Genomic DNA, 72,089 nt, shown 5'->3' with positions numbered 1-72,089 from the left:
TGTTTTTCTTTTCATGATTTTTTAAGTTCATTTGTTTTCAAGTTCATCCATCAGCATTATATTTCATTTATTTTTTATATCTATTTTGATTCTTATTCTATTGATTCTTATTTTTTTTTTAATCTTTTGTTTTTGTTTTTTCAATTTCATCCCTTAGTATTTTATTTCATTTAAGTTATTCTTTTGATTGCTATTTTTTTTTTCATTTTCTTATTTTTTTATTTTTCAATTTAGTCCCTCATTATTTTCTTTCATTTAATTTTTATACCAGATTTGGTCCTCATTGTTTTGATTGTTATTTTTTTTAAAAAAAATTTGGATGATAAGGAATTTGGCTTTGTGATCTTTTCATGTTTGCTTTCTATATGTTAATCCTTGTCTCATGACTAGGTCACGGGTTTCAAATATTAACCTAATTTAACTTTAATTTTTTTTATTTTTTTTTAAAATTGATCTATTTTTTAATTTCATCATTTCAACATTAGGTTACTAGGCCTTAAGTGTCATGAATTGTTTTTGTTTTCCTTTTTATGGGGTTATCTCGATATTATATCTTGGGTCATGAATTAATTGAATTAACTTGGGTTGACTCGAGTTTTTTTTATATGCAAATTAAAATTAATTTTTTTTTCATGTTTGCCTTTCATCATTTAACTTGCTTAAAAGTTGATCTCTATAATCAATTTTTTTTTTCTATGGGGTTATTCTGATCTTATGACCGCACTGTGAATTTGACTTGCTGACTTAAGTCAGGTTTTCTGTCCATTTTAAAATGTTTTTTTAGTTCATCTTTCAATGTTTGTTTTGCTGGTAATTGAGCTTCAGATTTCACATGGTTCATTTTTCTTTTTATAAGATTATATTGTATGATAATTCCATAAATTCCATATGAAGAGATCACTTGTGTTTATGGAAAGACTCATGTGACGATTGTGTAAATGATTCTTAGACTTGAGATCACTAAGTTATCTTATATAGGGAGTGTTATGGATAGATCCTGTTACATGTTGTCCTAATCAATGGTAGCAAATAGGTAGATATTTGATATAACATGAACTATATAAAGGTATTTGAGTAATCAAGAGAGGATTCATCAACTTAGGTGAATTAGAAAAAATATTACATTTATTCTCAAATAGTATTGATTGTAAATCCTTGTACAAGGTAAAATGAGATTTAAAAAGAGTTTTAAATCTTATTAAAAGAATCAATGACTATGATACTTAGAACAAACATCATTTGACATAGTCGATATACTCTATGCTATAATATTTAAATTAGAACATTATTGATGAAGGAATAATAATTACACTGAGAAACTAGTCATTGAGAGGTGAAGTTAAACCACTTATAGCTTTTCTAATATTTAGGGATTATGTCACATTGCTAGACATTGTACGTGATTTTTAAATATAAATTAATCAAGAGATGAATTGATAATAAATTAATTTGTTTAATTTATTTAATCCTATTTTATTTAAGATTGTAATTATATTTGGACCAACTTATTAGAAAACCTAATATGTCACACATATAATAACCATTGATCAGAAATTAAATTGTGATGATTAATTAAGTATGACTTGATTATAATTAAGTTCTAGAAATTAAGGACTATAATGTAATTGATGCAAAGAATTACAATTTTAGACCTAAAAAAAATTAAGTACGGACTTGATTGAATAAATTTCTAAAATTTTTCTGAAATAATATATATGATATTATTTAAGGGGAAAATTGATATTTTTCCTTTTATAGGGTTTTCAAGTTTGTCTATAAATAAAATTTTATACCTTTATTTTTTTTATTGTACAAAACACCTGAAAAATATAAAAGAAAAATGCTAGCTCTCAAAGGTATAACAACCTCTCTCTCCTATAAGGATTCAGAAGATTTCTCACTGGTGGTTCGTGTGGATTATCGTTAGAGGTCAGACACTTAGATGACTTGTGGTTTGCGACAATCCAGTCTTGAAGCAATTATCCAATGCCAAAAAGAACATATGATCTCCAAGTAGTCTTTATATACAAGCTAAACAATTCTAGATCTGTCTAACTAGATCTTTAAGACTAAATGTTTTTTTTTTAAATTTAACATTTTTATTGCGTATACATATTTCAGGAACAATCAAGGGTAACAAACATGTAAATATTGGGTATAACATGGACTATATGAATGTATTTGGGTAATCAATAAAGGATTCATCACCCTAGGTGAATTAGATTAAATATTCCATTTGTTCTCAAATATTATTGATTGTAAACCCTTGTTCAATGTAGAATGAGATTTGAAAAGAGTTTTAAATTTTATTTAAAAAATTAATGACTATGGTGTTGAGAACAAACATGATTTGACAGAGTAGACACACTCCATACTATAATATCTAAATAGAAACATTGTTGATGAAGGAATAATAATTATACTGAGAAATTGGTTATTGAAAGTTTAAGTCAAACAATTTATGACTTTTCTAATATTTAGGGATCATGACACGTTGCTAGACATTGTACTTGATCTTCAAATATAATCAATTAAGTGATGAATTGATAATAAATTATTTTGTTTAATTTGTTAAATCCTATTTTATTTAGGATTGTAATTTATATTTGGACGAACTTATTAGGGAACCTAATGAGTCACGCATATAAAAATCATTAGTCATAAATTAAACTATGATGATTAATCAAGTGTCACTTGATTGCATATAAGTTTTAGAAACTGGAGACTAGAATGTAATCAATACAAGGGATTATAATTCTAAAACTAAGAAAAAATCAAGTAGGGACTTGATTGAATAAATTTCTAAAATTATTCTGAAATAATACATGTGATATTATTCAAGGGGAAAATTGATATTTTGTCACTTATAGAAGTTTCAGGTTTTCTTATAAATAGAATGTTATGCATTTTATTTTCTACACAATACAGAATACCTGGAAAACAAAAAAGAAAAAAGCTAGCTCTCAAAAGCATATCAATCTCTCTCTCTCTCTCTCTCTCTTACATGGGTTTATAAGACTTCTCACTGGTGATTCGTGTGGATTATCGTTAGAAGCCAAACACTCAGATAACTTACGGTTTACGATAACTCAGCCCTGAAGCAATTATTCAATGCAAAAAAATAATAATCTAATGTTGTATTCTTTGTACAAACCTTAAACAGCCATAGATGTGTCTAACAAGATTCCTAAAATTCCTGATTTTTTTTAATTTATTATTTTTATGAGTTTTTGTGTTTACTAACAGTTTGTAAATTTCAATATTTGGTACCCTAGTTCTGTTAAAACTAAACGAAAACTCATTTCCGTGGTCAATTCCAAAAATATTGGAAATAATATAAGTTACTAAAATCATCCCACCACGAAAACTTGAAATATGCGAAATATGTGTTTCTCCGAAGCTAAATACTATGTGAAATTACTATATTGAACACCACATTTTTTTTTTTAATCTTTCCTCACCCTTGTTGCTCTCTCTATCTCTCTGCGCTAACAGTACTGCAGAAAGAACCAATTTTGTTTCTTATATATGTTTGTGTCGGCTCATTGAAAGGAAATAAGAAGGAAGAATTTCTTCCTTTCTTTTCACACCACACACACAAGAACAAGCTCCCATTTTTCTCCTTCAAATCCAGTTCTCATTTTGCTTCAGTCCCTTTCTTTGTTGCCTAATCATCCAACAGCTCCGAAACAATGTTTTCCTAAATTTTGATTTTTTCAAAATTATTTTTTAATATACTATTATTAAAAATAATTTTTTAAAAATAATAAAAATATTATCATTCTTTCAGATACCCTGTAAATTACACGGGCTGCATCCGGTAAAAAAGAAGAAGAAAAAAAACACCTCGCCTCTCTCAGCTTGCGTGAGGAAGATGATGACGGTCCCATCAACACGAAAGGAAAGAAAGAAAGAAAGCGATTGAGGGAGTCCCACGTGCCAGGGGTAATGTCGGCTAGGATAAAAAAGCCGGTGCCAGTATCGAACACGTGTAAGCCTGATATTCCCATATCTCTTTTTTTATTTTTAATTAATTAAAACAAAACAAACAGTGAAGTTTGAATGTTTGACTAGAAAGAAACCAAAAGCACACAGGCTCTCTCTCTCTCTCTCTCTGACCTCGTGCCTGACTGACTCTTCTCTCGTTTTTTCTTTATTTCTTTCTATATATTATTCTGTAGTCTTCGCTGACTTATCCTTAATTTTCTTTCTAAGCAAATTAATAGTTGTTTAGTAGAGTGATAACTTTTGAATATTTTTTTTTTTTTTAAAATATATTAAAATAATATTTTTTATTTTTTAAATTTATTTTTAACATCAATATATTATTCTCATCCATGTTTTTTAATTACCGGTATTTATATATAATGGTGTTTTTCTAGATAAAAAGACTTCGCCAGGATATTATATGGTTTGAGTGGATCATATTAATGAATCTGACTTGTAGAAATAATATAAAGTCATTGGATTCTTGTTCGTAAATTTCAAGTTAGAAAATTAGCATCCTCATTATTATTTTAGAAGCTAATTTTACAGTATTTAATAAGAGATTTGTATTTCGGTACGTATTCTCATTTAAATAAAAAACTAAATGGGTTTGTTTTATATTTTCTCGCTCTAAATTTTATATTCTAAATCATATTAAGAGCTATTTATTACTGTTAATTAAATACCTTCCATCTACTTATTTTCAACAACATATATATAAAAATACAAATAAATCTATACAAACTAAAATAATCCTTGGGTTAATCCATAAAGTTTTGCTGGCTAAGATGAACTTAATTCTAATTTACTATATTATAAGAAATATCTTGTTGTTGGTAGGTGACGGATTTGCGTTTTCTAAAAAGAATAAGAGTATTTAATTAAACAAGGAGTTGAGTCTTCATTTTTTATATATACAAATTAAGCTGCTTCACATTAATTAATTAATTAATTAATCATAGAGATTAAGAGATTACAGAATAATCTCTTAATTATAATAAATAGAGATATGCATGTTGAATCTTGCGTTGCACACATTGACTACTTGTGCTATCCAAGAGGATGATATTACACTAGATTTTTATTTTCTGAAGAAGAAATCGTTATGAGAAGGTTTCTTGGCTTCTAGATGCACTGATAATTAAAAAATTGAGATTAGTTTCTTAATTAATATACAGCTTAATTAATTAATCAATAAATAACCCTTCCCATTAATTACTTAGCCATCTTAATTACACCAATAATATCCGGTGTGTGGAGCAGTTAAATGATTAGAAATTTAATATTATTGTTGAGAAAACTTTGAAGACCTTGGATATATATATATATTTATTTTTTTTCTTTTAACTGAAAACGAAAAGATTATAATAGTTAGAAATGTAATCATGGAGGTAGACCGGGAATAGGGTGTAAATTGACAGAAGAGGGCGGGACGGATGCGGGAAATGTTTCCATATGAGAGGGCACTTTTGCCCTTGTGATCGGAGGTAGTTTTGTCAACCTTTCTTTATAAAAAGCCATTGGCAAGTCTCCTTCAAACTCGCAGACTCTTTGTACAAGTAAATGAAAATAAGCCAAAAGTCTTAACGCACAACCAAGACCTAGAAACCAAACCCTCTCCTCCTCCTCCTCCTCCACCTCCACCTCCTCCTCTTTATCTATGTCTAATGAGCACAGAGACTTTTACTACCACACTCCATTCCAAGAGGATCATCTTGATGTCAAGCCTCCTTCCATTCTTGGTTCATCAACTTATAACAGGAGTCCCGGCCAAGGGCTTGATCCTTCGTCGTACATGAGCTTGACGGAGTGCTTGCATGGCTCCGTGGACTACAATTCACTTGCGAAAGCCTTTGGCCTGTCACCTTCTTCATCTGAAGTGTTCTCTTCCATAGAAGAAAGTTCAAGGCCAGTGGAAGCTAGAGATTTAGATGGTGGGAATAGTACTGATCAAGTTCCAGCCACCCCTAATTCTTCAGTCTCTTTCTCCTCGAGTGAGGCTGGTGGTGATGAAGACTCAGGGAAGACCAAGAAAGAGACACAACCAGAAAAGCCAGAGGATGGAGGAGAAAACTCTGACAAGAAAGAGTAAGTTTCTGTTCATGTAATCCTCAATATCATATATATGAATTGATCTATGCTACTTTCTTAATAATTCTGCCAATATTCTTGAATTAAACATGGTGTAATTCATTTATGTATGTGAGCAGCAAGGCAAAGAAGAAAGCAGAGAAAAGGCAAAAAGAGCCACGATTTGCCTTCATGACCAAGAGCGAGGTCGATCATCTAGAAGATGGATATAGATGGAGAAAGTATGGACAGAAGGCTGTCAAGAATAGTCCATATCCAAGGTATGCATGCCCTAGCTAGTCTCTTGCACCCCCCCAAAGCACAGTAAATCAAGAAGCACTAGTTTTTATCAGAAACCAACATATAGACACTATATATTTTGCATGCGTTGACAAAACGTTTTGCTCTTATTGATGATTGCCGAAATTAAGGTCAAAGAAAAACAAAGGGTACAACATCACCAATCCTTTCATCGCTTCCACTATTTTATTTTTCCAGCTTTAATTTCTTAAAAATGAATTAGGAGTGTTAATTAGCGACAGAAAGGTAATCTTGAAGGCAATTCTTGATAAGATGAACAGTAAATATTAATTAATTATATTTATATCAGGAGCTATTACCGGTGCACTACTCAGAAATGCACTGTGAAAAAACGTGTGGAGAGGTCATTCCAGGATCCATCAATCGTGATTACAACATACGAGGGCCAACACAACCATCCGATTCCAACAACACTTAGAGGAAGTGCTTCGGCTATGTTTTCACATTCAATGCTAGCACCTGCGCCCATGGCGAGTGGGCCTAGCTTCCCTCATCATCAAGGGTATAATTTTGTTCAAATCCCAGATGCTATGAACAACCAGAACATGGGGGCGTATCCACAAAACGTTAATCAGCATGTGCACCAGCAGTATCAAGTTCCGGACTATGGACTTTTGCAAGACATTGTCCCTTCGATTTTCCTTAGACAAGAGCCATGAGAAGGGTCTCTCTCAGTGTACATATGCTTTTAATAATTTTACCTTCCTGACTTGTTAGGTAATACTTCTTTTCTTCTTTATATCTTAATTCTGAAGTGGACATGCTTCCCTTGGATTAAAGGTGAATTTTGCTACAATATTGGGAAATGCTTTCATAATCCAAGAAGGTCATGAGTCTAAAGCTAGGGCGGTACGTAGCAGTGGTTTTTCAAAAACCCAGCGGTAGGAGGATTGCACGCTTATTATACTCCAAATGTAGTCCATTATTGCTCCCTTTTTTTCTCCTTTTTTTTATTGTATGGAGGTGTAATTATTTTCATTTGAGAATGAAACAATTTCTTCTTCTTCTTCTTCTCCTTCTATTATATATAAATTCTATTTTAATGCATAAATCATGTTGATGTATTGATGGGATGTCGTTTTCTAGAGAGTTAATTGTAATTCAACATAAATCATGCTAGTGTTAATGTGAATGTATTGATGGGATACATATTGCCGCAATTTTCTATCCAGCGGCACTGCTTTTTGTTACATATTAGGTGAAGGGAAAATTGTGTTTAAAGTAAAGTTTGTGCATATTTAAAACAAGAATTGTGTAGGTTTAAATAAACAATTTATTTTAAAATTTAAATAAAGGAGGAGAAAAACAATAATAAACTATCAAAATTAATTGTCTAACTATAGACCATTTTAAAGGTATTTGTTTTTATAGAGAAGTTAAAGAACTCTTATTTTTATTTTTCTTTTGTAAGAGAACTAATACATTTTGATATCTAATCTTGTATTTACATCTGTTAATGAAAGGGAGATTTTCCTAAAAATATAATTCGTTATTTTTCTCTTGTTCCTGCTATCAAGAGTTAAAAATTGAGTAGATTTAAAAAATAATATTGCAATCACACTACAAGCACTAAAAAATAAAAAATAAATTATTTTAAGGCTATTTATCATTACCTTAATCTATATCTTCATGCTCATACACTAACAATAAACTTGTAACTATATATATATATATATATAGGAACAACAATCTTAAAATATTTTAGGTACCTTTTAAACACTTTTATATTTATGTATGTGTATGATCTAGTTACATATTTATATTTATAACATGTCAAATCATTTGCCACCTCAATTGTCTATATATATCATTCTAACATGGGTCCATACTTACCATACATGTTTTGTTTTCAAGAAATTTTATTATTATTAAGTTGTAACTACTCGATATTTATAGCATATGAGAGACACCAATATAAGAATGTGAAAGAAATAAATAGGTGGATAATTTTTATCAATCTTTAATGGGATTGAAAGCTATTCTCTCTCCTTTTGTTTTTATTTTTTTTCCTGTCTATAAGTATTTAGTAGTTACAACTTTTACACCATAAAATTTTATTTGGTTTACTTGATAGTTCTTATCAACTTCTTGTCAAGAGTAAAAGGAAACCATGTTTTCAAGAATAAAGATGACAACCCTTTTCAACAACTTTTTCAATATTTTTGTTGCAAACTATTGAAAGTTTTTTTGTCCATTTTATTAGTATTGAACGAATATTCACAACTTATAATGAAATGTATGATATTATGGTACCAAAGCTTTCCATTTGTTTCCTTCTCAACTAAACAATAGTCAGTAAAGTCATTCTTTATTTTAATAGACACATATTGTACTTTCTTATCATAACCGATTTGAATAATTAAAGCTAATATAGAATAAAGCACCTCTATTAGTTGATTGTTATCCCTTATTAAAAGAATGAACTTGATCTCTTCAAATTGATCTGCTTGCTTGATAAGATACTCTTGGTATGACTTTAATTTCTCATCCTTCATTTTTCATTTTTCCTTTACATGGTAAATTATTAATAAGGAATCACTATGTATATCAAGCTTTTTAACTTTCATTTCCAATAGAGTCTTGATCCTATAAAAGTATGCTTCATATTCTACTATATTATTAGTACATTAAAATTGTAATCCGATCACATCTAGATACTTTTTCTCTGTTGATGAAATGAGCACAACACCTATACCATTACCAGATACATTTATTGTCCTATCAAAGTACAAAGTCATACATCTTCCCCTATCTTTTCTTGATTTTTAGTTATTATAATGTCTTTATTAGGAAATTTAAACTGCAAGGGCTCGTAATCATCAATTGCATTGTTTGCCAAATGATCTGGTATGACGCTACCTTTCCAGTCATATAAAAAAATGGTATATTCTGCTAGCATAACTTGCCATCATGCAATTTTGTTAGACAAATATGACTTCAAAAAAATGCATTTGATTGGATCAATTTTAGATATCAACCAAGTTGTATAATCGAGCATATACTGCTTGAGTCTTCGTGCACTCCATATTATACCATAACAAATCCTTTATATAAAGGTATACCAAGATTCGCAATCATTAAAATTCTTGCTCAAACAATAAATGGCCTACTATTTCCTTCTATAATTATCCTGCTGACCTAGGACATAACTCATAACATGTTTTGTCATGGTCAAATACATGATTAATGGTCTTCTCGATAGTGGTAGGACTAAGAGTAGAAGATTATATAAATACTATTTTATTTTATTAAAAACTCTTCAATAATCTTCATTCTATAATCTCACCATAAACCCTAATAATTTCATATCTTCACCTCAAATTTTCACTTTGATGGATTCAATTTGAGGTTGTACTTCATCAACCTCTTAAAAAGCTTTCTCGGTATCTAGACATGATCTTCTTCCTCGTTTGATTTAGCCATCATATTATCCTCATATACTTTAATTTCTTTATGCATTATTTCATGAAATAGAGTCATCATTGCTCACTGAATGTTTCCTTCTATTTTTTAGTTTGAAGGGCATGCCTTCGTAACAAAAAGTTCCCTAAGATGTGACGAAAATGATATTTTTTTTGTCTTCCTCCACCTTCTTGATATGATCATACCTTTCCATCTATAAAGGAATATATGGAACTTTTAGCAGCATTATCTATAAGTATGTCAATACGATGTAAAAAGAAATGATCATTTGGGCTTGCTCTATTTATATCTTTGAAATTCACACATTCCAACTTTTCATCTGTTCTTGGAACTATCATGATATTCAATACCTACTGAGGGTATTCAACCTCTTCTAAGAACTTGGCTTTCCATTGCTTTCACACCTTTTTTTTTCTCTTTGATTAGAATATTCGACCTCATTCTTCTTAATTTCTACTTCACTGGTTTATGTTAGGACTAACAGTAGCCTATTTATGCCGATATCAATGTCTAGCTCTAGCATATTATCCACTAGCTTTTCTCTAGTACTATTGAGTGAGTGATTAACCCTTTTTTTTCCTTCTATTCTTCAAACTCTTTTAGGGGCATAAAACCATTCATTTCAGGTTAAGTCATCCACTTCTTTCATTTCAGCTATAGAAGCTTGTATGATTATGAGGGACTAGCTAATATAGAGATTATATACATATTCATGAGGTAACGCTTGGTAATTATTTGTATAATGAAACGTTGACTTTTTTAAGATCATCTTAGATGACATGTTTTTACTAAATTGGTACCTATAAGCAACTAACCTAGCCTTCTCAGTATCTATCATACCAATCTCTTGTGCCTTTTTACCGTTTTCAAACCTATGAACAATGAGCTTTAAAAAATTCTCAAAACCTTAGTATAGCTCTTTGCAATTATCAATCACATACCCATAACCTTGGTGAAACTTAAAAAAAATATATACAATACATGTTGTGTAGCTGCGACTTTTAATATATCTTGCAAAGTCGCCATTCACACTTTTAAATATGATTTATTATGATTAATCACCATGTTTTAAAGTACTATCATATTCATGATTCCATTATTCTTACTCATGTGATTTGGTAAAGGATTGATGTATATATACATATCCTTTGAAGGCTATCAGCCCATTCTTAATAAGCAGGCTAACCTATTTCTTGAATGTATTTCATGTCTTGATGTTATGACCTATCACCCCTGAATTGTAAACAAATCTCTCATCCAATTTATACCAATATATGTAAGATGACTGAATGGGCTTGTAAAACAATATGAGGAACTTACCTTAGTTTGATCATTTATTGATATAGTTTTTTTAAAGACATGGAAATGTGAGGCATGTACTTTTGCTATGGGTTGTGTTTTGGGTATATTGTTGGTAGAAAGATAAGGTATTTTGATAATAAATATGTTATTAGTTATGGTTAAAAAGTTGAGTATTTGATGTTTAGCTATTCTAGAGTATGACTTATGGTTGATATTATGGGGATTATGGAACTTTGTAAAAAATGCTTGCCATAATTACAATTGAGATGTTTGATGGTACAAGGTAGGAAGGATAATATGAAAGATATGGTTGGAGTTACTACGGATAGGTAGAATTGGTTGTCTTTTTAGGAGAAGTTAAGGGAAAAAAAAGGTCTCTCATGGTTATTTTTGTAACTTATTGGTTGATAGATATAATTAGCCACGTGATGCACCTCTACGTCTTTTTTTTTTTTGTTGAGTTTCCCTCTTTTTTTTTCTTTTTTTTATAAATTTAGCAACTTTATTGATTCTTCCAGTTTTGATGGCCTACTCCATTTATTCAACTACGAGTATAATCTCCACAAAACTAGTACATCCATTTCTCAATATGTATTAATAGAATAGGCTTTTAAAGGTATTGATAAAGAGTGAGACTAGTTCTTTTTTCAAAAAGATGAGGTTGGATATAAGCTATGGTTTCTTGCCAACATTGTTTTTTTTTTTAATTAATTCTTTAACCTTCTTCTTCATGACATGTAAAATTGATCGATCAGGTGCCACTTCTATGTTAAATTAATACTGGTGCAACTGCTTTATTAATTCTTCTAGTTTTAAAGGCCTACTCTATTTGTTCAACTATGAGTACAATCTCTACAAAACTAGCAGGCCTATTTCTTAATAGTTATTAATAAAATAGGCTCTTGAAGGTGTTGATAAAGAGTAAGACTAATTCTTTTTTTAAAAGGAGAAGGTTGGATCTAAGCTACAGTTTCTTGCTAACACTAACATATTTTTTCTAATGATTTTTTAACCTTCATTTCCATGATGTGTAAACTCAACCAGTCAAGTGCCACTTCTATGTTAAATTAATATTGGTGTAGTTGTCTCATTAATTCTTATAGCTTTGATGATTTACTCCACTCGTTCAGCTACGAGTACAACCTCCATAAACTAACAGACTCATTTCTCAATAGGTATTAATATAATAGGTTCTTGAAGGTGTTGATAAGGAGTGAGACTAATTGTTTTTTCAAAATAAGAGGCTGGATTTGAGATACGGTTTATTTCTAAGACCAACATATTATTTTATTAAATTTTGACTTTCTTCTCCATGACATGTAAACTTGATCGGTCAAGCGCTTGATAAGGAGTGAGACTAATTTTTTTTCCAAAATAAGAGGTTGGATTTGAGATACGGTTTATTTCTAACACCAACATATTATTTTATTAAATTTTGACTTTCTTCTCTATGACATGTAAACTCGATCGGTGAAGTGCTACTTCTATGTTTAATTAATACTAACATATGAATGCTTCAACTAAATCCTTTTACTTTTTTATCTTATTCCTATTTTGGCTTATGTACCAAGATAAGGCAACACTGCTTAGGCTTTCATGGAAGAAACAAATAAGAGACTTATCATTTTGAATCACTTCCACCATCTTGCCATAATAAATCCTTAAACGGGTCATGAGGCACTCAACGCTTGTACCAATCATGTTTTGAAAGCCTTTACAAAATCATACAAGTCTATACCTTTAATTTCTCTTAGCCATTCTTTAATTACCAAGAGCTTTATAGGATCCATCTTTTTTTTTAGGCTTTTTATTCACAACCTTCTATAATAAGCTTTAGAGTAGAGGCAAACCTTGCTTTTTGGTAGGTCAACAACATAAAATAGAATATAGAGCCTTTGGAAATTAAACATCAAGTATCACCCCTAGAAATCTTATGACTTTTTGCTGAGTAGTAGCCCCTACTGGATATGGAAATTAGGTTACATCCAGGGTTATAAAAGCTATGAGAGCATGCTGGAAGGTGTATATTTCTAGAGCATTCTCTCTATTGAAGAGTCTTTCAATAAATGATCTAATATGATAACCCTGCTCAAGCAAACTAGTGAACCTAAATATCTTATTTCTTATTAGTTCTTACTCTTTCTTGTAGTTTTTCTCTAAAAAAAGATCTTCTTTTATATTCCATGTTTTTTTTTAATCTAGTATTGTAGGTCCATAAAAAAACCTTATCCTTTCAGGGATGAGTTATTTTTTTATTGTATGTAGATACAAAACACAATTATGAATATGCATGCTAATATAATATAAGAATGAATTTGATTAGATATTAAGTAGCCTTCCTTAAAAGGTTACAAGAGTTATTGAATGTTTGATGACGATCAAGATCTTAATAACCTTTAGCATTTCAAGTTCTTAAAAGTATCATTCTTGTTAAATATAGGGATACTTTACAATCTTTTTATAGAAAGGAATTTTATCCAATTTCACTATAACTTATATAAAAATAACTTTTTTGAGATATGAACATTTCTTTATTAATCTAGAATGTTATCATTCTAAAAATTATTTATAAGCCATTTGGTTTTGTGATGCTTATTACATTAAATTATTTTCAACTAATGAATTAGGCCATCCATTTTCCTATTAAAACTTAAAGCTTTCATTCATTAAAATATATGGAAATTATTCCAATACATTGTCCACTCAAAACGTGTAAATAGCTTAAGGAATTATTTTTATAGTTTGATAGGAAAATATAATAATCTGGCATACAATGGAACATCCTTTATAAAATGATTCATACTTTATGAAATCTGCCACACTTAGATATCTCCTCAAGGAAATCTTGGCCATATGACGAGCAACGTTTTGTAACTTGTCAGCAATCTAGGACACATTTATTGCTAGGCTCTTTATGTTCTACATGCCTACCATATTATTATCACTAGTCTTTATTAAGGTATCGTTGATATCCATCTAGTGCTTTAATTATCTTTGAAACTATCATTGTATTTTTTATGTAATGTTTTAGTTTGAACATCTCATTATCAACATGTTCTCAAAATTTTACAAGGTGAGTTTGCTCTTTTATAACGAATCGATGAACCTCCTCTAACTCTGTATTGGTGTTCAAAGCTTCCTCAATTTTGTTTTTAAAACTTTTTTATTTCTTCATTTATCTTTCATATTTCTTCTTCAACTTACTTCCTGACATATCTTTCTGCTTTTATATCAACCTCTAACTTTTGGTTCCTAAACCATATATACTTCACAATAGCCTTTTCATCTTTTAATATAACAAATAAAGTTGCATCCTTGTAACTACCTTTAAATTGAGCTAGGTCAAATGTCATTTGGAAATATTATTGATACCTTAACTACCTTGCTATTATAGAGGGTGCATAACTGACATATCTTGTGACCTCAATTAAAAGAACTTACTAATGTTAACTATAAAAAAATAGAGCCAAAACTGTTCCTTAGATTGCTAATTTGAGTTTTGAAGAAAAGCTTTAAACTTGACCAAACAAGAACCTTACCTTAGAGAATCAAGGTTATATGAAACTAATCACCCCTACCCTACACCTATAACGGGATGCGAATGAGAAGTATAAATCATAATGAGATTGATCAATCCTTCAAAGAATTTTCAAAATCAATCAATAACTTAATATGTGAATCACTCAATCACACAAAAAGAAACAAAGTACACAATAGGCAACAACTTTAGAAAAAAATTTACAAACTGAAAAAAATAATATTAACAATTGGTTTATATCGTAGAAAGCTAACCCTAATTTGACATAATAGACCCGAACTTGATAAATAGACCTTAAGACATTAGAAACCCAAAATAAATAAAATAATAAAATACAACCTCACCCAAATAAACCCTTAAATGCGGCAAGATCTATAATAAACTAAAAGATAAATAAATAATAGCCCAACTAATTAAAATAAGATCAAGTTGTATAATAGAAGCCCAACTTCAAACGAATGGTTCTCCCTTATGTTGATGAATTAGAATGTTTACCATATATCACTGAAAAGATGTGGATGTCTACTTCCCAATAAAAATAGAATTGCATAAAAATTCATTATATAGTTCCAGTTATAGTCAAACAATAGTTAAAGGTAAAAACTGGTAGTTTTGAATCTTTTTATTTCAATGTTTCTGTAATGTCTGGATGCTCCCCGAAAACCCTTCTTGAATATGAATCAAATTAATCAAGGCTTATTCTTCATTCTTTGATATGCTCTCGAAGTCGACCTTAGCCCAGTATCTTGAATAAGTTTATTAATTGCCTCATTGAACCTCTTTGCTCTAAGTCTTATGACTAGACCTAATAAAACCTCTAATGGATCTCTAGTGTTGAAGCTAGGATCACATCATTCCCTCTCTCCTCTAAAGGATTTGCCCTCCAATCATCAGCTATATCAAACAATGAAAGGTTAGATATACTAAACATAACATTAACACTATATTCACCTAGTAATTCCACTTTATAGGCGTTACATTGACTTCTCAATAATTTGGAATGGTTAATCTCCTTTCGACATCAACTTAGATCTCTTTTAACCAGGAAATCTATTTTTCCTCGTATTCACCCAAACCCAATATCTTGGTTCAAATGCCATTTTTTCCTTCCTTTATTGGCTTTAAATGTATATTGCTCATTCATTTTTTCAAATATAAGCAAATCTAAAATGTCTCATTAAACTACCCCTATGAGCTTTCCTCACAAGCAATTCACACAATGAAAATTTAGACATACATAATCTTTTAACTTTAAATAAAAATCCATCATGCCTAAAATACTTATCAAATGCCAAATGCTCACATTGTCCATACACTTAACCAAAGTCATCATCATCCACATATAATTCTTTCACATGTTCAAATCCTAAAAGTCTAGTGTTCAAGGTATTAAGAAGAACATACCTTTGAGACAATGCCTCCATCATTATGTTTTCCTTACTTTGTTTGTACTTGATGACATATAAGAATGTCTATATTAATTCAATCTACTTGGTATATCGCCTATTCAACTTACCTTGGCTCTTTAAATGTTTTAAAGATTGATTGTCCGTATGTATTGTAAACTCCTTAGGCCAAAGATAATGTTGCCAAATCACCAAGGTTCTCACTAATGCATACAACTCTTTATCATATATTGGATAATTAAAAGTCGTTTCATTAAGCTTCTCACTGAAATAGGTTATGGGTTGTTTTTGCTGTATTAAAACTGCTCCAATACCTATACATGAGTCATCATACTCAATCTTAAAAGTTTTTGTAAAGTCATGTAAAGCAAGTAAAAGGGCTGAAATCAACTTTTCTTTAACAAGTTAAAAACCTTTTCTTGTTCATCATCCCATTTAAATCCTACCGTTTTCTTTATAATTTTAGTTGATGGTGCAATTAGAGGTCTAAAATCTTTGACAAATCTTCTATAAAAACTAACTAAATCATTAAAACTTCTTGCCTCACTTATTGTCTTAAGTGTAGGCTATTCTTGAATAACCTTTATCTTTCCCTTATCTATCTCAATCTTTTTTACACAAACAACATAACCTAAGAACACAATTCTTTCCATTCAAAAATCACACTTCTTTATATTAGCATATAATATTTCCTTTATGAGTGTTTCAAGAACCTGTCTTAAATGATTATATATTTATCTAATTCTTTGCTATAAATCAAGATAACATCCAAATAGACAACAACGAAGTTTCCAATAAAAGATCTCAATATATGATTGATTAACCTCATGAATGTATTAGGGCATTAGTCAAACCAAAAAGCATTACTAACCATTCATACAATTCATATTTAGTTTTGATTGTTATCTTCCATTTATTTTCTTCTTTCATTCTAATTTGATCATAACAACTTTTCAAATCAATTTTAGAAAACACGGAAGAACAATGTAACTCATCAAGCATATCATCTAATTTAGGGATAAGATGTTTATACTTTACTGTAATATTTTTAATGGCTCTACAATCAACACACATACACCAAGTATTGTCCTTTTCATGCACAAGTAATATTGGAATTGCACAATGACTCATACTTTATTAAATATGCTCTTTCAACATCAACTCTTTTACTTGTCGTTGAAGCTCTTTATTCTCATCATGATTACTTTTATAGGTTAGCCGGTTTGGAATTGATGCTCATAGAACAAAATTAATTTGATGCGCTCAATCTCTTGAATTGGTGGCAAACCATTACGGATCTTTTTAGGAAAGATATCCTCAAATTCCTGCAAAAAAAATTTAGCAACACTAGGAACACAAGAATTCAAACCATCAGAATTAAAATGTGCCTCCTTATACAAAAGTAAAATCATAGGTAAATTGGAATGATAAGCATGAGTAAGGTCACTTTGTTTTGCATAAAAATTAAGGTGTTTCTCTAATTTTTCTAGACACTCTTCTTTTTTCACCCTTTTTATTTTCTCTCCACTCTCGACTTTCCCCATGTTATTTGTTTTTGTTGAAATCTCCAAACTTATTTTTAGTGGCCAAAACTTTCCCCCCAATTATTTCACACTCATGGCTCACCTTATTTTCACTCGGCCTCACATCCTCACTATTATTTTTCATAAATTCTTATTCAGCTTCCTTGGCTTTCTTAAGCTTCAATTGATCCTCATACATTTTCCTAGGTGACAATAGAGCAAGTGTGTAAATATTTCCATCTTTCACCACGGTATACTTATTTTTGAACCCATCATGCTTGGCCTTCCTATCAAACTACTAAGGTCCCCCCAACAATAGGAGTGTAGCATGCATAAAAACAACATCATATACAACCTCATCCTTAGACTTTCTTATTGTGAATGAAACCAAAAGTTTCTTAGTCACCCTAACTTCTCCATATTCATTCAAAAACTAAAGTTTATATGGCTTAGCATGCTTAAATGTATTCAAGTTCAACTTTCTAACCAAAGTTGAGCTAGCAATATTAGTACAACTACTATTATCAATTATCATACTATATATGTTATAATCAATATAGCACCTAGTATGAAAGAGATTCTTCTTTTGTTGCTCTACATCGTCTTTATAAATCTAAACACTCTAATATCTTCTTATAACCAAGGATTCTCTTTGCACATCATACTCCACATCATTACAATCATCGATCTTTGACATCACCTCTAAATCATCCTTACAAGCCAGTTCCACCTCACCATCATCTCTTATAATCATACTTCTTTTCTTTGGACATTCACGTGCGTAATGCCTAAGCCCTTGATATTGAAAACACCTAATCTCTCACTTATGCTTCGGCTGAGCAATATTTTTCCCTTTTTCCTACGAAGCCATATTTTTTCCTTTTTCCTACAAAGCCTCAACTTGCTTCTTAACAAATGAAGGTTTGGCTACTTTAAATGTAGTCATTGGTTTCACATGTACATTACTCTCTCTGTGCATGACTCTATGTTCTAAAATTTAACTTCAAACCCAAAAAAAAACCCGAATATCCATCAGGTTTTGCACTATCCTTTTTCCTCAATTATTTCTCGACTTTTACAATCATGTGTAACACATCCTCAATCTCCACATAATACTACACAATAGAAAACAGGCCTCTAAAATATCCTAAAAAACTCTCAACCCAATGCAAAAGTTGGATCAAAATTTATATCTATCAATATAAAGCTGCATGTTTAGAAAACATATTTTAATTTAAAGCACTAGAGATGGTACCGATGGATTAACCATTTTTTTAAAAACAAAATTCAACTATTTCTGCTGGGTGGCCTAATAATGTGTAAAGACGTTTTGAGATATAAAGCATTACAAGTGTGACAGTCAGTGGTCAGCTTGGAATTTGATGTTGAATAGACATTTCATGTGGGATTATGTTCTCCAATTTTAGTGAAGCGAAAGCAGGAAAAGTTGACTGCCTGTTTAGGTAGCGACAATTCAAATTTGAGCTTGGGAAAAAAGTTTCTACTCAAGAACATGTACAAGCCACTGCCTAACATCTTGACTGGAAAAAAAGAGAGGCTAGAATCTATACAAAGAAATTTGTACAGACCAAAAGTAGAGTCAAGTCGTAGGGAGGTTTCTGACCGATGGGAACGCTAGCTGGCTATCAAGGGTAGCGGCCTAGATCCCCTCTGCATTTAGGTAAAAGTGATGTTGTTCAAATCTCTTAAATTTCGAGTAATTACATAATTTTGTTGGAATTGGAAAACACAAATTTATTTAATTAAACTAAAATCCATGCTGGGTCCATGGAGCTGAAGAACAGATGACCATGTGTACAACGTTTTTGTTCAATATTCCTGACAGAGTTAAACGTGAAGCAATAATATAATTGAATGTTGTCGACATGAAACATACATAGTTGGTCCACATGGAGCAGAGAATTAAGGTATTGTTTGTTTACATATATGTTTATGGAAACAGAGTTCTGGATTGCATTCGTTAACGTGCCTATAACATGCACATGTAAGCTCCTATGATAATTTGGAGCATGATAGTTGTTATTTTTTAAAAATTATTTTTAATATCAATACATCAAAATAATCTGAAAATATCAAAAAATATTAATTTAAAACAAAAAATAAAAATTAAATTTTTTTAAAATATTTTTAAAACACAAAAATAAATAAGTCGCGATCAATTACTGTCAAGATGAAACATACATTGTTGGTCTGCATGGCAGAAAGAAATACAGTATCATTTGTTTATACATATTTTTTTTAATAAATATTGTCTCTAAATGTGGAAGTATAATCTAATCATAATATATATACATTTACAATATAATTGAAAAATAGTTATGATGAGTCATTGTCCAATTAACTTAACACACTCTAATTTAATTTTTTTAAAATATATTTTTATAATATTCCTGAAAACAAACTAGATCTAAAATAGTCAAGGGAAAGAACACAATCCAATGAGCCTCAAACAATTGCCCAACAATTGTACTCTTGCCAATATTGAAATGTACTCTATATGGGAGTTCTATGCTAAATATAGTGTTTATTTGACTTGTCACTTAATTAGAAAAAAAAAGAAAAAAAATTAAAATCTTAATTGATTACGTCCAAATAAAAATCGTAATCATTTGAAGACATCAAATAACTAGAAATGTTAATCATGATTTGTTTTACATCCTAAGTCTCGATCATGCATATCCTTATTTGTGTAATTATTTCTTAATCTTATTGGTTAGTTTTTTTGGACAAACCTGAGGTCTTTCTAACATGTGATTTTTGGACTCAAGTGGTCCATTAACTCATCACTTCTTCTTTTTTTTATTAGTTTGGGGTCTTCGGAATCCTAACTAGGTAAGGTGTGAAAGCTTTGGGATTTGAAGCCATTCCCAACTATTTTTAACAAGGTTTTTAGATAAACTTGTAAATTGTAGGAGTTTTAAAAATAAAAAATATTATAAAAATAATTATACAATTAAATTAAAAAATCTTGTCCACTCAAAATTAAATTCATATAAAAATAAATGTTAAAAGTTTTGACAAGCAAAAACATGGAAGATATATAAAGATCGATGCAATTCATGGAATACCAGATTTTTGCCAGTAAAGATGCAATTTTGATCGTGGTAATTTAATAAAAAGTTATTGTGAAATTATATTTACTAATTGTCATGTTATTTCTTGCTATTTGACCAAACAAACACTACTCTATTAAATAATTTTATTGACAAATTCATTCTGTCAATGTAAAATGACACAACTAAAAAATTGATATATTTTTTAAAATATATAAATGTATTCATTGTGGCTGTGTAGCTTCTTTTTTTAAAAAAAAAAAAAAAACTATTTAACCAAACAAACATCGTGTGAGGAGGCCAAGTCGGATTGCAAATCCTCCAACAATCCTAATAAACCGAGAGCTGAACCTAATCATGAGGAAACTCATGGTATTATTAATCCTGCAGCACAAGGAACAGAGATAATTGCATTATAAGTACATCAATCTTTAATATTTTCTAATTTTAATTTGTTTTTGTTTGAGTAAATCAGTTTTTTTCCAAAACTGTTCATCAAGTATTTTACATCCAAAAACTATCAATTGCTCTGGTATATATCCTTTGCTCCATGCTACTAAATTATGATTTTTCCCTTTCATTTGAAGAAGCTGTCTCTCTCAAGTTATTTTACTCTTTGACAATTGGGATATTTACTATGTAAAAAGTTGTATAGGGTAAAATAACTTGGAAGGAAAAGTTCCCTCCAATCATAAAACTTCATAAGCATAATTTAGTAGTTTAGGGCAAATAATGTGTCATGAGACAAGGGAGTTATAAATAAAAGTTGCATGAAAAATACTTGATTATATATATTTTTTAAATAATATACTTAAATAAATAAAAAAATAAAGTTCATGCACTCATTGAGGAAACATAAAAAAAAATGGTGTATCTAAATTGCAATTATCTCAAGGGAGTAATTAATAAAAGTTGGATGAAAAATACTTTATTAGAAATTTTTTAAAAAATAATATACTTCAATAAAAAAAATTCATTTACTTAGTTCAAGATCAGATTTAACAGTTTTACCACTGATAATTTTCACTGATATTTGAACTCACAGTCTGTCGGTACGTATTTTAACGACAGGCTCACCGACAAAACCGATCCGTCAGAAAAACTCTCATCAGTAATTTTTGGTCTGTTGGCAAGTCCATCGGTAATTAATTAACAGATAGACAAAGAGTGCCAAAAAACATTTATCCGCTTTATTTTGTCTGTATTTCTCACAGGAAGTTTGTCATATAACCGACAAAAATACCGTATGAAATTTTATCGATATTTTTATTTGTCCATCGATATATCGGTCGGTAAATATAATATATCACCAATGAAATATCATCTGTAATTCCATCATAGAGTTAGCATTCACAATGATATTTGTAGTAATTCTTTTCTAACTCTCTGGAATATACCAACGGACGTGGTCCGTGGGTAACCTTGTCCGTAATATTTTTAAATATTTTTTTAAAACAAATATTAAACAAAATTTAAATAAAAATCAAATTAAAATAATATAAAAAAGAAATTAAATAATATAAAAATTAAAAAATTATTACAAATTTAAATAGCGTTTAAATATAATAAATCCAAAATAAAGGCGGTGCTGGAGGAAGAGGTTGGTCGTCACCGGGACCCTGAGCCAATAAAGAGGAGCACATGGATCACACATGTGTGATCTCATCTCCATTACCACTCGACAAAGTTCTTCATAATCCGCAATGAGTCATTCATATTTTTCATTAAGATGATTCGTCCGATCGTGTACTCGTTGGTCTGACATCACCTCAAACTCTAGAGTATGAGTGCTCGGGACCGATTGCGAGCATCTAACGGTCAAAACACTACTGGTTGTCCGCAAGTTCTCGATCGTAGTGTTACAGAGTCCATACACCTAATTTTTATCGGGCCTACCAGACGATCTTGTCTCCAACCACAAATCCGAATCGAGATCCAGATGGGTCGAAGGATTGTCCCCATATCTCTCCTTAAAGTGACTGTTATATGTATCATAGAAAGAAAAAATAAATTAATCAAATTGAATGAAATTATAACTTAATAAAATTAATGGTTGAAAACTAATGTACCATAAAGTACTAAGCTCGGCTATCCATGAACTGTTGCACCTTTTTTTAGCTGTTATCACTTCGCACATGTGTTTCAATAAAAAAGCTCCATCGGGCTTAACTTGCATAAAAAAAGCTTCAAAATTTTTAAACCTGCAGATATACAACATATATGTCACAAACTAGTTGATTTTATTCTTCTAAATGGTAATATATTTAATCCTAAATTTAGAATAATTTAATCTAATTTTTTAAAAATCAAAATAATAATTAAAATTAATCCTACACATTTAATTTAAATTGAATAACAAAATTGGAAAACAAATAAATAAAATTCAACAAAATAATAAAAACATATTTCAATAACAGCTAAAATTCAACATAATTATTTATAAGTGGTAATATTTAGGATTATAAATTTACAAAAAAATATTCTAAATGAAATAAATACAAAATAATAACTAAAATTCCACAAAATAATGCAAACATTATTTCAATAATAACTAAAATCAACACAACTGTTAATTCATATAATTATTAAGAACACAAAATTGAACAAAATTAATGACCTAAACAAAACAAAAATAATGCAAGAAAAAAAACACAAATAAAGAAGAAAAAGGGATGAAAAATTCTTACCTTTATAGCACGTTTAGTTTCGGCTGAGAATTAAAAAAAAACTAAAAAAAGACAACATACCATAGGATGAGAAGAGAAGATGATGTTTGATTTCAGCTCGTGAATAGTTGAGAGAGATAAGAGTAGATAATATAAGAGAGAAAAAGAAAGAGCAAGAAAGGAGAAGAATGAAGAAGATGAAGCCCGGTCTATTGTGTCCGTGATCATTTATATTAGGTTTATAACAACAGAATATTAAATATTAATATCTTTAAATGTTTTGCAGTGCTTCCATCGGTGAAGTCAAGTTGGAATTTTTAATTTGCACGAAAATTCTCAAATACCCTTCAAATATTTTTCATTCCATCGGTGAGTCTTTAGGTAAAAGAGTAACCAGTCAACAGTAAATAAAAGCATTAACTAGCATCGCCTTGGAATACCCATTACGTCCGTAATTCCATTGGGGAAAGTGTACCCAAATAAAAAAGAACACAAAGTATTGGAGTTCTTATTCCGTCGGTAATTCAATTGGTAAGAAAAGGCATTAATTATCACTTAATAGTGCCAGGAAGAAAAGGAACAGTTCTCAATACCACTGGAATATACCAACAAAAACATTCTATCGGTAGACCCGTGTGTAATTGACACCATGAACAGTACTAGGGAGAAAATGAACAATTCCCATCAAAACTAGAATATACCAACAGAAACATTTCATTGGTATACCCATTTGTAATAAACACCATGAAAAATGCCAGGGAGAAGGGAAACAGTTTTCATTGCCACTAGAATATACCGACAGAAACATTTTGTGGGTACATCCATGTGTAATTGACACCAAGAACAGTGTCAGGGTAAATTGGAACAACTCTCATCACCACTACAATATAAGATTTGATTTGTATTCCCTATCTATCCATTCTGTAAATACTTAAATTCACAACTGCATGCAAAGCACAATAACACTAGTTCACATCACAACAATAAAAAAAAATATTTACTTGTTTGATGCGATCCAACCATCAAAGGATCCATTGGAGGTTCTAGTTGGTCTCGTTACTAGGCTTAGGGCTAAGAAGTTCAAAGAAGCTTTCAATGGACTTCTTCAAGATACATGGGCTAAGGTGGACTTCAAGAGGATTTGTAATAATAAAGAACAAACCTTGATTAATCTGATTCATGTTTAAGAGGGGCTTGTTGGTGGAACCAAGACCATTACACAAGGATTGAGAGAAGAAGACTAGATTCGGACAGTTTGACCTTTCATTACTCTTTTGTTCATAAAAAGAGCTACAAGTCGAATTTTGATGTGAGTCTAGATGGGATGGAAACTAGACTTCTATACATTTCCAATAGTTTATGACATGCCTTCTAATTCATTAATACAAGAGAGAACCATTCATTTTAAGTTGGATTTTTGCTACTACCAGACAGAATGCGGAAACAACGAACTTGTCTTATTTAATTAGTTGGGCTATCAAACTTTATTTATTTTGAGAGGAGACATTTTATTTGGGTCTTAAACTTGTTTATTTTGTTTATTTTAATTAGTTTGGGTTGATTATTATTTAAATTGGGCTTATATGAGACCCATTAGGGAAACTAGGGTTTTGACTTGGAGTTTAAATACTCGTTAGGAATAATTTTAGGGCAGACTTTTGATGATTTTTTCAGCATTGTAGCCTAATGGCTTGTATGTATATTGATGGAATGATTGGCCAAATATGCTTATATTATTGTTAAAGAATATACTGACTTTGTGTATAGTTGTAATGGCCTAATGGGCTATATATGCGCACGCGCGTGTGTGTGTGTATGTATGTATTCATGTGTGTGTGTGTGTCAACCATAACCCATTCACGTCTATTATACAATCCAAAAAATACACACCTATATGGCTGTTATAGTAGCCCCCCCTCCCCCCCCCCCCACACACACACCTATCTAGACTATTATAATATCCCATATTTTTCCACTTTCAAGATGTCATAACAACCTTTATTTTTCACATGTTTGGGTTACAGTAACAACCATAATTTCCCCACTTTTGGGTTGTAGTAACAACCTATATTTTCATGAATTTAGGTAACTATAACAACTTGTTTTCCCCCAAACTAGGGCTGTCATAACAACCCATCTTTTCCACGTGTTAAGGTTGTCATAACAACCCTATATTTTTCTCATTTTGGTTGTCATAACAACCTTTAATTATGCACCTAAACACAGCCCTAAACAACCCTCATATGCTTATTAATTCACATAAGACACTCCAAAAACCTAACCAAATCCCATGTATCCTTTACCCCAAACTTCACCAATATATTTGGTCAACGACACACACACACTCTTAAGTTCCAATACAACAACTTATTTTCTCAAACACATGGTGTGCATTCCAGTAAAATCACCCTTTACATAGAATTTAACCATTTCTAACCTTTCTGAAATACACTACACATAATTAAAACATAACACAACCAACCTTGAAGGATTGAAATCAAGATTAAACATACCATTAATTATCATCATATAGTATTAATATAATTTCATGTCAAATTCCTATATATATATATATTTTCATTTTCTCCATTTAACAAACATAACCAAAATCAAACCATTCACTTCACATCATTATATTCCAATCAATCTCAAACATTTCCTACATTACTAAAATCATAAAAAATCAATGCACTTCAATCCAATATCCATATTTTCCTCCTTCTCATGCATAATAACAATAGCTAACTTTTAGTAATTTACAATACAATATTCACAAAAAAATCTTAAGCCTTCCCCAACATCATTGAAACATCATTAATCAGCTCAATATAATCAAATTTCCAAAACCCTAAAAAAACCCAATCATGGTTGATTGGCGTTTTAACTTATCTCTAATTTGGTTTTTCAATTTCTTTAATTACTTCCTTAATCATGTCATTTAACCCATAATTAACCAATGATTGACATAATTTTGTATTTTCATTTAAATTTACATAAACCTAAAAAATTTAAAAATTAGGGATTTTCAATCCCCCATCATAATTCAAGAAATTAAGTTTATTTATTGTAAAAGAAACATCTTACCACCAATAAACAACTTAGATAAATGAGTCTATTGTAAAAATTCTCAATAATTCTTTTTCTCTTTCAAATTTATACACTTTCTCTCTCTAGTTCCCTTAGCTTCCAATCCCTCTCTTGTTTTCTCTCTTTTTTTTCTACTTTGATTGAGCTTCTTGCTAGGATTTCAATTAACTTACATCCTCCCAATAAACTATTGAGAGAAGATGGAAGAATTGAAGGAGAGGAAGAACAAAAGTTCTCATTTTCCTCTCCTTCTAACTAGTGGCTATTATAAATACAAAGGGAATGAATTTTTTTTCTTTTTTATTTACAAAAAAACCACTCATTAAAATCTAACTAGCTCTATCAGGTCCCCGACCTTTGATATTTTTGATGCACCAATTTATTTTTATTTCATCTAAGTTTTTATACTATTTAATCAAGAAATTTTCATCTCTAGTCATAAAAATTTTCCTCTAAAATTATTATTTTTTGGTTAAGGATTTTGCTATTTAACACAAGATTTACACCTATCCTTTAAATTTTCATTAGGTTATTTAAGTAGATTATTCTAATTTGTTAAGCATGTAAGAGTTTTATAAGTAGATTTTAGTCCTTGGAGGCTCGGATCACCTTAAATGGTTAACTAAAATTTGTTTATTTTAATTTAGTTCTTGTTTTCTATTAATCACTTTTATTTTTATTCAATAACCTTATCAAGCTCAGTCTTTAATATTACAAAATTGTTATAACTTGATATCAAAGCCTAGCAAATCATAGGTGACGAAACAACATATAACTAACTACTTACTAAAAACAATCGCTAGCATTGAACAACAAGAAAAAGAGCAATATCAGAACCAATAAATACAGTGGAAGATTTTGGAAGAACTTCTTCAGCAATTACATCATATAACCACAAAGGTTGGTCAAATGGCAAAGTTATATGAGAATATCACAGTAATTCATCAAAGTTGGAAGCCAATAATAGTAGAATTCTAGGAAAAGGTTTTTCATTCATCGAGCACAAGGTTGATTTAAGATACAATCTACCATTTTAAAAGCCAACACTAGCTCAAATGAAAAAAAGAAAAAAGAGAAAAGAAAAAAGAGAAAGGTTTTAGCTCCAAGTGTAATGATAAACGAAATCCAGGCTACAAGTGTGGAGGCCCAAAATTATTTCTAATTAAGGAAGAGTTTGAGGAGTAGAAAAGAAAGAGTTTGCCTACTATTAGAAACCGAATTGATATAGAAAAACTTGTTGTTGCTATTAAAATGGTTAATATATCCTTGCATGCTATAGTAGGGAGTCCTAATCCTACCATAGCATTAGCAGACACCTACAATTTCAACCATTTGAGTGTTTCTGAGAAGGTGTGAATTGATATTAAAAAGCACAAGCTTTTTTAAGGTAAGGATAACATATAAGACCAGAATCCAAAGTGAAGGTAGTTTTTTAAGGTTTAAATTTTCAATCTAAATGATGTAATTTCAGACATAGTCCTTGGCGATCTAGTTAAGAGGATGTGACATGGTTCTCGGTGTCTAATGGTTAAAGGTCCTAGGGCCTATCCTTTGAGATTTCTCTAATTTAATTATGGAATTCCAATTGAATAGGTTGATAATTAAACTTAAGGGCTTAATATTCTAGGAATCAAATATTAATTATAGGCTAGGATTTATGCGCGAGCTTAAGAAAATACCTAAAGGATTACTATGTAAATTTAAGGAATGAAGGCTAAATCTAAGGTTAATGTATATATACTATAAGTCATACAAGAGTTATTTAGGGGATTTGTTGCAGTTTTTGAAGAACCTAATGGTTTACCTCTATAAAAGAGTCATAACTGCTCCATCACAATTAAAAAAAAAAGTCACCATCAATCAATGTTAGGCCTTATCGTTATCCATACTACCAAAAAATAGAGATTGAGAATATCATAAGGGAATTGTTAGAGTTTGGAACTATCATACCTATTCAAAGCACATTTCATATTCTATCTTATTAGTAAGAAAATCAAATGGATCATGGAGAAAGCACATTAACAACCAAGCCTTTAATTAAAAGACAATGAAGGACTAATTCTTAATTGTAGTGGTTGAAAAGCTATTGGATAAACTCTATAGGTCAACTTATTTCTCTAAGTTAAACCTAAGATTTAGGTACCACCAGATCAGGATAAGATCAGAGGACATTCCACATATAACATTTCAGACTCATAATGGTCATTATAAGTTCTTGGTTATGCTTTTGAGCTAGCTAACTCTCTTTTTACATTTTAAGGCTTAATAAATGAGATATTTAGACCTATTTTAAGGAGAGAAAAAATTTATGATATTCTAGTTTATAGTAGAACAAAAAATTATCATTAAAATTTGAAGTTTTTTTAAGGCTCCTAGCTTAGCATAAATTATATGTTAAAAGTTTGAGTGCAAGTTTGCTTGCTAGAAAATGGAGTATTTACGCCATATAGTATTGGGTGAAGGCGTTAAGGCTGAGCTAAATAAGGTTAAGGCTATGGTTAAATGACCTAAGCCCAACAACATTAAATCCTTGAGAGGGTTTTTAGGCTGACGAGTTATTATAGGACATTTATTAAAGGATGTGAGGCCATAACAAGCCTATTAATAGGTTATCAAAAAATAGGGATTCAATTGGGATGGTTTTGTTAATCAAGCTTTGGTAAACCTAAAACAGGCAATTACAAGCTCACTAGTGTTACCCCTACCTGACTTTATTAAGCCCTTTATTGTTGAATATGATGCTTTTATAGGGGGAGTTAAAGTAGATCTAACACAAGATGGAAGACCTATTTATTATCTTAGTAAATGTTTGAAAGCAAAGGAGTTGGTCCTATCAAATTATAAGAAGGAGATTTTAGCTATTGTATTAGTAATATATAAGTGAAGACCATATATTTTAAGGCAACTCTTCAGGATTAAAACAGGTCTATAGAGCCTAAAGTTCTTATTAGAATAGAATATAAGAAAACCTATTCAAAAGAGGTGGATTTCAAAGATAATTAGGTATAATTTCACTGTAAAGTATAAGGTTGAAAAAGAAAACTTAGTGGCATATGCCTTGTCTAAGAAACTTAGAAGGACATAGGTAGGAGAACTATAGGCCATTTTATCACCACCAGTAGGATAGGTATACTACCTTAAAGAAAGTTATGTTAGGGTTAAAGAGGTACAAAAAATTCTAGTAATGGTGGATCTACTCTCCAAATATGTTTATTTCATAGCATTAACTCATCCTTACACATCATTTATGGCACAAATCTTTTTTCATTGTGTAATAAAATTACATGAGCTACCTAAAGATATAGTAACTAATAGAGATCTCATATTTACTAGCAAGTTTTAGCAAGGCTATTCTTAATCTAAAAAGTACAAGTACACATGTCATCTGCCTATCATGCCTAAATTGATAGGTATACCAAGATTACTAATGCGATTTTAGAAAGTTTTTTATGTTGTTTTGCAAGTGATAATCCTAGATAATGGCCCAAATGGTTAACTATGGCAAAATGGTGAAACAATTTAACTATCACTTATATTTTAGGATATCTTCATTTGAGATGCTATATGGGTACTCCCACCCAATTTAATCACCTAGATCCTTGTGTTAAATAAGAATCGGTCAATGGAAGAGCATGTTAAAGACAAGACTACATTATTATAAAATAGTAAATCAAATCTTCACAAGGCACATCAAAGAAAAAAAGGCAAATAAAAAAAAGAAAAAAGAAAAAAAAAGAATAAGAATACAAGGAGAGAGATTGGGTGTACCTTAAACTCCAACCATTTTTTCAATTAAGCATCCAACAATGAAAAAAAAAGTTAAGATTATTAATATTATGAACCCTTTAAAATACATTAAAGAATATGGAAGGTAACTTATCGTTTAGAGCTCCTAGTTAAGTCCCGAGTGCATCCCATTTCTCATATCTCGTTTCTAAATGGAAGGATTGGAAAATAAGAGTATTGATTCCAAAACTAACACCAATCAACAAGGAACGACAATAATGCATAGAACCCAAAAAGAATCTTTGATTAAAAGGAGAAGACAATAAGGAATAAGTGTACACAAAAACTTCTAGTGAAATGACAAGGTCAAAATAATAAAAATGTAGTATGGGTAGGGTAAGAGAAGAATGGCTTGGAAAAACTTATCCTCACCTCAAATACAAGGTTAAGGTTTTTTAAAGGAGGGTAGTAATGTTCCCTGTGTATTATATTAACAAGGGAAATGAATAGTCTTTCATGGTAAAAAATTGATTTGTCATGTAAAAGACCAAAGTGATATATGAACACAAACAAAATCAATAGTCCATGATCAATCAAGCAAAAGATGATGATGCATCAAATATAGGTGGAAGACAATTAGGATTCACAAAGCAAGAAACGATAGTGTTTTGGATTGTTTTCAAGTTCAATAAAATGACAAAGTAGGGGGATTGGATTTGTTAAAATCTGATTAAAAATTCAAAAACCATATCCTTTATTTTTTAAAAGTTTTTTAAATAGATTGTTCTAAGTTGTTAGGTATTTAGAAATATCATAAGTGAACTTTAGTCTTTGGAGGCTTGGATCACCTCAAATGGATCACTAAAATATATTTCTTTGAATTAAGTTTTTTATTATTATTATTTGTTAGGCATTTAGAAATGTCATAAGTGTAGTTTAGTCCTTAAAAACCCAAACCACCTCAAATGGTTTACTAAAAATTGCTTTGTTTAACTCGATTCTTATTTTTCTATAATCTCTTTCATTTTTATTCAATAAAATCATCAATTTGATCCTTAACATTATAAAATTGTTAAATATTCCATAAAATTAAGCAGCTATCCATTATTTATTGTTTTTTAAACAAGTATACTAAGACATGAGCATCTCAAGCACATTTTCAATCCTTTTTTTATTTTTTATTCACATGGGGTGTCTGGGCCAACTTGCGCGCACCTCGACTAATCCCTACGAGTCCTGAAGTTAACGACCATGAGCATTAATATTGGCAACGACAGGGCTCGAACCTGAGACCACAGGGGGAGCAAACCCCTTGATTACAGGCTCTTACCACTGAGTCACCTACTAAATGGTTGCACATTTTCAATCTTGAATAAGTTCAACATTGACACAGCCAAACATAGACAAAAGTCACCTTACAACCCTTGCCATTAAGCAAAATAAAAGCAATTACATTAGTCTTTCTCTCATCCTAGAAGCTTAAAGGAAACTAAGCTAAATCTGAATTGTTTTATCAGTAACAATAATATCTTGACTATGTCTACATCCTACATGACACAAACTAATGAGAACGATATTGCTACCCTTATTTTTTAGGCACACACATGCATTATTGAGAAAATTGAGAATATTTTTCGATATAAAAGAAGGTTTTTTTAACTATATCTTTAAACTTTTAAATGAAAATTTTCATTTTATGATATCTAAGAGAAGTTATTGTGATTCTTTCTTAAATAAAGACATTATTATTTATCATTTTTTTAATAAAAATTATTATCTATGATTATATATAAAAATATCAACTCCATCTATTAAATCCTTAAAAAATACTAACATGGTGACATTACCGAATAATAACATTATTTGAATTCCATTCTATTTATAATTAAAAAGAAGACTAAAATATTAAGATAATTACGTGAATTTTCATTTTTTTAATTTATATTTATACACACACATCACCTTAAATAATTAATAATAAGTTTTTTAAATCCCTTTTAAATTTTATATTATCGTATTGGTATTTTATTTTGACTATTGAAACTCTAAAAATGCCTAAAAACAAGTCAATAAATACTAATAGTATTAAAATCTAAAAAACATATCAAAAGTTATCAAATTTTTAAATTGGATCTAGTATTTTTATTTAAGATATCCTTGTTTATTGTCTTACGTTATCTTTAATTCCTTTAAATGAAAGGATTCATAAAATTATTTTTACCATAGCTACTAGTATAAAAACAAACTCCTTAAATTAAAACAATTCATAATTGTTTTACATAAAATTGTGTATTTGGTGTCACCTTTAATTTTACCTATACGAATTATTGATCTTTTTTTTTTCTAGTTCAATGTTTCATGTTAATTCAATCTATTAAGTATTGATGTGTCCATTATCTTGTGATATAAAGGGTCATAAATATTTTTATCATGAAAAAATAAATTATTTCCACTCCGTTGTCAAACTCACACCTAACCCCACAACCATCCATAGTCATCTACCATGAACTGTAGAAGCAACAAAATCCTCTAATCTAATCTCGGCAATAGTGGTTGACAATATTGAATTGTGTTATTAAGTGTGGGTTCGACAATGGTGTAGATGTAATTTTATTTTCAAGATGTAGGTGTGTTAGACCTAGACATTGAATTTCAATTTACTTTTTCTATTTTTAATTCTTAATTTCTTTTTTTTAATTCTTAATATTAATGCTAAGTACCTATTTGATATTATTGTGCTTTTAAAGTATAGTTTTTCTTAATCTAAAAATAATATTTGATTAGAACTTGTTTTGCTTTGAATCCAAAACTTGTATCACTCTAAAAAGAAACTACTTTGCCTTTAACATTAACCCTACTTTTAACTAAAACAACTACTACTTGTTGTGGGTCCATTTTAATTGAAATGACAATTTCTCTAATTAATTTTTTTTATATTACACATACCAAATATGCTAGTTCTATATAATTTTATTTCAAAATTTTTATTTATATCATTGATTTTATTGAGATGTTGTATATATATTTATAATCCTATTCAATTTTTTTATTTTGAACTTAATGAATTACTTTTATGTTATATAAGTTTTAAGAAGCCATAAATCAATATATATAAATGAAACATATTTATTTAAATATTTTTTCTTCTCTGTTTTTGTCAAATTTCCAGCAGTTATGAACTAAATTTTAGCTTTCGGTTCAAGAGGAATACACATCAACTCCATTAGCAAGTTGTGAGAAGTAATACTATCATTGTAATTCTTTCAAATTCAAGTATTTATATTTCCTTGTTCAGAATTAAGTTATTAATTATTATTCAAGTTTATGGAATTGTTTTGAGATGGCATGTATGCTTTCTAGTTTCTTTCAATCTGTAATTGTTGTTAAGGACTACAGTAAGAAGCAAAGTAATTAATTTGATTGCTGGAACTCTCATCTTAATTTATTAGAGAAGAATAAACTAAGTTAAATTATCAAGCTTTTGAATATTTGCTTAGAATAATTTCACAGTCTTTACTCCTAAGGTTACTGCCGAGTGAATGAGAATTGCTTTCAATATTAAATTTGCTTGATGGTAAGAAATTGATTAGGGAGCTTTGTCTAATTAATTTACTAGTAATCTCATCGATTTTTTAAAACTTTAAAGGATACCAAATTTATTTGTTTGATTATTTTATTTCGATGATCAACATATTTATAGGAATGGATACATGGACCCTTGAACTGAGTTAACGACATATCAATTTGTTATTATTATTTTTTATTTTTAGAATTTTGTTTCTTTAATTTTTTATTCAATTCCCCTGTTCTTTTTTATTTCAGTGTATTGTAGGAAGATTAAATGAAATTTACCTTGGGTTCGACCTGGTTTTCATGATTATACTATGAATTTATTTTATTTGTGATAGTAAAGTCATAGTTATATTTTAGCAGTTCCAACAATCGACCAAATTTTGGCATTGTAGTTGAGGAAGTTTTTATCTAATTTTCCTTTAAATAATGAACTGATTTATGCTAAGATCTTCTCATACAAGTGAATTAGTTTTCTATCCAGAAGTTGAGGGAACTGGAAGAGCAAATAGGAAGGAAAAGAGACGAGAGGAGAACCTGCCAATCTTAACACTTTTAACAAGCAATTTTGAAAGTGAAAGAGAAGTAGAAATCTCTGAAAACATGGCAGAACATAGAACATTAAAGGAGTTAGCAACTCCTAACGTGAACCAATAACCTTTGTGCATTGAATTTTCAAATATTAATGTAGCCTTTAAGTTAAAATTTGGTTTGATTTATTTACTACCTACTTTCTAAGGTCTTGCAGGTGAGGACCCCCTCAAGCACTTGAAAGAATTTCATGTTGTTTGCTCAACCATAAAGCCACAAGGAGTGATAGAGGAACAAATTAAATTGAGAGCTTTCTCATTCTCATTGGCTGACAAAGTAAATGATTGGCTTTACTACCTTTTTTTAGGATCAATAAGAACCTGGATTGACTTGAAGAGAAAGTTCCTAGAAAAATTCTTTCCAGCTTTTAGGCCTAGAACAATTCGGAAGGAAATGAGTGGTATTCGCCAAAACAATTGAGAAACTTTATATGAGTATTGGGAATGTTTTAGTCAGTTTTGTGCTAATTGCCAACAACACCAGATTTTTGATCAATTATTGCTGCAATAGTTTTATAAAGGGTTGTTGCCAATGGAGTGAAGCATGATAGACGTTGCAAATAGTGGAGCATTTGTAAAAAAGACTTCCAAAGAAGCAAGAGATTTAATTTCTAAGATGGCAGTAAACTCACAACAATTTAGAGTCAGGGTGGACCACATGCCAAGAAAGGTAAATGAGATAATGTATTCCAACATTGAAATAGAACTTTCAAAACTAACTTCTTTGGTTAAACAAGTAGCTTTGGGTCAGGTTAAGCACTCCAGAGTTTATGGTATTTATACATTTTTAGAACACTCTACTGATATATGCCTATAACTTCAAGAGCAGGCAGTTCCTCAGGTGAATGCAATAAGCGAGTTTGACAACCAATCGAGAAAGTATGACCCCTATTCAAACCAACATAACCTCGGTTGGAGAGACCACTCGAGTTTGAGATATGGACAGCCGAGTAACCAGCAGCATTATCAGTCTTTTGGCCATTATAAACTTGCCCCTCCACCTAACCAGGCATCGAGTTCAGGCATGTCTTTAGAAGAAATTATGAAATCTTTAGCCTCTAACACACAAATGTTCCAACTGGAAACAAGAGCTAGCATCCAGAATTTGGAAACCCAAGTTTCGCAGCTTACATCATCATTAAGTAAACGTGAGACTAGTAAAGAGAAGTTGTCATCTCAAGCAAAAATTAATCTTAGAGAGAATGCTAGTGCCATAACTCTTCGAAGTGGTGCATACTACCTCGCCAGATTTGACAATACTAGAGAAAAACAACATGGAAACATACCCAACAACCTTAAAGGTAGCAACTGAAGAGGTAAGTAAAACACCTGTTTTTCCTAATTCAAAAATTTTGGTTGCACCTTCATTTCCTGGCAAATTGGCTAAAAGAAAAAAATAAAAAGCAGAGCATGAAATTTTATAGACCTTTTGAAAGGTGGAAGTCAATATTCCATTGTTGAATGTAATTAAGCAAATTCCACGATATGTCAAAATTCTCAAAGAGTTATGCACCAATAAAAAAAAATGTGAAAACTCAAAAGAAAATAAGAGTGGGAGAGAATGTATCTGTAATCATACAAAGAAAATTGCCTCAGAAATACAAGAGTCTAGGTATGTTTACTATACCCTATGTGATTGGCAATCATAAATTAGAAGGGCTATGCTTGATTTAAGAGCATTGATGAATGTTATGCCACTTTCAATTTATAAGGTTTTAAATCTAGGGCCTCTAAAGGAAACAAGGGTAATAATTCAATTAGCAGATATGTTTAATACATACCCTCAAAGCATTGTTGAGGATGTTCTTGTTAGTGTTAATGAATTAATTTTTTCCAGTGGATTTTTACATCATTGACATGGATGATGAGTTTGCTTCAAATTCAACTCATATATTGTTAGGCAAACCATTTATGAAAACAACAAGAACTAATATTGATGTGCATAAAGGAACTTTCTCTTTTGAATTTGATGGATAAATAGTAACATTCAACATTTTTTATGTTATGAAATATCTAGATTACTCTGAATTTGTTTTTCATATTGATGTTATTGACCCTATTATGCAAGTAATTTTGAGCAGAATTTCATGAAAGATGAGTTGAACTTCGTGTTGCAACATAGCAAGACAGATAAGGATGCCAAGTTGGAGAGTAATGAAGATATGAAAGAAACAATTATGTATTTGCATTCACTACCTGTAATGCCATATAAGTTGGTTAACTCACCTTTACAACTAACAATTTTCTATAAAAAGGTTTTACCTTTTGTTAAAAATGCCCTAAAATTGGAATTGAAATCTTTGCCCATACATTTGAAGTATATATACTTAGGAGAGGATTAAACCTTGCTAGTGATTATTGCAAATAATCTAGCCGAAGTTAGAGTGGAAAAGCTATTGAGGTTTGAAGGAACATAAGACAACGATTGGGTGGACACTGGCAGATATAAAAGGGATCAACCCTACAATTTGTATACATCAAAAATTTGCTAACAAGCGATGCTAAATCAGTGAGAGAGCCTTAATGTAAGTTAAATCCAGCCATGAATGAGGTTGTAATGAAAGAGATTTTAAAGTTACTAGATCAATGAATCATCTATCCCATTTTCAATAGTCAATGGGTAAGTCCAGTGCATGTGGTTCCTAAAAAGATTAGTCTCACTCTTGTTCCCAATGAACAAAATGAACTCATTCCCATGAGAGTTCAGAATGTGTAGAGAATTGCATAGATTTTAGGAAGTTGAATGATAACACAAGAACTGATCATTTTCCAATTCCTTCCATCGATGAAATACTTGAAAGACTGGTTAGTAAGTCATTTTTCTATTTCTTAGATGGCTTTTTTGGTTATTTTTAAATAGTTATAGCTCAAGAAGATTAGAAAAAGACAACCTTCACTTGTCCATTCTATTTCTTAGATTGTGTAATGCCCCAGGTACGTTTCAAAGATGTATGATGAGCATTTTTTCTAACTTGATCGAAAATTGCATTGAAATTTTTATGGATGACTTTATTGTTTATTGCAATTCTTTCTATCAATGTTTAGATCATTTGGGTAAGGTTTTGAAACACTGTATTAACACAAACTTGGTTTTAAATTATGAAATATGCCATTTCATGGTCCAACAGGGAATAGTTTTGGGTCATATAGTTTTGGTTAGGGGTATTGAGGTTGATAAGGCAAAGGTTGATTTGATTACAAGCTTACCATATCCTACTAATGTTAAGGGAATTCATAGTTTTCTTAGCCATGCAGGTTTTTACAGGCGATTCATCAAATATTGTTCAAAAATTGCACAACCTTTATCAAGGTTGTTGCAAAAGGATGAGTCATTTCACTTTGAAGAAGATTATCGAATAACATTTGAAAAATTAAAGGCAATGCTTACTTCAGCACCAATTGTACAACCACCAAATTAGGACATGCCTTTTAAGATCATGTACGACGCAAGTAAATATGCCATTGGTGTTATACTTGGCCAACAAAATGAAAGGAAAAGTCATGTCATTTGTTATGCGTTAAGTACGTTAAACTCCACCCAATACAACTATTCAACCACAAGAAAGAGCTTTTAGCTATTGTGTTTGCATTGGATAAGTTTAGATCATACTTGTTAGGATTTAAAGTGATTGTTTTTTCATATCATGCAGCCCTCAAGTACCTATTGGCAAAAAAGGAATCCAAACCGAGACTCGCATGCTGGATTCTTTTATTGCAAGAGTTTGATTTGGAAATTAAAGATCGAAGAGGAGCTAACAATTCTGTTGTAGACCATTTGAATAGACTTGTACTTGAGGAAGAATCATTATCGATTTTAGATATGTTACCTGATGAGCAGCTTTTGCATCTTCAAGGTAAGGAACCTTGAATTGTTAATATTGTAAAATTCCTAGTTGTTGGAATATTACCTAATGATCTAAATAAGGAAAATAAAAGAAAAATAAAAAATGACTTTAAGTATTATGTATGGGATGAACCGTACCTTTAAAAAATAGGTTCTGATCAAATGATTCATAGATATGTACCTAATGATGAAATTCTTTCTTATTATCATAACTATGCATGTTGGGGACATTTTGAACCCAAAAGAATAGCTAAAAAGATTTTAGACAGTGGGTTTTATTGGGAAACTTTTTTTAATGAAGCATACAAATTCTGCAAGAGTTGTGAGAAATGTCAAAGAATGGGCAGTGTATCCTGTAGGAATGAAATGCCACAAACGATTATTTTATATTGTGAGATTGTTTTAGTATTAGGCATGGATTTCATAGGACCTTTCCCTATTTCTTTTGGTTTTGTTTACATACTACTTGTTGTGGATTATGTTTCGAAATGGGTAGAAGCAAAGGCTACCTATACTAACGATCCTAAGGTTGTTATAGGATTTCTTGTTGTAAAAAGTAGACACACTGAATATAAACAAACTATAATTTGAGGTGTTTACAAACATTGTCATTAAGGATATTTCCTCAACACAAGGCTATCCTCCAAGATCCAACAATTTTCTCTTCTAAAGACAAGGGTTACAGAAATAATGACCAAGATTGAAATGAAATACCAGCAAGCTTTGCAAATACAAAAAAATAATACTATGATTTTTTTCAGCACACTTTGACTTTAAGAGTACATGGTATATATATAGACTACTAACATATAACAACTAGGCATAAAATAAATTAGAAATTAAAGAACTTTTACAACAGTTAAAAAAATAAAAGAGTTGCTAAGGAATTAGAAAGTTGTAATTATTCAAAAAAATAAAATAAAAGAGTTATTAGGATTTTGTGACTATTAGAAAATTAATTCCAAGGAGAGACATGACACTTTACTATGCCTCGACTACTTTTAATTTAGGAGATTATCTTGGGTCCAACACAACCATAAAACACCATAATCCTTGAATCCAAGTGTTTTAGGCCTAGCACCATTTCCAGACCTATGTTTGTCTTGGGTTAGGTTGATCGCTAAACCCAAGTATTTTGGATCTAGCACGTTCATCAGACCCATATTTACTTGGGTCTAGCATGATTGTCAAACCTAAGGGTCTTGTGTCTATCTAGGTTGTCAGACCCATATCAAGGTTCATTATATAAACACTAGATAAAAACCTTTTAAAATAGTCTTCATTATTTACAACATTTCTCAAGTCTAATATTTTCAGTAGGTTTGGAATTCCTAGAGCAATAATCAGTGATCAAGGTACCTATTTTTGCAACCGAACTGTTGAAGCATTTATACGAAAATATAGAGTGCATCACTGAGTAGCCACCACTTATCATCCTCAAACCAATGGACAAGCTGAAGTTTCAAAATGAGAAATTAAAAACATCTTAGAGAAAATGGTGAACCCGAACCAAAAGGATTGGAGTCTACGTCTAGAGGATGCACTTTGGGCATACCGAACAACATATAAAACTCCGATTGAGATGTCACCACATAGGTTGGTTTTTGGTAAATTGTGTCATTTACGTGTTGAAATTGAACATCATGATTTTTAGGTAGTGAAGAAATGCAACTTAGATCCTAAAGATGCAAGATCAGAAAGGAAGTTGCAACTTCAAGAGTTGGAGGAGATTCAGTTAGAAGCTTATGACAATGTAAGGTTTGATTCTTTTTTAAACCACACATATACATGCATGCATGAACATGATTAAAGTGTCATATATAACCTAGCAACTCATATTTGGACAGTTGCTTTGAATTATAAACCCGCACTACAAGCCTTAAACCAAAAGTGTCTTACCTAAGCCGTAAAGTTAGTGGAGCATCATTTATCATTATCAAAGTATAAGAATACATGGAATAAGTTTAGGAGTGTCTTAATTTGTGTAATGGAGGCAATAAAACAAGTTGTTATGTTGAATTTTTTGAGTTTTAGAAATTTATGTATAAAGAAAGGGAAAAAAGAAAAAAAAAAGATCATCATGTTCTAACTCTAATGAAGGGTTGGAGATTTAGAAGGTGAAAGATCATTTCTTGGTTTGAATGAAAATTATTCTCTTGAACAATCAATGGATGAGGTTAATGTGGCTGTAATATTTTCAAGTTTAAAATGTCTAGATAGGGTGTTTGGTTTTGGGTAATTTTGCTTCATTAGTTTCTGCAGCTCTAAGCTACCCTACCAAAGATTTTTTACCCTGAACCGAGCCCTATTACAACCCTTGTAAAGACATTATGATTTGTGTCATGCATGTAATTCAAGTGGTGGAGAATGAGAAGATTTGCAAGCTTATGGTAGATCATTTCGAGTGGAAATAAATTGAGTGAAACACTAATCTTTCAAACACATGGGAAATAAGTGATTATTCCTGCGAGTTCTACGCATTTGGTTACTTTATTTTCAAATGAAAACACTTGTTGCACATTTTTTAAAGTTGTGTAAAGTGTTATTCATGATATGTTATGATGATTTGAGATTTTAATTGTTGTTCGTTGATAGCATTAAATTTTTGACATTGGAAAAGTAAAATTGAAATTTTGTCCGAGGATATGCAAAAGCTAAGTGTGAGGGAATTTAAAAAATGCAAAATATACATATATTTTTATTCCTTTTAAACTATGTTTTTTAATGTATTTTGAGCATATCCGAGCTTATTGGAAGTTATTTTTATGAGTTTAGCATGACTATGAGACTTTGTGAATTAATTGTTAAAAGATAAGAATTTATGCATTTTATGTTTCAAACCTTGCTTCTTGTAACAGGTTTTTCACCGAGTTATAATTTCAGAATATGAACATGGGCTAAATCAAAGTTAAAGTAAACATATCAAGCTTTCCAGTAAGGTATTATGGGAAGAAATCTGAGTTCATTTGGACTTCTAATCAGACTTGAAGAATCGGATTGAAATTCTATTTATAGCAAGATTCTCTGCTTTCACACGGCAGATTCAAACAGGCATATCTTGAGCCTCAAACATTGAAATCATGTGATTCAAAAGCCCAAATTTATCTACACATCCAGGACTATAACTTTCATAAAGGATGTCAAGTTAGATAAAATCATTTTGAAGGTGACAATCCAGACACAATCTGAAAGATGAAATTGGTCTTTTGATCTGATAAGGAAACTAACGGTGTCGAGCATCCCACTACGAATGAGAATCTGACATAGAAACAGTGGGCTTTAGACCCAAGAAAGGTGCAGATCAAGCCTCTAACATGTCATGAATGAAAGAATACAGTTGGGATGGTCGGATATTGCAAGAAACCAGGTCAGAAACCAAGTCTAAGTTGTAGCAGAGTTGGAATTACAGCAGAGTTGTGACAACAGCAAAGTCTATTTTCAACAAACATTACGAGGGATTTAACCAACCTTAAGGACCAAATAAAGAAGAAAGAAGTTAAATAGCATAAGGACTTATAATTAGCTTAAGAATTCTAAAGAAATTCGGCACCCAAGAGAGAGAATAAATAGAACAGAACACAATTAAAAAAAAGGGCTTTACAACATTCTTTTTGTAAACACTGGTAAAATATATATATATGTATATATATATATATATATATGTATATATATATATGTATATTTGAGAAAAAAAAATGGTCTCGAGAATTGAGTAAATTAATGGATATGACTTATACAAGTATGAAATATAAAAATTTGAATTTTTTGATGAAAAATCACAAATCGACTAATTTTATGTTATAGCACGTAACGTTCAATCCGGTCATTAGCTTAAGTTGAAATTTTGCGTGGAGTCTTATAAAATATTATTTTAACTTAGGTTAAAGTTTTAGAATTTTTGGAGTATGATAAGATTTTTTTCAGATAAAAGAACAAATAGCACAAATGAATGTCTAGAAATTTATTTAGGGACCAAATTGAAACTTTGCCTAAAACAACCCTATTTATAAGCTGCTAGCAATGAAAAAAAGAGAGGGAGTGTGCAGCCGGTCAAGAGAAGAAAATGTGAAAAAAGGGCTTTTGTCATTTTTCATGGAAATTGCTTGAAAAATCAAAACAAAAAAAGTGTAAGATAGAAAGAGTATTAAGTAATTAAAGAGAGGGTTTGATACATTAAGAAGACTACAAGGAGTTAAAAGATTTTAAGTGTGCTTTTAGAGAAAGAAAAATTGAGCTTAGAGGAAAGTGTGAAGGAGAACTTGATTCAACTTGTTTTGGCTTTTGATTCTTCATTCCATAAGGGTAAGAAAACTCTCTATTAATGATCCATTGTATTGTTTTTCATGTTTGTTCTTGGATTAAATAGAATTGGTATTATGTGAAGGTGGGTTCTTGATATTAGGGTGGTTTGAATGCATGGATTTATATTGATTATATATTTGTTGAGGGAATAAATGTCCGGGCTTGTCATTAATTAGGTTAATTTGTAAATAAAAAAGAAAGAAAGAGAAAAGAAGATGGAGGGGGATAAAGAGTGGTTTTCACCTTGGATTTGCTATTGATCCCTTATTATATTATGAGTATATATGATCTTATTATGTTGATTAGTGAAATTTTAACATTGATGCTTAGTTATTATTATGTGTGATTATGGAACTCTTAGATAAATAGAAATAATGGACGTAATTTGTTACGTTGTGCTAGAGTATTATATTTTGACATGAAAAAAAAAACAAATAAATGGGTTAAAGTTAATTAAGTGAAAAGTTGAAGAATTATCATGTCATCATTTTTATTTGAATTTTCGACAAAGATAAAGAATTTGGAGGGGTGGGTTGAATTGATGTAATTGGAGTTTTTTGATGACTTAAATGGATGAATTGAGTTTGGATGATGGATTAAAATTTAGAGTAGAAGGGAATTTATCCTTCTCTTATAAAGGTGAATTTGACAATGGAAAATATAAGAAATAAAACTTCAAGCTTGAAGTAATTAATGAATTGCATTTAAATAGTGAAAATAATAAAGTAATAAGCTAAAGGGAGTGGAGAATTCACTGTTCACCCACACCCAATGCAATGTGAATTAGAACAGTAATCTCAATTTGACTTCATATTTTTTTTCACTTTTTTGTTTTTTTTCCCTAAAATTATCTTTGTCAATTTTACTTTTTTAATATTGAGTTGGTTAAGAATTTTGATTTGTAATTTTTTTCCTTTGAAATACTATAGATTGCTACGGTGTTGTCCCACATAGTTTTTTATTTTATTTTTTTTATTTTTCAAAATTATATTTGTCGATTTTATTTTTTTTAATATTGAGTTGATTGAGAATTTAGTTTTGTAATTTTTTCTTTAAAACATTGTTGATTGCTACAATGTTTCTCCACATGATTTTTTTTTGTTTTTGTTTTTTTATGATTTTCTCCAAAATTATCTTTTTCGATTTTATTTTTTAATATTAAGCTGGTTAAGAATTACAGTTACAATATGTGAGAGAAGTATTGTAGCTTTCCTCGCAAATTACTGTGGATTGCTACAGTGTTTTTCCCAACATAGTTTTTTTATGTTTTTTTTTTCTAAAATTGTCTTTGTTAATTTTATTTTTTTAATATTAAGCTGGTTAAGAATTACAATTATAAATAAATACAAATAAGGCTAAATCATGTGAGGAAAACACTGTAACTTTCCTCACAAAACACTATAGATTGATACGGTTTTTCTTCACATGGTTTTTTTCCAGTTTCTTTTGTGTTTTCTTTTCTTGTAATATTTTTTTTTCCAAAATTGTTTTTGTCGATGTTATTTTTTTAATATTGAGCTGGTTAGAATTTAACTTTGTAATAAAACTTAATCATGTGGGGAAGCACTGTAGCTTTCCTCACAAAACATTGTGGATTGCTACCGTGTCTCTCCACGTAGCTTTTTTTCTTATGATTTTTTCAAAATTATCTTTGTTAATTTTATTTTTTTAATATTGAGCTGGTTGAGAATTACAAGTCATTACAAACTTATATGTTGATAACTTCGTATGGTCATGTTACAGGGCAAACTCTGCTGAATTTTTTTGTTAAAAAAAATACACCGAATAAAAATTAATACTTATAAGTAATATGTTTTTTTGGATTGTGACACTTTTCTTCTATGTTTTTGTCAATTTTCCAGCAATTATGAACAAAACTTTGGCTTTCGGTTCAAGATGAATACACATCATCTCCATTAGCAAGTTGTGAGAAGTAATGCTATCATTGTAATTCTTTCAGATTCAAGTATTTATTTTTTCTTGTTCAAAATTATATTAGTGTTTGTTATATTTAAGCTTATTGAATTGTTTTGAAATGACATATATATTTTCTAGTTTCTTTCAATTTGTAATTATTGTTAGGGACTAGAGTAAGAAGTAAATGAATTAATTTAATTGTTGGAACTCTCATCTTGATTTATTAGGGAAGAATAAACTAAGTTAAATTGTCAAGCTTTTAAACGTTTGCTTAGAATAATTTCACAGACTTTACTCCTAATAAATCTCATCTCATCTCCATTAGCAAGTTGTCGAGTGAATGAAAATTGCTTTCAATATTAAATTTGCTTGATAGTAATAAATTGATTAGAACGCTTTTCTAATTAATTTACTTGTAATCTTATTGATTTTCCTTAGCTATAAAGGATATCGAATTTATTTACTTGACGTGAAAGAATATTTATTTTATTTCGATGATCAACATATTTATAGAAATGAATGCGTGGATCCTTGAACTGAGTTAACGACATATCAGTTTTTTATTTTTATTTTTAGAATTTTTTTCTTTAATTTCTTATTCAAATCCCCCATTCTTTTTTATTTTAGTATATTGTAGGAAGATTAAACAAAATTTCTCTTAGATTCAACTTGATTTTCATGTTCATACTACTAATTTATTTTGTTTATGATAATAAAATCAGAATTTTATTTTGACGGTTTCGACAACCAACCACTCGAGTATAGTATATCCACTAAGAGTACATAAATTGACAACTTTCATTTTGAAATTTGGTGACACTTTCCACGAAGGATCTTGCAACAACTTTTAATTTCCTCTATTTAATCTTTCTAGGGTCCATAGCACTGATTTTGTTAGGACCCTCTACTTAATCTTTCTAGGGATAAAAACAACTTTTATTGATATTAGTTTTGTCTATTCTTAATCATGGAATGATGAATCCTAATATAACCTATACTCAAACTAAAGCATATCTCCTTTTCTAATAGATATATGAATCCTAACTTGTTATGTAACACTAACTAATTATGCATGTCGAGGATTCTTATTCTATATAGGCTTGGATTCTCTGGTGGATCAGACAAATCTTGTTTTAATGGTCGAGCAATTCATCATAATTGATTGTCCTATCTTCCTTGTCTTTAGTTGATCACGAACTTCTTGCATCAATCATGCTATTCACAGTTGATATCAATTTATATTTTCTAATGCTATGGTGAACCATTTTTATTCGTGGATTTTGTTTTTTGAAAAAACACTTGATATATAGTACGAATAAAAAACAATTAAACACATAAATAAATTGGCAAGTAGGGTTCTAAATTTTAGGGGAAATGGTCAGCTTCACATTCAACTTATTGCCATTTTAACGCATCGTAAGACATTGAACACCTGAGATATTATCAATAATTTGTCATCTCTTTGGGTTTTATTAAGGATAATATATATATATTAGGTATACTTGTAGTATACACAACACGCATCACTTAATAATGCAACTTGATTAAAAAAAAATCATCGGAAAACATATTTTTAAGATAGGAGGATAAGAATATATATATGATATGATAGTTTGCTGCAAAAGGAACATTAATTATAAACAAGCCGAGAGATTAATGTCACTGGTTTTGTGCACCATGAAGAAGTCCAGAACCTCTGGAAGGAACTGCACGCAGCAAGTGCTAACCCAACGCTAGATTAATGTCATGAACATCTAGTTTGGGTTCGGGATCTTTTCTTACGCCCCATGTCTGAGATACCTTGTATTTTTATTATTTTTAGATTAACGTGGGAGTTCGAGTCAATATGCGTATATCTTGATTAATTTTACATGTTCTCAAGTTAACGATTATATAAATTTTTAGTGGTCTTTTGATTTATGAGACTCGAATTGATGACCTTCAAAAAACAAATTCAAGGTTTGTCTAGTTAAACTATACCCCTCAGAATTAATTTGACTTGTTATAAATTAGAAAGCTGATTGATTAATTGATCAATGTATATAAAATCTTGTTTTCCGTTACGTGAATGCATGTTTTCTATATTTTATTGATTTTAGGGTAAAAAAAAATATTTTTACTGTGAAAAAGGTAAAGAAAAAAACATTAATACTGTAAGATTACAGCAAATGAGAGCTGACAGAAGATGAAGAAAATTATATTCTCTGCATACTCAATGTTTTACAGTGTACATATATATATATATGCGTACAGTCTTGAAAATAAGATAAGTGCAGGTATTTGAATTTTAAACTATAACAGATTATCTTTATTCATCTTCTTCTGATCTTCCTCTGATCTTTCTCCCATGCTTGATTCTGTTCCTGATTTTGTTGAGTTTGTTATGCTATTCAATGCTCTAATACCCCCCCTCAAACTGTGGGGAAGAAGACAGACACACAGTTTGTCTCTGAGAAAGCAAAATCGATTTGCAGTATGGCTTTTTGTAAAGACATCGGCAATTTGGTCTTGTGTGGAGATATGCTGAATTTGAATATCATGATTAACCACCTTCTCCCTGACGAAATGGTAGTCAATTTCGATGTGTTTCGTGCGTGAATGAAAAACAGGATTAGAAGCTAATGCAATAGCACTGACATTGTCACACCATAAGCTTGGAGCAGCAGACAACGTGATTTGCAATTCTTGAAGAAGCATGCGAAGCCAGTACAATTCAGCAGCTGTTTGAGCCATGCTTCTATATTCAGCTTCAGTGCTAGATCGAGAGACAACACTCTGCTTTTTGCTGCACCAAGAGATAAGGTTAGAGCCAAGAAACACACCATAACCAGTGGTGCTCCGCCTATCATCAGGATTGCCTGCCCAATCAGAGTCACAGTAGGCATGCATTGCGATTGTTCCTGGAGTGTAAAGAAGACCAAACTCGATAGTACCTTTAAGATAGCGTAAGACACGCTTAACAGCTATCCAGTGAAGTGTACACGGAGAGTGCATAAACTGACATAATTGGTTTACTGAGTAGGAAATATCTGGTCTTGTGATTGTGCAGTATTGAAGAGCCCCTACAACTCGTCGATATTCGGTTGGATTTTCTAACAGTTCACCAGCAGTAGATGAGAGTTTGGAGCCAGAAGATGATGGACAACGAAGAGGCCTTGCACCAAGCATATAGGTACTGTTGAGCAAATCAGTGATATATTTCGTCTGTCGCAAATGTAAACCAGCTTGATTCCTAATTGCTTCAACACCGAGAAAGAAGCTTAATTCACCCAAGTCTTTAATTGGAAACACATTCTGTAGTTGATCAATAAAATAACGAACTGCTTGACTGTCAGAACCTGTGATTATTATGTCATCAACGTATACTAACACAAAAACACGTAAAGTGTCAGAATTGTATGTAAACAATGAATAGTCCATCTTGGACTCTGAAAAGCCAAAGTCAATCAGCTGCTGTGAGAGACGAGTAAACCAAGCTCGAGGAGCTTGTTTGAGACCATAAATAGACTTGTGTAGATAGCATACATGATCAGGAAAGGTGTGATCCTCATAACCTTTGGGCTGTTCCATGTATACAACTTCATCGAGAATCCCATGCAGAAAGGCATTGGAAACATCCAATTGCCTAATATTCCATTTAAACGAGACTGCAAGAGAGAGAATTAATCTGATGGTAGTAGGCTTTACTACAGGTGAAAAAGTATCAAAGTAATCAATACCAGGAATTTGTTCAAACCCCTTAGCTACAAGTCTTGCTTTGTAGCGATCAATGCTACCATCAGGATGTCTCTTTAGCTTATACACCCATTTATTCCTGACAACATGTGTATGTGAAGGTCGAGGACAGAGAGACCATGTTTTATTTGCCAGTAACGCATCAAATTCACGTCCCATTGCTGCTTTCCAATGTGGATTGGATACTGCCTTGGTGAAACAAGTAGGTTCAGATTCAATGACTATACTGGAGAAAGCTTGTAGAGGATGTCGGGTAGAATAAAAGGTTTTAAAACCAGGAAACTCTTTAGGCTTAAGACATCCTGTTTGGGATCTGGTAACCATTTGTCTAGGCAGTACAGGGGACATTGTAGGAGAGGAACCAGGATCAGTTGACGACACATGATTTGGGAAAGAAGGCAGTATTGGGGAAGGCAGTACTGGGGGTATGACAGGACATAAACTAGGATCAGAAGGTGTAGGAATTGGAGTTTGATTTGGGGAAGAAGGCAGTATTAGGGAAGGCAGTACTGGGGGTATGACAGGACAGAAACTAGGATCAGAAGGTGTAGTAATTGGAGTTGCAATTGCAGAAGGTTGCAAGGGTGGACTTTCAGTGTAAGTAAGACGTTCAGTAGCAGAAGAGTTTGTAATGACAACTGGAGGAGTAAAATTGAAATGTGGTGCATGAGAAATTAAAGGAACTATATTGGAAGAAAGAGTAGTACCTGAAGACTGGTTGCTCGCAGAAGTGGTAGAAGAGTGACTTTTATCCAAGTAAGGGAAAGTATCTTCATCAAAAACAACATGCCTGGAAATAAACACCCTACCTGTAGCAAAATCTAAACATCGATAACCTTTTTGTTGACTTGAATACCCTAAGAAAATACATTGCTTGCTTCTAAAAGCTAACTTATGTTTTTCATATGGTCTGAGATAAGGATAGCATGCACAACCAAATGTGCGCAGATCAGAGTAGCGAGGCATAGTTTTGTGGAGTACAAAGTAAGGTGTTATATTATTAAGAACTTTGGTTGGTAAACGATTGATCAGGTATACTGAAGTGAAGAAGGCATCTACCCAATAACAGTTTGGAAGACAGGCTTGTGCTAATAAGGTCAATCCCATTTCTTGAATATGGCGATGTTTACGTTCAGCAATCCCATTTTGTGGGGATGTATAGGGACATGTCAAGCGATGAAATATTCCATGGTCAGCTAAAAAATTTTGAAATTCTGTTGATAAGTATTCTCCACCATTATCAGATTGTAGTTGTTGAATTGTACAGGAGAATAGATTTTCAACAAGAATTTTATATTGTTGAAATATGGAAAAGACATCACTTTTGAAACGCATAGGATACATCCATGTAAAGCGACTAAAATCATCAATGAATAAAACGTAATATCGACATCCCCCTACTGAAGTAACAGGAGATATCCAGACATCAGTGTGAATCAAGGCTAAAGGTCTAGCCGACTGTCTTTGAGAATCACTAAAAGGTAGCTTTTTAGCTTTCCCTAACTGGCAGGAAGAGCAAACACTGGATTTGCTAGGTGAATCTTTTATTGGCAGGAAAGAAGATAAATAGTTTAAAGTGGAATTGGAAGGATGACCAAGGCGTTTATGCCATTGATCCCTAGTGGCTTTTGTCCCTAATTTAGAAGTAAAACATCGAAATTGCTTGTTGCAATTCTTATTCCCATTGATTGGATAAAGGCCATTCTCAACCAGTCCTTGGAGCAGCAGTCGTCTGGTCTTGTTTTCCTTGACAAAAAAAGTAGTTCCAGTAAGTATGAAGTAGCAATTATTGTCTAGGCAGAATTGATTAATGGACAACAGATTAGATGCAGCTTGAGGACAATACAGGACATTATTCAAACGAAAGGAATTATGTGATGTATTTAACAAGGAGGAACCAGTGTTATGAATCATCAAACCTGAACCATTCCCGACTTGGACAGTATCCATACCATTATAAGGCTGCAGAGTTGTTAAATCTGCGGCATTAGCAGTAATGTGAGCGTTAGCCCCACTATCAGCATACCAAGTATGTTGCTCAAAAGTAGTATTGGCTTCAGCAGCCATTGCTGCCAATTCAGAAGGAGGTCGTCTGCCTTGAAATGAAAAATTAAACCGCTGAAAACAATCCAACGCAGCATGACCATATTTGTCACAGATTTGACATTGTGGTCTGTCATATGAAGGAACACGATCACTATGAGGCTGAATTCTGGAAGTGCCTCGAGATGGTGGTAATGCAGAAGTTGGTTCGAATTTGGCAGGAATAATTGCAGGTTTCCTTTTTGGATAATGGGATGTTTTTGCAGCAAAGGCAAAATTATGAGTTTGGACTGTAGTGGAAGCTTCAAGTAATGTTTCAAAACTCAGAAGTTCAGATTGAAAATCATCCAAAGACAGATCCTTATCTCTGCAAGCAAAATTATAGGACGTGATAAAGGGAGTAAAGTTGGGACGAAGTCCTCCAATTAAAAATGTAATGAAGTCTTGATCATCTACAGGTTTGCCTGCAGCAGCAAGTTGGTCAGCTAACTGTTTAGCATCTTCAAGAAATGCAGAACATGGACGATTGCCTTGAACAAGAGTCTGAAGTTGTCTCTTAAGAAGAGCAATGCGGGATCTTGAGGTAGACGAGAATCTTGCCTGAAGAGAGTCCCAAACTTGTTTGGAAGTCTTTAAATTAAAGACAGTAGAAACTAACTTCTCAGAAATGGAAGCTAGTAGCCAGCTGAGAACACAATTATCCTTTTTGAACCAAATTGCGTAGGCTGGATTAGAAGAATGATCTGGAAGAGTTCTGGTTGGCGGCTCTTCAGAACCATCAATCATACCATTTAGATCATGACTACGAAGAAAAACTTGAAATTGAACACTCCATGGCAGGTAATTATGTCCTTCAAGTCTTTGGCTGACTGGTTGTGAATTGGATTGAATCTTTTGGGGTGAAGAGAACAGGGGAAGTGTTGTGGAATCGGATGAAGTCATGGTTGAGAATAGTGAAAGAGTGGATTTGTGTTTAATGTGCGGAAGCTGTGGCAAATTAGGTGTTAACCTATTTTTTGCTCTGATACCATGTAAGATTACAGCAAATGAGAGCTGACAGAAGATGAAGAAAATTATATTCTCTGCATACTCAATGTTTTACAGTGTACATATATATATATATGCGTACAGTCTTGAAAATAAGATAAGTGCAGGTATTTGAATTTTAAACTATAACAGATTATCTTTATTCATCTTCTTCTGATCTTCCTCTGATCTTTCTCCCATGCTTGATTCTGTTCCTGATTTTGTTGAGTTTGTTATGCTATTCAATGCTCTAATAAATACCCCATCCAAGAGGTTTATTTTTTGAACCACGCACAAATATAATTTTATTATAGCGTAAAACAACACACAACACGCTATTTAGTTTTTTTAGGTAATCTGAGAAGTGAGGTTTAAAATATTAAATATTTTAAATTATAAAGTCAATGCATAGGATGTCTGCTGCTGGTAGCGTAAAAACAATTTTCCTACAACATTTTAATTTTTCTTCACTCAAATTAAAATAAAAATAAAGATGACATTAGATTGAATTGACTCGACGGGAACCAATTTTGATTTTTCTAATCTTCATGTCATCTAAAATTTTGAAAGAGGTTATAGTCCCAATTAAAATGGGTCCCACTCATTTTATAATACATTTTTCTTTTAATTCGATCATAAAAAAAATTGTCAAATCATCAATTAAAATTAAATATTTTATTGAATGAATAGCACTTCACGTTGAATAGATATATTTAATTTTTTTTTAAATAACATAATTAGTAGACTCCTTATTTTTTTATTAGAGAATAAAAGAAGCAAAATTATATTTTCTAAAGAGAATAGAAATAGAAAAATGAAAAGAAAACAATTCTAGTAATTTCATTGTAGTGCCCGAATTGGAAACTAAGTGAAGTTGTGTAATGTTTTTTTAATTAGAAATATATTAAAATAATATATATTTTAATTTTTAATATTATTATATAAAATAATTAAAAAATATTTTTCAAATATTAATTTAATATTTTCTCCAGTAAAAAACAATTTTAAAAGTAAATAAAATGTCAAACCTTACATGCAGTGTAGTAAACAAACTAGCCATTTAACCCGCGTTTCGCCGAGAGTTATAATTTTGTTTTCAAAAAATTACTGGATATGCATTTTATTTCAATGTGTTTTTTTTATATAAAAAAATTCAAAGTGTAAATTAAAAAGCCTATACAAGCAAAGATCAAGATATTTCATAACATAAAATGAGACTTGCATCCAATTGTATTTACCAAACTTATTTATTTAAATAAATAAAAGATAAATCTACATCCTAAAAAACTAATGACTTAAACAATAAATATAAAATGAAATTGACTAAATAATTACACGTCTTAGAAATATTACGCAAGGCTGAATACATGATATGTAAAAACAAATATTTAAAAGCAATATAATTTAAAAACAAATATAATTTATTTTAAAATGTAAACTTCATTTGTATAAAACACAAATTAGAATAATATCTTGAAAAATAAAATAGAAACAAAACAACAACAAAAAAAAACTTATATTAAAAAAAACATGCAAAAATCGTGATCTAAGTCATGGAACCGGGATAAACTCATAGAAAAAACTTGAAGATAATTACAAAATCAATATTAAAAAAAAAATGCAGAACAATAAGATCGTACGAAGTCGAATTCCCAATAAATCAAATGTTGAAAGATGAAACCAAGAAAAAAAATTACACTAAAGAATCGAAAAAAATAAGGGTGAGAAAAACTTTAATTAGAGGGATAAAAATATTTAATTGGAGGGTTTAATTGAATTGAAAAATAGCTTTAATGTAAGAAAATTTGATTTAAGGATGAAATTGATTGAAAAAAATTCAACTAAAGTGCCTAGGACAAAATTATAAATTTTAAAAAATAAGAATCAAAATAAAAAACCAAACATATAAGAAAATCACAATTGAAGGACTAAATTGAAAAAATAAAAACTTCTATAAATGGAAAATAAATGAAAAAATAAATTAATTGAATGGGGACTGAAATTGAAAAGTAAGAAACAAAGAGGACAGTGGTATACATTACTTGAAAGGAAGAAAACAAAAATCAAACGACCACCGGTGATAATCCGACTACTGTAAGTTGTCACACGCCACTCTAAATGAAAAAGGACACGACAACACATTTATGAAGACAACGAAAGGTCAGTTACGTCCATCAAGTGACATCACACATACCGCATGAATGACGCAAACGCCACCCACGTGCTGAGGCGTGCTGAACACACTTCGACAACTTTAAGTATTAAAAAATTCAAAAAAATATGAAAAATACAAAATGCCCCCACGACCCCAATAATTACACAAAATACCCATATAAGAGTACAGAAAATACCTCCAAATACTAAGCTTATGTTTTATCTCTTCTAAGATCAAAGAAGTAATTACACTGTATATTAAAATTTAAAAACTCCAAAACATCTTTATTCAATATCACAACAAGGTCTTGACTAGAAGAAAAATTCATATTTTTACTAATAAGAAGTTTATACAAAGTCAAGGATACCTTTTATCAACCGTTCTATATTTTATTAATTTTAAAAATAAAAAAATATTTTTAATATATAAAAAAAAAACATTAACACTCCCACGAGAGATACTTAAGTTTTTGGATCAAAAAATACAAATGTAATTTTATTATAGCCCAAAATACAAGGAGTAAAACACGCACACCAATTATTATTTTAGGTAACACTTAACATGGTTGGAGGAGACATTACCAAGAAAGGACAGAAACAAAAGAAAAAAATGATTTGATTTAATTATACGAGCGAGTCATATAATTAATTATTTCTCCACAAACAGTGCACTAAACCACACCACAGGAAGGTAGTCATTTATTTAATTTGTCGTTTGATAACCACTTATTCAAATTTAAATAATAATAATAATAATAAATAGAGTCAATACATCACCAGCATTGAAAGCAAAAGAGCAACAGAAAGAAAGAAGGAAACCGAACCACCGCAATCACAACACCATTCCATTGGCTAGCTTTGGTGGTTGAGAAAAAGAAAGGAAGCGAGAGAGAGAGAGAGAGAGAGAGAGAGAGAGAGACTTCACCTCTGTCTCTCTAAATTATATCATATTTTACTATTTCTTGAAGCAAAGTCTTTGCTTACAAAATACAGATCTCTCTTTCTGTTGCTGTTATGTTCTGCTTATAATTTCTTGTAAGTGGTGCTAATTCTTATCATGCCTTTAGATCTTCCTTTCTCTTTCTAACCTTCAACTGCCGCCCTCTCTCTGGTACTTCTCTCTCTCTCTCTGCTAGTTTTTGAATTGAATAATTCTTGATGATCCTGTTTAATTGATCCTGTTGTTTGCCGATTTAGGATCGATCGGAAATGGTGGTATCCGGCCCTATCACGCCTGGACAGGTTCCATTTTCTTAAGCATTTTCTCTTCTTTTTATTTTCTTATATTATGAATTTTATGTATTACAGACGCAATTTCATTGATTTATTATTCAACTTGTGTGTAACGGAGAGAGGCTTTGCTCGGTTGTTGTTATGAAATGTACCAGGTTTCGTTTTTGCTTGGATTTATCCCAGTTTTTGTTGCATGGATATATTCAGAGTTCCTAGAGTATAAGAAAACTTCATCCCCTCAAAAAGTGTGAGTTTCCTCTTACTTCAAATCACATTTTAATTTCTTGTCTATTCTGCGCTGCCAATGGTGAACTTTAGATTTGGCTTTATATATCTATGAACTGACACTGATCTTGGGGGAAATGCTAATGAACAGAAGTCTATCTTTGTTAAGGCAAGATTACGGAGATTCCAAATGCTTGCTTGGTCCGTCTTTATATTGAAGAGAGTTTTAAATTACATAAGCCCTCCTGTTTGTAGCCTATGCAAGATACTTGTTTCGTGTGGATTAGCTGGTTAGATAAATAATTAGCTAGTTAAGATTGGAGTGATGGCCCTTATTTTATGATAGTGTGTGTAACTGATGATTAACTGGAGTAGACCGTTTAGTGTCAATTTAGTTGCCATTATTTGAAGTTTGCTGATGCTGTATAACCCATGTTACTTTCATGCGTTCAAAAGAATCTAAGCTAGTAATGTGTAATTAGATGTTGATTGAATAACTTTTCTTCTACTTGTGGCACAGATGTGCTGATATCTTATTTACAGATTAATTACATTGGAAAATATATGTTCCAAAACTTTCTGATGCTGACCATGTGACTTATCTGGGTTACAGTCATTCAGATAATAATCTGCTTGACTTGGAGAAGGAGACAATCAAGGAAGATGATCGGGCTGTTTTGCTGGAGGGAGGCCTCCCTAGATCAGCATCTGCCAAATTTCATAGTTCTGCCATCAAAATGAACTTAATTAGGTTGCTTGCCACATTATATGCAGTATTGTCATGGAGTTTCTTATGTACGAATCTCTTAAAAGTTTTTTTCTTAACTTCTGTACCTAATTGTCTTCCAGGTTTATGACTTTGGATGACTCTTTCTTGCTAGAAAACCGAGCAACTTTGAGAGCAATGTAAGTCATAAACTCTTTAGATAATGAATACATGCTTCTGTTGGTTTTCCTTGCTTTCTCTAGTTTTACCGCACAAATTCTTGTAGGTCTGAGTTTGGGGCAGTCTTGTTGTACTTCTATATCTGTGATCGCACAAATATACTGGGAGAATCTACCAAGGTGCTTATTTCATGTCCATTGGTCATGTGTTTACCATGATTTCATCCCTGACAGCTTTGCTTGCAATGAAATAATCTGCTCAAGTATATTAATGCTAATCCCTTCTTATTTTACTTCTGGGTTTGATGTTCTCTGGACAGAGCTACAATCGTGACCTTTTTGTTTTCCTATATATTCTTCTCATCATAGTCTCATCAATGACTTCATTGAGGAAACATACTGACAAGTCAGCTTTCACTGGAAAATCCATGCTTTACCTTAACCGGCATCAGACTGAGGAGTGGAAAGGATGGATGCAGGTAATATCTTCTTGATTAAGCTTTTTACTTGTACAGAAATTTTATGAATGCAAAATTCATAAAAGTTCTAAAACTTGTATTGAGCTATGCTTGGTTGACCGCAGAGAACAAAATGTACACCTGCACCTTTCCTCTGTTGTACTTATAGATTGGAATTCATTTTTGTAACACCAAATTTGCCAATGATTATCGTGGCATATTTTTTTAGTCATGCTATGTATTTTCATATGGCCACAGGTAGTGTGATTATTCTCACTTATTTATTAATGTTATTCTGATATCAGACAGACTAGATGAAAATCTGTCTCTAATATTTGATCTTTTATTCTTCTAGTTAGTGTATCCCAATTCTGATAAAAAAATTCCCCAAGAAATCAAAAAATTATGTGTGGAATGCAATATGATTTTGCTTTCAATCATTCAAAGAAATCAGATTGCTATTCATTAAAATCCTTAGTCATATGTGGCAATCTGATGTATTAGTTGGATATTAGAGATTGTTTACACCGCTAGCTCTGTATATATAATAATTTGCTGCATTTGTTGTGTATAATAAATAGCTCTGCAAAGTCTAAGGCCACATTAACTCTTTTTTTTTTTTTTTCCCCTTCTGAAACAGGTCCTATTCTTGATGTACCATTATTTTGCCGCAGCAGAGATATACAATGCAATACGTATCTTTATTGCTGCATATGTTTGGATGACTGGATTTGGCAACTTTTCTTATTATTACATTAGAAAGGATTTTAGCGTAGCTCGCTTTTCTCAGGTCATATCACTGATTCTCTACACCTTATATTATTTCATAATAGCATGTTATATGCCATGTTTTCTTTCTTTCTTTTCTTTTGGTATACATTTCTTATAAAAATGATTTTAAATGCATGTTACTTGGTGCAGATGATGTGGCGGCTCAATTTCTTTGTGGCATTTTGCTGTATTATCCTTAACAATGACTACATGCTGTATTATATTTGCCCAATGCACACTCTATTCACTTTAATGGTCTATGGAGCGCTTGGTATTTTTAACAAGTATAATGAGAATAGCTCAGTGATGGCTGTGAAGATTCTTTCATGCTTTCTTGTGGTTATCTTGATTTGGGAAATCCCTGGAGTTTTTGACTTTCTCTGGAGTCCATTAACTTTCCTATTAGGTCAGTATCTTACGTATTTATCTTGTTTTGATTCATAATCATTTGCTTAGTGACCTTCAACTCTGTGTGTACTTTAATGAGATGAGACTCGGAGTTAAAAATGTCGCAGATTTTTTCATTTTTTTTCTCTTTAAACCGAAGATCAGTTATCTTCTGTTTGTTGTTTTTCTATTGTAATAATTTTAATGGCCTTAATTAGTCTCCATTGTTGTTCTGCATGTATATCTCTCTTGTTATTTAATTTTTATGCTTTATTTTTTTGTTGTCAAGAAAGAAATTTTTTCTTCTAGAATTATCCATAATGGAAATTTGGTTAATTTAGCTTGATTAAGTGTCAAGATTCAAGTTCAGTTGGAATATCGTGATTGCTTTCCTGCTTCAGCATGTGCTTAATAGTTATATCTTTATGGCAGGCTATTCTGATCCTGCAAAGCCAGACCTTCCTAGGCTGCATGAGTGGCACTTCAGATCTGGACTTGATCGCTATATATGGATCATTGGGATGATATATGCATATTTTCACCCCAATGTAATTACTTGAACTGTGGTCACATTAAGTATTTCTTCTTGCTACCCCAACAACTAAAATTTCAAAATGTCTTGAGATTTCAGATTGAGAAGTGGATGGAGAAATTGGAGGAATCTGAAACCAAGAAAAAACTGTCAATGAAAACAGGCATAGTAGCTGTTTCAGTATCTGTGAGTTGCATGACTCTGTCTACACATTATTACCATTAGATTTTTTATAATCTATTTTTCATCCTTTGGTGATGGTTTGATCTCTTTCTTTTTCCTTCTAAGGTTGGTTATTTGTGGTATGAATATATATACAAGCTGGACAAAGTTTCTTACAACAAGTACCACCCCTACACATCATGGATACCCATAACGTATGTATCAAGGATACATGTATATATTTGTGTTTGTGTGCTCTTTCCTTTTTCCCTTTTTAAGAAACTTATTACAGATGAAGGACACTTAGGGACCTCTATGAATGGTGTGCAGAATATGTGTCCTTAATATTGTCTAATGTACTCTTCCAGCATCTTATTATAATATCTACATTGTGCGATCCAGTGTTTACATTTGCTTGCGGAATTGCACTCAGCAGCTCCGGAGTTTCTCTTCGACTCTCTTTGCGTATGTTATCTTCCCTGTATATATGTTTTTATTGGCAGTGACTTCTCATGGTTTGCCTTTTTTGTTTGAATAACCATGCTAAGTTTGCGCTAACCCTAATTTGTTTGCTTTAAATCCACAGTTGGCTTGGCAAGATAACTTTGGAGACCTATATTTCACAGTTCCACATCTGGCTGAGGTTTGAGGATTAACTATTTGGTTTCTTTCATTTTTACTTTTCTATTTCAATGTTTTTCTCCATTTTCATTCTTACCAGCCTGGATAATTTACTGAATTTGAATCATAGATAGATATCCTTAAAGTAGTTTTTATGGGCACCCTCACAAAGCTCAAGACATCACTAAACCAGCAATTGCGCTGTGAAATGCAACAAAGAAATCCAACCATGATATCATTATAGGACTTCACATTGATCCATTTTGGTCGTTACCTTTTTTATAAAGCAATTCTAACAAGGTTGTATGTTTAAACATTGCTTGTCATTTAATAATCAAATGCTCATCTTTCCACATACCTTTTTGAGTGATGGACTATGGGCTTCTTTAAGAATCGTGTGATCAATTGCAAGTTTCTTTGGCAACATGTTGATAGTTTTGAAGATGACATGCAATAAGTAAAATGTTTGATGGCTTGTGTGAGAAAAGGGTGTAAAGTAGTAGTGTCAAGAAAATGTCATATTTGGTACTGAATAATTAAATATCTAAATAATTAAAACAAAACAGAGTACATTTTAATAAATACATTTCTGACTAGTTTCACAGTAAGTGACTAGACAAATTTGTGAATATGTTTTTGAATTCAAGAACTTGGGGCTAATGGAATAGCATTTTAAAATACATGAAATATCCTTGCAAGAATTACAATTGGGGTTCTGCTTCTGGTCTGTCCTACAAGCATTTCTTGTATGGGTTTTTATTGGACAAGTGATTTTATTAAAAGAAGAGAGCACAAGTTTGTAAATTCAGTACAGAAGATCAACCCTTGGAAACTGAAAATGAAAATAATCAATAAGATAGGGAAGTGAAGGGAAGGGACATAAATGAATGTTTATGAGATCATTCTTGTGTGCCTAATCTATAACAAACCCAATATAATTGTAGATTGTGGCTTCGAGTTAGCAGCTTCTATTTTTTTCTTCTTTTCTGTTGATATGTCTATCATCTTTTTTAGCTCGTTCTCCACATAGGTTCTCTTTTTAAATCATATTGATCTATGTTTAAAGAAACCTCATGCACGCTTCAATGGGTAAAGGTTGTGAAGAATTATAAAGCTCAAAAATTTATGAATATGCATAATGCACAGAAAAGAAAAACCTTATTTATTAACACAATGACAAGTCTCTCTATTCATGAGAAAAAACACTCAGGGGAAAGAATTCCACGAGTTTACAGACTTTACAGATATCTATTTTGATAGAGCGAGGTGAAATGCATTTCTAACTTCCTGTCTTGCATTTGCAGATCGGACATTCCCAATGGACAGCCTAAATGGCTCCTTTCTTTTATTCCAGAATATCCATTACTGAATTTCATGCTTACAACAGCCATCTATGTCCTAGTAAGTAAACTTGTTCTTGACCACATAATGATATCAGGAATAATGGTAGCAACAAAGACAATATTTATCCTTATGCTGCTATCTTTACTTGCTTCTGCAGGTTTCTCATCGACTTTTTGAATTGACCAATACACTAAAGACAGTTTTCATACCCACAAAAGACAATAAGCGGCTGTTTTACAACTCTGTTGCCGGGGCTGCTATTTCTGTGTGTTTGTACTGTGTTGCCGTCATTCTCCTTCACATCCCTCATTCACCAGTAAGCCCCTCACTTCCGTGTTTGAGAATAATCTGGTAGCTTGTGATGATCTAGAATTATGCAGCCAACCGTACAAGATGCTTGATGGTTGGGGCAGTGAGATCTAATGATCAATAGCTGTCCATCTGCTGATGGAATTTTGTTACGATCTGGTTATTATTCCGAGTCTCACTTGGATGTTCATTACCTGCATTTGATATTCAATTAACACAAGCTTCTAATACAGGCCTGAAAAATGAAGACCAAAGAGGAGACTACATAGAAGTTTTCTGTTGGATGTACAGAGAGACAAGTAGAGTGAAATAAGGATACTTGGAAGATGATGCTCAGAGTCTCAGCTCAAGACATTCAACAAAGTTGAAGAAAAAACCCTCCATTTCCATCCTGGACTTGGTATTTGGCCTGGGAATGGAGGCATGACAGGAAGAAGATTCTTTTTCTAATTACACAGATCACCATATATTCTTATCTGTTTTTTGATTTTTTTATCCAACGATTAAAGTTGTAGTTCCTGTGACGTAGATTTGCTGTTTTGCAACAAACGAGTTGAGATTCATTTCTAATGCAAATATTTTCATGTGTCCTGTTACTTGTCTGGTGCAATTATATTTTCTGAAAAAAGAAAATATAAATAACAACCTGAAAGCAAGTTACCTCTCTTTTTTCTTTTTTTCTGTTTAATGTTCTTCAATGGTTAAATTGTAATTAATATTAGGATTTTTTTATTATTATTCTTTAGGTTAAATTGTAATGTAAAATACCCCTTCAATAAAACAAATACCCTAACTAGGAAAAAAAAAAACAAAATTCCTGATTTTTCACAATAAAAAATAAAAAAACCCAAAAACACTTGGATCGAGTGTGTCATCGTCTTCGACGGTGTTTGCAGAAGACAACGCTCTCTTTGTCTGCAACTTTCGACAACCATGCTATTGTTGAAAAGTCAAGAGCTGTTGGCCCATCATTTTTATTGAAAAAAACTTCAGAAATATTCCAATGACCTCTAACCACTCATTTCCAACCTCAAAACTAAATTTAATTCACTCGAGAAATAAATAAATAGAATGAATTAATGAATGAAAAAACTAAAATATATTTTCAGGCCTCCATATAATTTTTCTTACTATTTCATGGTTGTCATCAACGCCAGTAGACTCATCTCTCTAACGAGAACACATCCACACCAAAATTATTAGTTTTTGCGACATGAATGGTATTTGGAGGCATTATCTCTCTCTCTCTCTCTCTCTCTCTCTCCCTCGTCAATCTACATGAATTTAAACATCCCGTGAATAAAGTTGAAGATCAAAATGTATGTGTTTAAAATAATAGAAACTGAAATATAAAATTGATCAAAATTTATCTTCTAAATGCTTTTTAAAAGCCTCGAAATTATAAAATCACCACCAAATAAACATTAAGTCCATAATTAATTAAAGATTGAAAAACAAATCTAAATTAGAATGGTATTTTATTGTATTATACTATTTACTATAACTCATTTGCAATATAAATTGTATTTAGATATGAGCTCGTGGTACATCGTGAGATAATATTTTTTTATGTGGAAAAAAACAATATCTAGGCAATATAACTATGTTATAAATAAATAAGAAAAAAAATCTAATGAACAAAAATAGTATGAGTCAATAAAAAATGACAATGATAATGAACAAACAAAATTTTAAAAAAGTATCACGATATCTAAAAAAAAAAACTTAAGAAGTATGTAATTGGATAAGAAAAATAACAAATAAAACCAGTATTGAGTCAATCTGAGGTAGCGTGATAAATATGTAAGTTGAGTAATAAGGACCGAGCCAACTCATGTTATCACGAAACTTGTGCTCCAAGTTATGAGATTGGGTTAACCCGATAGAAAATAAATTTAAGAAAACCACGAAGTTTTTTTATTTAAAAAACTAATATTGAAAGATAAAATCAGAAAAAAAAAATAAAATGCCAAGCAACAACAACTTTTCAAACTTGTAACTTGGGTCATTAGATTGAAAATACCATATATGAAAAAATGACGAAACTCAATTCTCAGTTGATCTAACACTAACTGATGAATTATCATTATTATTATTACTATTACTATTATTATTATCATCATTATAATAATAATTATTGTTATTATTATTATTATTATCACTATCACTATTAATACTATTAATAATAAGTAATATCATTACAATTATTATTATTATTATTGCTATTAGTATTATAATCACCACTATTATTATCACTATTATTGTTATTACTACTACTATTACTATTATTATTGTTATTATATTTTAACGATGACTCTTATTATTGTTGTTGTTGTTGTTGTTGTTATTTTTTTATTTAAAATAATATTTGAAATCTTGTAATGCTTGATATTAATAAAAAAAGAAGAAGAAGAAGGAAGGACGGCTTGCTTTGTAAAAAAAATAAAATTAGTCACCTAATAACTTTGTTTAATTGCAAGATAACCTACAAGTGTATGTCTCCTAGGCGACTTTTGGATGGGTGACAACCACCCCATGTAATAAAGCAACCCTTCATTTTAACCCTGAGGGGTGTAACTCAACTGGTCAGGTTCTAGGTTTACTCCTTAGAGGTCACTAGTTCGAGTCCCACAAACCTGGGGGTCATTGGAGGCTTACATGATCATTAACTTCAGGGCCCGCAGAATTAGTCGAGGTACGGACATGCTGGCTCAGACACCCACGTTAATGAAAAAAAGAAAAAAGCAACCCTTCATTTCGCAAATAATCAATACTCATCTCACACACATGCAAGAATTCCATATGCTTTGGTTGTCTCTAATATGAGTTGTTTAATCAACCAATTTGTTTAAAAAGAATTGCATATGCTTTGCTTGTTTGTAATATGCTCTCTCTCACACATACTATCGAGTTGTTTCATAATTGCCTTTTTTTTTTTAATTTTTTTGTTATTATTTATTTTTTTTGCATTTTTTAATTATATTATTTAAATAAGTAATTTAATCAATAACTCGGATTTCAATTTTTTTTTCATTGCCCACGATAGAATGCCGACCATAAATTTAGCAATAAACTATACAAAGTGTTAGAAATATTTGAAGGATAACATAAAAAATGGAACATGGAAAGCATAGTGGAAGACAAATCTTATTTATATAAATATTATTACTCTCCTAAAAGAGGAAGTCTCAATGGACTTGGACTTAGACTTACAATACTCCATCCATATATTTATATTAGTCCAGGATAATTCAAAAGACTTAAAAGATAAATACATATTTAATAGTTACATGCATATACCTAGGAGAACTAAAAGACACTTTGAATGAAGACTTCAAAATTAATTCCAACACTTCCCTTTAATTTTGAAAGTCATACGGTTCTTGAAATTTGAATTTTGATGGAGGATACTCTTACGAAAATTTTCAATATCTTCTTTATTGTTTTGTCATATTACATCCATAATTAATTTTCTAGAATTAACTTTCATCTTCAACTTGCGAAGATCTCTCTTGCATATTTGTCTCAGCCACTCCTTTCATCATGGCTAGCTAATGACATTCCATGCCATTTCTTCAATTTGTTTTTCTTTAATTATTGTCTTTGTCTGAACATGACTACTCCTAGCCATATTTCTCCTCTTATGGTTGTTACCACAATTCTCTAGCCAAACATCTCTTTTTAATATTTGGCTTTTCAAGTGACCATTCCATTTCTTCAGGCTGCTGCCTTCTTCTTGTCATGGCTCTTTGGCCATTTCTTATCTCTTATAGGAAGAGTTCTCTTCTCTTTTTCATGTGTGGTCTCTCTTGTACCACATCTCATCTCTTGTGCAAGAAGTTGTTAACTTGCACTAAGCCTCTTACTTAGGCTTTTATATATATATATATATATATATATATATATATATATATATCTTTTTGATGCAATTCAGGTTGTTGCCTTCTTCTTGTCATGGCTCTTTGGCCATTTCTCATCTCTTATAGGAAGAGTTTTTCTCTTCTCTTCTTGATGCAGGGTCCCAATTCTCTTGTTGGGTGCTATCATCTTGCACCTCTATGTTTCTTTTTTAGACGTCACTTGTCCATCCACTCTATTTTGGGATTTCACATTGTAGTCCCTCTAAAAGCTCACTAGATCGAATTAGCTCTAATACCATGTTAGAAATATATTTGAAGGAGAAAAGGAAAGCATGGGAACATAAGAAGCAGACAAATCTCATTTATATAAATATTATTACTCTCCTAAGAGAGGAAGTCTCAATGGACTTGGACTTGGACTTGGACTTAGACTTACAATACTCCATACATATATTTATACTAGTCTAGGATAATTCAAAAGACTTATAAGATAAATACATATTTAATAGTTACATGCATATAACTAGGAGACACTTAGGAGAACTAAAAGACACTTTGAATGAAGACTTCAAAAACCAAATTTGTTGGAAAAATAGTAACAGAACAGAGAAGGGGTTACTACTCACACAATTTGGTGGAATACAATAAACTAAATAATGGTACTCTCACACCTTTCATTATCAAATCTATATAATATATATAGACAGTATAAAATGTCTTTTACAATCTTCAAAGTACTTAATTAATATTAGACTCTTCAATACTTACTCTAGATTCATAGTATCTTTATATTCATAGTATTTCTAGATTCATAGTATTCTAATGTGGATAGTTATTTATTGTACTAACTTCAATACACTTAATCTTGGTAAACAAGTTTAATAACTAACATTCTTCCCTCTTAAACTTGTTCCATCCATCTTCATGATTCCAAGCTTCTTTTGTAAATAACAGAAAATGTTAGTCTTCAATGGCTTTGTAAAAATGTCAGCAAATTGTTCATGAGTTTTGACATGAACTAACTCCACATCACCTTTTTTATATGCTCCTTGATGAAGTGAAATCAAGTATCAATATGTTTTGAATGTTTATGATGAACTAGATTCTTTGCAAGTGTTATAACAGACTTGTTATCAACAAAGATTCGTATAGCCTTACTCTGTTTTTGCTGCAAATCTTCCATCAGTTTTCTTAGCCATATTGCATGACATACACACAATGCAGCAGCAATGTATTCTGCTTCACATGTGGATAATGCAACAATAAATTGTTTCTTTAATGTCCATATGAAAGTTGTTTCTCCTATAAAGAATATAAATCCAGTTGTGCTTTTTCTGTCTTCCAAGTTTCCTGCCCAGTCACTGTCACTGTAACCTATAATTTCAAGATTCTATGAGGATGAATAAAACAATTGATAGCTTGCAATTCCTTTAACAAAACGAAAAATCCTCTTTGCTGTCTTCAAATGTGAACTTCTTGGCTTCTCCATATATTTGCTAATCAAGCAAACTCTAAACAGAATGTCTGGTCTGGTACATGTTAGATAACGCAAGCAACCAAAAATAATTTTATAGTATGTAGGATTAACTAAATCTCCATCTCCTTCTTTAGTTAACTTGGTTTCATATTCAACTGGATTGTCTGCTGGACAACAATCTTTTATAGTAAATTTCTTCAAAACTTCTATTGCATACTTGGCTTGTGAAATAAAGATTCCATCACTGCACTGCTTCACCTCTAATCCCAGAAAATAGGCCATGAGACCTAAGACTGTCATTTCAAATTCCTTCACCGTGGATTGCTTGAAGTCTTGAATCATAGTTGGATCATCTCTTATGAAAAGTATATCATCAACATATAAACAAACAAACATTACTCTGCCTTGTAAACTTTTCTTCACATATAATGCATGTTCATAAAGGCATCTTGTGAATCCTTTCTGTGAAAGATAGCCATCAATTTTGGAGTTCCATGCTCTTGGTGCTTATTTAAGCCCATAAAGAGCTTTCTTCAATCTACAAACCTTCTCTTCTTCTTCTTTTACCACAAAGCTAGCTGGTTGTTCTGCATACACTTCCTCTTCAAGGTTGCCGTTCAAGAATGCTGACGTTACATCCATTTGAAATATCTTCCATCTTTTCTAAGTTGCTAGGGAAATCATCAATCTTATTGTTTCCATTCTTGCTACTGAAGCAAAAACATCTTCATAATCAACTCCATATTGTTGCTTGTACCCCTTCGCTACTAATTTGGCTTTATGTTTTTCAATTTCTCCTTCTGCATTCCTCTTTGTCTTGAAGATTCATTTTACTCTTATTGCATTTTATTCTTCGGGAAATGTTGCCAATTCCCATGTATTATTTTTTATGATGGAATTGATCTCTTCCTTTATTGCTTTCTTCCATCTATCTTCTTGATATGCTTCTTCAAATGTAATAGGATCATTTCCTGAAAACAAGCAAAGCATATTAACATCATCAAGATTGATTCTTTCTGTGATATCATAAATCTCTTGTATGCTCTTTGTCTTTCTGCATTACTCATTACTTCCTCTTATCTTGTTGATTCTGGTTCAGTGTAACCATCTTCAACTAACTCCCATAAGTCTTGTGATCTTAGTAGTGCCTTGTATTGAATACACCACAGATCATAGTTTTGTTTAGTAAGACGGGGAATATGAAACTGAGAATTGTTATTGCTGGAAGCTATATCTACTCTCAAGCTCTAATACCAAATTTGTTGGAAAAACAATAACAGAACACAAGAGGAGTTACTACTCACACAATCTGGTGGAATACAATACGCTAAATAATGGTACTCTCACACCTTTTCTTATCAAATCCATACAATATATATAGACATTATAAAATGTCTTTTACAATCTTTAAAGTACTTAATTAACATTAGACTCTTCAATACTTACTCTAGATTCATAGTAATCTCTATATTCATAGTAATTCTAAATTTATAGTATTTTGATGTGGATAGTTATTCATTGTACTAACTTCAATACACTTAATCTTGGTAAACAAGTTTAATAACTAACACAAAGAACCTACTTTCTTTTATATGGGTGATCATTTAATTTGAACTTCACCCCCCGTTAATTCATGGTGTTCCTATTTAATTCCTTTCCTTTCCATTTTACTTTTGATCCATTGATGTTATAGGGATTTCAGTGCAACTAGTTACTTTTTTTTACCCTCCATCTCCTCTGCTTAATTATTGCATCTATCACATTTGATGCAGTCAGATCATTATACTATGAACTCAGAAGCTTGCAAAACATAATATTTCTTCATGTCACTAGCGAAACCTAACAGCTTTTTACAAGTTACGTTCAGAAGTTTGTATACTGTATGCTGCTGTATTTATGTATCTACTTACTCTCTCGTTTGTGCATCCCAACTAGGGTTCACTGCCTTATGCTCTTTCTTTCTTAACTCACAGAAGTTGACTCCTTTCACATCCAATTCTCCGATCCTTCTCATCATCTCCTCCACTATCCTTGTCTTCCTAAATGACACTACAGGCTCAGATTTATATGCAGAGTCAGTGCTTCGGCCATGAATGGATTGTCACTTGGGTTCAATTTGCTCTAAAACAAAAAACATTCAAGGCAGTTTCACTACACCATTAAACAGTTTTACCGACGGAATAATTCCATCGGTGTAAAGCATGAACTCTGTCGGTGAAATTATTACCGATGGCCTTCATCCGTCGATATACTAATCGTCAGTAATTCCCCTTTTCGTCGCTAATTTTGTCACAAATAAAAAAACCACCCACCGACGTTTTTACAGACGGATACGCGCGGCAAAAAAAATTTTCCCGCGAGAACATTACCGACGGACTACACCCGTCTGTATTTTCAATGGTAAGTATCGACGGATAGTCCATCGGTAATAGTTATGGTAAACACCGATGGAAATATTCCATCGGTAATTATGGCATGGATGGTAATTGTTTGACAACTCTCTGTGAAATTTCCGTCGGTACAACCGTCGGTATGTATTTAAAATATATATATAAAATAATTTATTAATAGTAAAAAAGCTTAATAAACAAATAAAATTGGATTAAACATTACAAATATAAAAATAATGTTAAATAATATTCATCCAAATATTCATTACAAATTTAATGTGTTTAAAAAACAAAATTAAACTAGAATAGCGGCGGAGCTGGAGGAGGAGGAGGAGGAGGAGGAGGAGGCTGGTTGTTCCCGGGACCGTACGGCCAAAAAGGAGTTGCACATGTATCATCACCCATCTTTGATCTCATCTCCATGACCATTTGACGGAGCTGATCATAATTCATTGAGAGTTGTTGATATTGTTATTTCAAGGCAATGAACTCCTCAGACTGGGTGCTCGATACTGATGGAGAGCTTGCAACGGTTGAGACACTACGGGCCGACTGCAAGTTTTCGGCCGTAGTGTTGGAGAGCCCATAGACCTAATTTTTTTCGGGTCCACCAGACGATCCCACCTCCATCCATAAATCTGAATCGAAATCTGGATGGGTCGAAGGATTGTCCCCATATCTCTCCCTCAACCGGCTATTATAGGTCTCCTGAATTTTTTTTAAAAAATCATCATATTCAATTCAAGAAAATAATAACTTACAAAATAAAATGAATGAACGAACATACCACGAAGTGCTGAGCATGGTTGTTCACGAACTGCTGCACCCCCTTTTGGCGGTCTTGACTCCGCACATGCGTTTCTACAAACAACTCCATTTGACTCAACTCACGTCCAAGAGACGCAGCCTGTAAGGAAAAAATAGGTTGCCAGTTAAATATATTATAAGGATTAATTAACGATATATTTCAGTAAAATTAATCTTACCATCCACTTTGCATGTGCGCTGAATGAGATGGATCCGCCAGTGTGCGTGGTCACCGAACCATGAATTTGCCGATTCCGGTTGTTGGCGCCGGACTGTGAGCGCCGTGAGAACCGCTCTGAGGTCACGTGCTCAATATATGCCGTTCATATTTCCCCCGAGATGAATGGCGGTTTGAATTCCCACCAAACCGCCACCTCATTCCATCCTTCAAGATCGTTATCCCTCGCATGTCTTTTTTATTTTTTTTTGGTGTCATACCAAAAATCACGCAACCTACTTCCATAGTAACAAATTAGAATTTGGAACATAAAATTATAAAATAAAAATAAATATTATTTTCGATGTTACCTAGTTGCTGCGTGATTCTCCCATACCCCCCTCACAACATTGTTGTTCGCCCTATCCCACTCAAATTTGTTCTGTGTATATAAATAATTCATATAAAATAAAAATAGTACAAGATATAAAATTATAAAAATAATTTATTAAAAATAAGCTGGAAATTAAAAGTTAACACCGACCTGAAATCGCTTAAACCATGCATCGATATTAGGTTTCCACTCAGGATGTCTGAAAACCTGGCTCCATTGAAACAATGGAATCTCCATTGACGATTTAAATGCCAATGTTATAGCCCTTGCAACCTCAATGTTTGTGAACCTGAAATTAAATAAAATTAATAATATTAATTAGTTGTTCATAAATTATGTTATAAGTATAAAAAAAAAAACTAAAACCTAAACAAACTTACATTGAGAGGTCATCCTTCCATTGTGCCTGGTACTTGCAGGTGAATTGACCCCGCTATGAAGACACACCGCTTCTGCGCTGTGAAACCGCGCTAGAAGAGGGAGCATCACAAGTTAGCGCAAATTCCTCGCCGTGATCAGCACCTAAGGATACGTCCTCCTCGCTGCTAGAAGAACTAGCTGCAACCGTCTGCTGACGACGTGCATCTACACAAATTTATACGAATAATTACATAATTAACTTTGATTATTTAAAAAAATTCGGTAGCACCTCCCCTATACTGAAGACTACCCACAGTTTTCAAACCTGCAAATCTTTACAATAACCACAAACCAATTGACTCCAGCAACATCATATATACAACCTAACATCTATAGAAATTCAATCATTTAAAAAAATTCGACAGTACCTCCTCTGTATTAGAGACTATCCACAGTTTTCATACCTACAAATATTGCAAAATCAACTCTATACAACCTAACATCTATAAAAATTCAACATCTATATATTTTCAACTAAAATCAATACAAATTCATAAATAACAATTAAAAATAATAAATAGGATTTATGTAGAGAGATAGAAGAGTTTGAACGAGGCAAGGTGTCCATGACTTTGATTTGGATAGCTTTATCTGGGCAGGTTTTCTCTATTGGTTCTGTAGGAGTGGTTTCCGAAGAGATTTTAGAAACTATTTTTTAAAACGTTTTTTACTTAAAATATATTAAAATAATATATATTTTTAATTTTTAAAAAAATTATTTTTAACATTATCACATTAAAAATATTTTAAGATTATAAAAAAATTTAATTTTAATTTTTTTAAAAATACTGTTACAAATGTTCTGAAACGGCTCCTCCAATGTCTCAGTAATTTGAGTTTACCAAAAGTTCGTGTCCTAGCCAACGTGATCTTTTTTCATGACAAAATGAATGATATAAAGGTGATTTCCTTGGTGTTGGGCCGTTGGCTATTCGGGACTTCATTGCTTACGTCTATCAGCACGATCTTGACAATTAGAAAAAACTTAATTCTCCAAGCAAAGTTAACGAGTAATTATAATAATGTAATTATAAATTTATTATTGAAAAAAAAAAATTAAATTAGGTGGTGTGGGCAAGGTTTTTTTTTTTACCATCACACAATTATCTTTAATAAATTAAAAATAGTTAAATTTGTTATTTTTATTTCTTTCATAGTAAAATTACTACTTTAGCCTTAGAATAAAAAATTATATTACCTTTGACTCAAGGGTGTTTTAGTAATTTTATTTATTCAGAACAGTGCAATTATTTTGATGTTTTTATAGACAAAAACAATATAACTCTCTTATAAGGATTTTTTTTATATATAATTTTATATTGGTTTTGTTGTAATTTTGGAGGTTGCTCATGAGTATTATTTTAATTTTGCATTGTACGTGCCAGCATGTGGACAACCCCCATGCCGTTCAAGTGGTGGGTGTGGGGGCAATCTAACCACCAAAAGCCTCTTTCTAGGGCGACATTTGAAAGATTTCAATGCTTTCTACACGGTGGTGCAACGCGTGTACCAAAAATATCTCTAGTTTGACATTATTAACTATTTTTTTTCTTTTCTTCTCTCTTACTTCCTTGAACTTTGCGTCAACCCTTGCAAAATCTCATACCATCCCCTTCAATTTCTTTTTCCTTCACATTTGATCCATATTCTTTTGATTACTATTTTTATTTTATTTTAGAATAAGTTATAAAATTACAATTTTTTTTAATTTCACTCATGCTATTTTTTAATATATAAATAATCTATCAAATTATAAATGTTTTTCAATTTCGCCTCTATGATTTTTTTAAACTTTCAAATTCAGTCTTTATTCTTTTAATTGTTATTTATTTTGCTTGAGATCATTTTTATTTTTTTTTAAATTTAATCGTCGGGTTTTCTTTTTATCGAATATTATCCTCATTTTTTTTGTTGCTATTTTCATTTTCTTTTGCAAGTTTTTTTTATTAATATTTTTTCATTAATTTCATCATTTGAAATTAAATTGGTTGAAAATTAAACTTCTTGATTAAATTTAGATCCAGGATTTCATTGGTTGTGAATTTTAGAGATTAGATAAGGTTTATAAGATTCTCCTGAGTTTGCTAGGTTTTTGTATTTTGTTTTTGAAGGTGATATTTTCTTATTTTGCATCCTTTTTCTTTTGGGTTTTGTTTGGTTATTTTTTACGGTTTGCTTTTTATTAGGTTAGCTCTAAATAATGTTTTTTTTTTAATTTCACTCATATCATTTTTTAATCTATAAATAATCTATCAAATTATAAATATTTTTCAATTTCACCCCAATGGACTTTCTTATCATTCTTTTCTTTGGGGTGTTGTTTTGTTATTTTTTACAATTTTTTTTTATTGGG

The 72,089-nt window shown here is 31.4% G+C and overlaps 2 protein-coding genes across 3 annotated transcripts; both read left to right on the top strand.

Moving 5' to 3' along the window:
- Positions 1-5,429: 5,429 nt before the first annotated feature.
- LOC18095297 (WRKY transcription factor 28) lies at positions 5,430-7,388 on the top strand. Its single transcript, XM_006369831.3, has 3 exons — positions 5,430-6,075; positions 6,198-6,338; positions 6,668-7,388. Exons 1-3 carry the CDS (start codon positions 5,648-5,650, stop codon positions 7,035-7,037), a joined length of 939 nt encoding a protein of 312 aa, XP_006369893.1. The 5' UTR covers positions 5,430-5,647; the 3' UTR covers positions 7,038-7,388.
- A 46,722-nt stretch (positions 7,389-54,110) lies between these two features.
- LOC7496813 (protein REDUCED WALL ACETYLATION 4) lies at positions 54,111-60,827 on the top strand. Of its 2 annotated transcripts, none has more exons than XM_002298475.4 (17): positions 54,111-54,415; positions 54,502-54,546; positions 54,693-54,784; positions 55,376-55,513; positions 55,612-55,668; positions 55,755-55,827; positions 55,968-56,126; positions 56,746-56,895; positions 57,027-57,282; positions 57,696-57,811; positions 57,895-57,981; positions 58,084-58,172; positions 58,360-58,422; positions 58,544-58,600; positions 59,883-59,979; positions 60,080-60,238; positions 60,465-60,827. In XM_002298475.4, exons 2-17 carry the CDS (start codon positions 54,514-54,516, stop codon positions 60,468-60,470), a joined length of 1,632 nt encoding a protein of 543 aa, XP_002298511.1. In that variant the 5' UTR covers positions 54,111-54,415; positions 54,502-54,513; the 3' UTR covers positions 60,471-60,827. The 2 variants fall into 2 exon arrangements, with proteins under 2 accessions (XP_002298511.1, XP_052303672.1); XM_052447712.1 differs by having other exon boundaries at positions 54,135-54,339.
- The last annotated feature ends 11,262 nt before the right edge of the window (positions 60,828-72,089 follow it).

Source organism: Populus trichocarpa, chromosome 1 (genome assembly GCF_000002775.5).
Source record: "Populus trichocarpa isolate Nisqually-1 chromosome 1, P.trichocarpa_v4.1, whole genome shotgun sequence".
Lineage (NCBI taxonomy): Eukaryota > Viridiplantae > Streptophyta > Magnoliopsida > Malpighiales > Salicaceae > Populus > Populus trichocarpa.
Note: the sequence above shows the minus strand (reverse complement) of the source record. Positions and strands in the feature narration are given on the sequence as shown.

Coding starts and splice junctions, on each gene's coding strand:
- LOC18095297 (XM_006369831.3), top strand. CDS start 5,648: ATGTCTAATGAGCACAGAGACTTTTACTACCACACTCCATTCCAAGAG. Junction 6,076..6,197: donor GAAAACTCTGACAAGAAAGA/GTAAGTTTCTGT, acceptor GTATGTGAGCAG/CAAGGCAAAGAAGAAAGCAG. Junction 6,339..6,667: donor AAGAATAGTCCATATCCAAG/GTATGCATGCCC, acceptor TATTTATATCAG/GAGCTATTACCGGTGCACTA.
- LOC7496813 (XM_002298475.4), top strand. CDS start 54,514: ATGGTGGTATCCGGCCCTATCACGCCTGGACAG. Junction 55,828..55,967: donor TACTGGGAGAATCTACCAAG/GTGCTTATTTCA, acceptor TTCTCTGGACAG/AGCTACAATCGTGACCTTTT. Junction 58,601..59,882: donor CAGTTCCACATCTGGCTGAG/GTTTGAGGATTA, acceptor TTGCATTTGCAG/ATCGGACATTCCCAATGGAC.